General features: G+C 32.5%; 4 protein-coding genes and 2 long non-coding RNA genes across 6 annotated transcripts; 1 reads left to right on the top strand and 5 right to left on the bottom strand.

Annotated features, from left to right (window-relative positions):
• Nucleotides 1–3,188: 3,188 nt before the first annotated feature.
• On the bottom strand, nt 3,189–6,663 carry LOC7493907 (cinnamoyl-CoA reductase-like SNL6). Its single transcript, XM_006375929.3, has 5 exons — nt 6,243–6,663; nt 5,451–5,611; nt 5,110–5,298; nt 4,020–4,357; nt 3,189–3,666 (listed from the first exon to the last, which is right to left on the bottom strand). Exons 1-5 carry the CDS (start codon nt 6,376–6,378, stop codon nt 3,573–3,575), a joined length of 918 nt encoding a protein of 305 aa, XP_006375991.1. The 5' UTR covers nt 6,379–6,663; the 3' UTR covers nt 3,189–3,572.
• Nucleotides 6,664–11,790: 5,127 nt separating this feature from the next.
• On the bottom strand, nt 11,791–12,888 carry LOC112323767 (uncharacterized). The gene is made up of 3 exons (XR_002977232.2): nt 12,589–12,888; nt 12,391–12,484; nt 11,791–12,229 (listed from the first exon to the last, which is right to left on the bottom strand). It is a non-coding gene; the product is annotated as an uncharacterized LOC112323767 (long non-coding RNA).
• An 11,834-nt stretch (nt 12,889–24,722) lies between these two features.
• On the bottom strand, nt 24,723–33,580 carry LOC7493905 (uncharacterized). Its single transcript, XM_052446359.1, has 7 exons — nt 33,253–33,580; nt 33,021–33,122; nt 32,833–32,947; nt 31,677–31,792; nt 30,933–31,121; nt 30,171–30,313; nt 24,723–25,280 (listed from the first exon to the last, which is right to left on the bottom strand). Exons 1-7 carry the CDS (start codon nt 33,375–33,377, stop codon nt 25,099–25,101), a joined length of 972 nt encoding a protein of 323 aa, XP_052302319.1. The 5' UTR covers nt 33,378–33,580; the 3' UTR covers nt 24,723–25,098.
• On the top strand, nt 25,266–39,950 carry LOC127904177 (uncharacterized). Its single transcript, XR_008057068.1, has 2 exons — nt 25,266–25,414; nt 39,746–39,950. It is a non-coding gene; the product is annotated as an uncharacterized LOC127904177 (long non-coding RNA).
• On the bottom strand, nt 39,260–44,577 carry LOC112323752 (uncharacterized). Its single transcript, XM_024582978.2, has 7 exons — nt 43,790–44,577; nt 43,558–43,659; nt 43,370–43,484; nt 42,307–42,422; nt 41,578–41,766; nt 40,835–40,977; nt 39,260–39,612 (listed from the first exon to the last, which is right to left on the bottom strand). The coding sequence occupies exons 1-7, from the start codon at nt 43,912–43,914 to the stop codon at nt 39,431–39,433; spliced, it is 972 nt and encodes a 323-aa protein (XP_024438746.2). The 5' UTR covers nt 43,915–44,577; the 3' UTR covers nt 39,260–39,430.
• Nucleotides 44,578–55,602: 11,025 nt separating this feature from the next.
• On the bottom strand, nt 55,603–59,832 carry LOC7493904 (WEB family protein At3g02930, chloroplastic). Its single transcript, XM_024583479.2, has 3 exons — nt 59,431–59,832; nt 58,634–58,841; nt 55,603–58,228 (listed from the first exon to the last, which is right to left on the bottom strand). The coding sequence occupies exons 1-3, from the start codon at nt 59,445–59,447 to the stop codon at nt 55,910–55,912; spliced, it is 2,544 nt and encodes an 847-aa protein (XP_024439247.2). The 5' UTR covers nt 59,448–59,832; the 3' UTR covers nt 55,603–55,909.
• Between the last annotated feature and the right edge of the window lie 12,257 nt (nt 59,833–72,089).

The raw sequence follows: 72,089 nt of genomic DNA, 5'->3' as shown, positions 1-72,089 counted from the left end.
GGGTAGGAAAGTTAATATTATCGTGCGAATGTTACCAACGAGTAGGAAATATATTAAATTATGGGGTAGACATTAGTTATACCTTGAATTATATAAAGATACTTGACCAATCAAGAGAAAATTCATCACCCTAGATGAATTAAAAAAAATATTCTATATGTTCTCAAATAGTATTGACTCAGAAATCCTTGGCTAAAATGGAATAAGATTTGAAAAGAGTTTGAAATTTTATTCAAATTATCAATAACTATTATATAGAAAACAAACATGATTTAACATGGCAGACACACTTCATGCTTTAATGTTAAATGAACATTAATACCAAATGACTATTTAAAAATTTAGGAATTGTGCTTAATTTTGTCAAACCTCATGAAATCAACAAGGTAATTGAGAAAAAACACTTTACCCATTTGTTTTGTACTTAAAATAAGTCTTGCGGGTAACTTTCCACCACTCCTTTTTCTTCCTCTAATTTCTTTGATTTCTTTCTCTAACACTCATTTTCTCACACTTTAATCTTCCTTGGATTATTGTGTTTAAGTGTTTAAACTCTATTAATTTCACACATTATGTTCTTAACTTGATTTTTCCTACGAGATTTTGGAGAAAAAACAAGGAAGAAAAGATGAAGAAAACTATTTTTCATCTCTCATGGTTGACAATTTAAAGTGAAGGAGTGGCTAGAAATTTTTCAAAAATTATAGTTTTTCCTTTGACGCAAGTCTTTTAAGTAATTCCAAGTAATTCTCCAAGTTTTTGATGAAATTTAATATTGTTTTTGAATGAATTTATTTGTATTCCTCGACTAACCTTCGAGAATTATTCCAAATTTACATTAGTTATTTATTATTTTATTTATTCAATATTCATTTCAACTTGCTTAAAATACCTAGGGTTTAGAATTCAATTTTGTGAGAACTGGTGAAATATCAAATTTAGAAATGGTTAATTTATTTGGTGATAATTTCATTGATTGTCTTGAAGGCATATATAACAGTAAAACTAGTGTTATGTAACAAGATTTTAAAGGCTTAATAAAATAATAAAGTAGAAAAGATGAAGACTACAGTAAAATCAAATAATAAGACATTTTTCTGAATAATAGGAAATGGTGTCCTTGTCATGGAGTGTGTATATATATATATACAGAAAAAAGTTCTAAAAGAGGACCACGAATCATGTTTTAAGCTCATTCAAGGAGCACAAAAATATATCGAGACCTAAAAGAATACTATTGGTGATCTAGTATTAAAAAGAGATAGCAGAGTTTGTAGAAAGATGTGTTTTTTATCAGCAAATAAAGTTAAAACATCGATAACCTACTAGAGAGTTACAACCTCTTCTAGTATTGGAATGGAAATGGGAGAATATCACAATTAATTTTGTATTGAAACTTTCAAGGAGTAATAGAGGTTGTCGTGGTGTGCATGACGTCGAATGATGAGTCTTCCTTCTAAATTGAAAGTGGACTTTCAAGGAGTAATAAAGGTTGTCGTGGTGTGCATAACGTCGAATGACAGGTCTTCCTCTTAAATGGAAAGTGATTTTGGATGTGTTGGGATTAATCATAAAACTATTATTTGAAGGGTTAAGGGGTCACCACCTATTGGTCTACAAGAGTCTGAGTAAGGAGACTAGTTGTGCATGAAAAAGACGCGTCACCGCTAGTATATCCTACCTATGGTAAGCTACATTATTAATTGATTGTTTTTTCCTAGGTCATGTTTCAATTCATTGGCATGTCTATGATTTAAGAATAGATCCTCCTCGGTAAGGATGTCTCTGCCATATCAGACTAAAAACCTAACCATTTTAAAGCCCAAAATTTAACGATGTATTTATTTTTATTTTGTATCTTTAATACATGTGGATATACTTTATAGTGTAATTTAATATTCCCAAATATTAAAGTCTACAATTAGTTCCTAACATTTTATTTTTTCCAATTCATTCAATTTAATACCGGGAATATACATTACATTGTAAAATTTATACCCTATATAGTAATTAAACAAATTGAATTTTGTGGTGTTTTTGAAATTTCGGTCAAATGCTATGGATAATCACAAACTTGTTATGATATCCATTAATTGATTTTTGTATTTTTTAAAGTATGATAAAAAAACAATTTATTTCATCTTAAAATATGCATGAAAAAGTTTAGAATTTAGCCATATGCAATTTAAAATAAACTTGTATTTTTTGAAAGAAAGATTTTTGTTTTTTTTTATGGAAAGAAATAAGTTAATTTAATATTGAAAAAGCACCTCGTGTATAGGTCACAATCTCAAATATTAAATATAAAAGGGTAAAAATAAAGTGGAGAACTCAAAATTAATTGCAAGATGTTCTTTAAAAAATTTAAAAATTTATTTCAATTAGCCAACCATAATTGCAATAACTTTGATGTGAAATTGAGCCAACCACACTCACAGTGACTAAGAGTGTGTCTTAAAACACGAGATATGATTATTGAAATGAATCAATGGATGCATAGGTAATGGAATGTTGGTCTTCACATGAAAGTGGTTCTATAATAAATATAATAAAAGGAAGGGAGGCTTATCAATTGATGAAGTGAATGAAAGTGGTCTTATAATAAATATAATAAGTTGTATTTTAAAAATTATTTTTAACATCAGCACAACAAAACAATCTAAAAATATAAAAAAAATTATTTTAAAAAAAATTTCAAAATTTTTTAGAACATGGTTTTTACCGCATTCCCAAACACTCTCGAACGTTTATTTATGTTATTAAGACGAACATCTACAAGGCTTTCTTTGTCATTTCTCACATCAAAAGGGTTAGATTTATAATAATAATAAAAAAATCTCACGCATAGATTCTTCAAGTATAAGAGTATGAATTAGCAATACGATTCTCTTTTCTTTTCTTATAGGAGAGAGCCTCGACTCATCTTTTTTTTTTTTTTAATTGATCCACTTGAATTTACTTAACATAGACAGAGACAAATTAAAAACTCTTTCCATTAAATAAATACAAAGGGAACCGTTTTCCTTAAAAAATATTGAGTTAACTGATGCCACAATCCACCAGTGCTTAGTTAAATAATCAAAGGCTTTCTAATCCAGCAAGTGCCTGTAATAGGCCTATCTGAAGATGTATTCTTGAGTCATGTCCTTCATTTGATTATTCGTGTATTTTTACTTTTTTGCTATATATATCCAAGAAAGCATATTTATTAGGAGAAGATCAGATTACGTATATCCCTTTAGGAAGAGCAAGGAAAAACCTTGATTTGAACCTACTTTTATCAGACTGATCTCCTTGATAAGTTAAGAATCAAAGGAAACTTGGACATGCCTAGAGAGTTTTGAGTAGCTAAACCATTGTTGATGAACTCGACATAAAATCAAATGGTAAAGTACAAGTATTTCCTTGCCAGAACCAAGGACTCTACACAGAATATGCAGCCTCAAATCAGTGGAAGCTCATTTTAACCTAGAAAATGTAACAGTAAAGAACATTACATCTCTATCTAAGAAGAAAAAAAAAAAATGGGAGCGCAGATGAAGTTATTATTTGCTTGCCCATCTGGGCTGCAATCAATCAACTCGAAGTTTACTGTCAAAGTCCACCATTAGCTTGTTTAGTTTCTTATTGCTTATCCTTTGTTGGTGGATTCTTGTATCTTCCAAACTGCAAACCAAGTGAACAGAAAAGGTTACTTACTGCACTAAACACCCACAAAACACACACTCTGTCTTAGCCACAAACCCACCGCAGATTGGAGAACTGCTGATTTATATATTCAAGCATGGCTTGCAAGTATCTCAAAGAGGTTAATGCATAGAGTGAACACTTCCATTGTTATACACACAAGCTCAAGTTCATGCACTTTACACTACTTTCTGAAAATTTGACTCTTTTCCGCTCATACTCCTAGCTAGTTTTTTATCTGAACACCGCCAAACATGTGTTGTGAAGGCATTTGATCAGATTTTCAAGCCACAAAAGAAATGATAATAACAAGTCATCATGTCAAAACCAACCTCTGAGGAAGTGAAGATTCGGAGGGTGGCAACAGCGTGTTAGCGAGCTTAACAGCATCTTCGTTGCATTTGATGACATGGTTGAAGCAGAGATATCTTCCATAAGATGTAATGTCTTCAAATACATGGATGTGTGTGTCCACGATGAACCTGAGGTCCACAGTAACAAATACACCATCTTCATACATTTCAGCTGCTCCTTTTAAATAAGGATTTGCGATTGTTAGATCAGGACTCATCAAGAGCCCTCCATTTACGGTCACCATGTTGATGCTTCGGTCCATTGCTAGAGCCCATGCTGTCTTCTCAGCTAGCGTTTTTGATAGTGCTTGCCATAGCTGCTCAGAAATGTAAATCTCGTCAATCAAAACTTATCTATTACAAGTTTAAAGCAGGTCAACATATCTGGTTCCACATAGTTATTAATCATAATAACTAGAGTTGGATGAAAGAATATGGGAATATTTATGCTTTTCTGTTGTTAGCTTCGTCAAATAATCATCTCGATTCAAAAGCTTAAGCTTTTAGTATTATTCTTTAACACACTCTCTCAAGTAAAAGTCTTTTGGGTTTGAAACTTGCATAGATTCATACTATCTTATGCTGTTAATTAATTTTAATTAGGAGAGAAAATGACGGTGATAAGATTCGAACTTGCGACTGTTTGGTCTTTAAAGCTCTGATATCATGTCAAATAATCATCTTAACCCAAAAACTCAAGCTATTACGTGAGGTTTCTAAATATAATTTATATTATTGTCTAACTAACCTCACCCCATTACTTACCAAACTAAGCTAATGATATAGGGAGTAGAATAGCCAGAAAATGTTGACAAAATAATAAGCAGCCAACATCATCTTCTAAATTTATGATTAATGTGATTATTCTGTGCCATATACTTGCACTGGCATGAAATTCACAGGGGCAAACAATAAATCAGATAAAGCGAAAAAAAAATCAGCACCCTTTTGTGGTGCTTCCATCTCCGTAAAATAGAAATATTGACTAGTCTTTCGATAAACGTATGCATCCGCAACCTACAAATACCAATTAAGATGAAGCGTTTAGAATTTAAAAGATCTTGAATACCTTAAACTTTCTGCAGAAATTTAGGTCACTCCAATTTCTCTCATCAAGATCAGGTGCCTTTCTGTGACTGTCATTCCATATAACAGTTGTTGCAGAGGAAGTGAAGACAACTTTGTCTATAGTGTTTGTTTGTGCACATGCTTCCAATACATTGTGTGCTGCCCTCACCTCTACATCAGCCATGAATTCCTGCACCAATCAACCGGGCTTTATGTATCAATATCATTGCTCTGATATCTCCCTCCCTCTCTCTTTTATTTATTTGTTTTTTTTTTAATAATCCCGTATGTGCGCGCGCGCTCCTGCACTAATATAAGAAGAAGAATGTAGAGTTGGCATACATCATAGGTGGGTTGATCTGAGGGGGGCTCAAAGGAATAAAACAAGCCACAGCATCCCTTCAAGGCATCCATTATGCTGTGGTAATCAAAAGGGTCGGAATGGAAAACTTTCAATTTCTCGTTGTTGCAGGATAATCCTTCAAATGATTGCCATAATTTACCTGCAAATCCAATTGTCCAATAAGCAACGCGAGAGAGAAATTCCGTACATGAGAATAATAATAATAATATGTGAAAACTAGAAAACAAATTCTACATACACTCTGGTACGAATTACTATGAACGTTGAAAACAAGTAATCACATAACTATAGCACACTTAGCCTTGGGAAACATACATAAAGCAGGCGAGTGGTGTTATATTCGGTATGACCAGTACTGTAAGGAGAAGAATCTCCATTTCTTTGCAGGGTAACTGATAATATTGTTTTTTTCTCCAATATTAATGTCTCCCTTTTGGCTAATAAATATTCTATTCTAGTTGAAACTGAGCAAGTTGATTTTTGTAAAATTATTAGGAGGAATACATGATTCCATCAGGGTTTGAATTAATTGAAGTTGCTGGAAGCGGACCAAATAATCTAGCTCTATAATCATATAAAAAATAAAGACAAGATTGGCTCGATTGTAGAGTAATAAGGTAGAGGAGCCAGGAAATATCCATCTAAAGTTTCTATGGGGAACTAATTAGGAGGCATATGACGATCACGAATACCAAGCAAGGTATGATTCATAATAAGAAAAAATTACAAGAGAATAAGAGTTAAGGCAAAAAAACAAAACCCAAACAAACCTTGGTTTTGGACAGCAGCATGGACACTGTAACCTCTCTGTAAGAGCCTGTGCACAATGGAAGAACCTAAAGGCCCAGAAGCATCCATTACACAAACTGTCTTTGAAGTTTGATTGAAAGAAGCGGCTGTTGCCATATTTTTTAACTTCGCTAGAGAAAGAAGAAGAAGAAATGAGCAAGGCAAAATGAAAAGGAAATATGCAAGTATTTAACTGGGAGAGAGCATTAAAGGAACGTGGCTGGTGATAGTTGGGGAGGTGGTAGGTACTGTAAGTAGCAGAGAAAAGAAACGAGAGTTTGGAAAGAGCCAACAAAGGATTTCCATTGTGAAAAATGGCATTAAATCTTGGTGGGGTTCATTGTATAGTGAGTTTGGTAGCAAACTAGGCGCAGCTAGCATTTTGAGTTTGAATTTGCATGCTTGCTTGCTTATCTATTTAATGAAGATAGAGATGGAGACAGCATGTAATCTTTCATATGAACCAATACTGACACAACATCTTCATAGTATTTATAAGTTATAGCTGGCAAGGTGGTGGAGTCCTTTGTGCATTGTTATTTGCTGATGATTATGATGAGTCGAGTCATTTACATGATGTATAGCTGGAAATACTTCAGAATTTAATGCTCCTCTGCAAGTCAACTACTTTTCGTGATTTTCAATTTACTTTCTCCATGCACTGCATCTGGGATTTGACTCTGTCAGCTCATCAAGGTTCTTCTCTTCTATGCTTCTGTTTTATTCCACTACTCGTCATGCTTATTATTATAATCCAATGCCTGACATTATATAATTCATTAGAAAATGATTCTTAAATACGTCACGATTCAGCTTTTTTTTCTATATTGAACATATGAGCTTCGTTGATATTGCATATGGGATTGGATCATTAATTTCCCCTTTCACGAGCTACTAATCAAATCATACGTGTATATTATTGAAAACAAAGGGATTACAGTGACTGCCTTGGGCCATGAACGAAGAGTATGGCTTTCAGAGCTTTTGAATAAAATTAGAAAGAAGTGACAGCAAAAACTGAAGCAATCAATGTATGGCTTCAAGAATTGGTAGCTTGCTTTGCAAGATATGCCAAGGGCATGAACACAATAATGGATACCAGAGAACACGATATCAGATTGTACACAGACCATCTTAATTTCATCCTATATATCTTGAAAATATTAATTTATTGCAATAAAATCAATAAACCTGGAGTACATTTTAATAATGATATGAACGAGGGGTTTGGATTCTCTTGTTTCTACAGTTATGTTCAATGCATGAGTAAGCAGATAGAAAAGAAGAGCGAAGTGGGTTTTAACAAGAGTACTGGCATTTGGCATGTGCAGCTGGAGGACCAAGAGAGTTGTGAAGCTGGCCTCCCTGGCCAGTCAGAGGCCGTCCAAGAGATCACCTGCCAACTTGACAGCAAGTACTCAAGAAACAGATAGATCACTCCACCTGGGAGATCACGGCTTGCAATTATAAAGAGGGTTTCTTTTCTTAATCATGCATTCTGTCAAGCACAGATCTGTGATTGTGATTCTTTTTCCAAGTTTAACAGTTTATTGATCATGTCATGTGGCAGTTGATACAGTAACTAGCTTGCTAAATGCGCTTGTATTGAAATTGGTGCAGAGGAGTTAAGCCTTTATTTGCGCCAGCTCTGTCTTCCCATTCTTGTATTAATGATTTCTCCGTTTGATTAGAAATATCTCCAGGTATTCTATTACTTCAAAAATTATTTAAACTTACTCTTTATCTCAAATTATGGTAAAATTTTAGTTTCGAGAAAAGCTACAATTTATATCTTTTGTTAAATCTATTTTTTACACGAACTTTAGTTTATCTGAACAAACTAAATTGTTCACATAACTTTGAGAATTTATAGTTTAGCTTGAACAAACTAAATTGTTCAAGCTTTAAAATTGTAATCGAACTTTAGTTTATCTGAGGATACACATTAAACACCATGGTAGGTTAGCTCTCAACAGAGACTCATGTACGGAGCTACCTTATTTGACAGAGATGATTGAACGAGTGTCAGAAACTGATGTCCTGGAAAATCAACCAACAAATCATTTGAGATTAATAACTAAAGATGTAAGAGTAAAGGTTATACGATTTCTTTTTTACCCAAAAATGCAGCGAGAAATCATCATCTGATTGGACTTGATGTCTTCGCTGCTTCTTCTGGGACAAAAGTTATGGTGTAGGTTATAATACCGAATTAACTCCTGACAATATCCAAGCTCTTAAGAGAGAGGAGATGGCCTTTTTTTTTCTTTTGGATAAGGGATGAAGTTTTTATAATAAGTTTTGATAAATAATATAGACAGAAACATAGTATTTTAATGAGATATCCCTTGTCACCTGGCATCCTTTCCCAGCCGTAAGGATGAAGAAAGCAGATTGCATGCACCATTTACTTCTCATAATCCAGGTTTTATGGCATCCCATAACCAGAGGAATCAAACATACTTTATTCACAAGAATACACACACACACACACATATATATTTATATTTATGAGGCACAAATAATCGCATAAACTTAATAGCCATGAACAATATCAAATGAACTTTCTCTCATAAGCAAATAATTCATCCGAAAGATGACCCCTACAGATGGAATATTAAATATTTCAAGTCATCCATTTTGCCCTTACCTGTAAGACTCTTTTCTCCTTCCTTGACATTAACCAGTAAGGATGGGATTTGGTTGTCTTTCAACATGAACAGATGAATCGATTTACATATCTGTGTTAGAATAGTTGTTAACAGAATTGGATATCTGATAATTTCTGTAGACATTAAATGATTAAGCAGGCTTTCATTCTTTACCTCTGATGAAAGAGCCTTTGCGAATTCTAATGTGTTAATGGAAGGACTGTCTCTATATGCAGTGGAAATGCTCCAACAACAAGAAAGGATAAACGGATACATATATATATGAAGAAAAAATTTCATGGCTCGGAAAGTAAATGTAAACTGAAGCATAATGGAAGAAAGCAACAAATAAAAATTTTCTTTGGACTAATTTTTACTATCGCTATAGGCCATATTAGAACAGTGCCTGAACAATCACTAGGTGATTATGCAACTAAATTAACTGGGCCGTTTTTATGCTATCGCCCAACACACAATAGCTATATAATATATGTCCTGAAATCCATATTCATCGTTCTCTTAGAATCGCATCCTTAACAACTTGATCACAGCAGCATGTTAAGGGAGGGCTGGTGGGGAGCCAACAACCCCCCCCCCCCCCCCAATGAATAAAAAAGTCCCTCGAGTAAATTGGGTTTTGCAAAATAGTTTCGAAGTTTTATACAAAATAGCCTTAAACAGTTACCTGCAAAACCCTACTATGCAATTTCCAACTATTTACTTCATATATGTTAATAACTTTTTCATCTGAAGATATTCATCTGCCCCCCAAACCTAAAATCCTAGCTCCGCCACTGCTTGATCAAATGTTATCATTGCATTTCTGTGGTGCAAGAACATGCTCAAGGCCATACAACAAAGCCATATTTTTTTAGGCCAATAACAGTGAGAAGTAACTGAAAGCAAGTGATTTGGCTACCTGTCAGAAGTTGCAAAGACAATAGCAGATGGGAATTTGAAAGAACCAGGTTCACCAGAATTCCTTGTCTGAAAATATGGCACAACACCTTGAGAAGAAAGAATTACACCTGCATCTGCAGATACCAGTTTACCAGCACAGGTCTGAATGGTATCTTCAGGAGCAAATATAACAATCACAGAGTTGCCAGAAACTAGAAGCCTGAAATTCACAAAGTCCAGATGTATCTCGTTCATTAGACATTGCATTTAATTGCATTATCTGATGAAATCAGATAATAGAATTTTATCTTGCCAATTAAGGAATGCCTCCTCTAGCAGCTATGATAGGCCCGGACAAGGCGGCTAGTGCTTCTTTAATTCCACTGGTATCAGCAGACGCTTCACCACATAAAATAAGTGAAGAACGCTCAATATCTGCAGCTATAAGACCACTATTTCCTTGAGCTCCGAGACCAACAGCATCCACAACACCTTGACTGCGTGACCAAAATGTAATCCTTAGATACAGAATTCATAAACAAAGCATCAGTTTTCATCAATATGCACTTCTATCAAAGAACATCACGGAAGATTAGAGAAAAAAACAGTATCTTACCATATAATGGAAAAGTAAAAGCAAGTAGAGTTGTTATACCTTAGCCCCAATTTTTTTAGGTTATAGATTTCATCAGAAAGAAGGGCGGGGATCCTTCAGTTCCAGATTATTGCCTACCTTACCGATTTAAGATGCCACATAATTTATTTATTTTTCTAGCAACTGTCCGAACCCACACACCACCTCTTACCATTTAATGGATGACATGGGTAATCTAAGAATGACTAAGAGAAGTATTTATTATGATGACAACAATTTAAAAAGCAACCTTAGGATAAGCAACTTAGCTTATTTAATGCAAGACCCTAGAGGCAATGAACCAATGAATGCATGTAATTTGATATCACCTTATAGATGAAGCAACATTAACTGTCAAAAAGGACAACAGTCATGTGAAACAGCACGAGCAGGTGTCTTCCAAAGAATATTGGAGAGATGTAATATTGCAGAAGGACTATCACTTATTACACGGACTTTTGCATTACAGTTTGACAATGCACCAATCGCCCCATCATGAATGTAAATGTTTGAGATGGAAGATATGTGAGTTGTGACTTAATAAGAAAAAAATAGAAAAAAAAATAAAAGGTTATTTTTAGCAAAGAAACAAGCATAAAAAATATGTTCCAAAAATACACAGGAACATAGCTGTCTATTACAGTTCTGACATCTTATGTCACAGCATACCAAAGGATAGCTACAAGAACCAGTGAATAATATCTTCCATGACAATTAATTGATCCGGCTACTCAAGAGAAAGATTCCTCTATTAACCAAAGATTGGGAGGACAGAAATTGATGTAGGAGAGATTTGGATTATCTTGCAGTTCTAGTCTGTGGTTAACACTTGGTAAAACTGGGGATTGATGGACTCCTGGAACTTTTTCTTGTTCCAACTATGCAAGTATTTATAGTCATGCAACCATTTCATGTTTCAACTTCCAAATCGCTTAAGTCATACATACAGTTTTCTGACAAGGGCAAGACCACAGAAATTTGAAAATAAGTAGAAAAGGACCAGCAGCGACTTGATAGAAAGCAAGTGAACCAGGCATAGTACTTCTGGACTGAACCCGAACATCAAAAGATCAAAGGAAAATAGTGACATGTCCCAATAAATTGCAGAAATTGTTATTTCTTACTGTGTCTATAAATAAATTCACCTACAAGTTGTAAACTACAACACCACCCCAGAGTAGGAAGGACTTGGCCCTTATTCCCATATAAACATTGTTTTATCAAAATTCACCCTTGTGCCTCACGAAGAAAATTGGTATGCTTTCAAGATTGAATATGATAGAAGGTGTGGTCCATAGACCGCAAGAAAATAAAAACATTACAACACATACTAAAAACATGCCTGTTTGAGAAGTTTACTGAATTACGGCTTGGAAATTTCGGAAGCTCTCCCAAGAAGACTCCCCCTAACATGAATGGGAACTCCTGACAAAGATTCCAAAAGAAAGGAGAAACAAATGAAAAAAAGAAAGAAATAAGATAAACACAGTGATGGAATATAAAGAAAGATCATTGGAAATAGTAACAGTATGCGTTGAAGTTCACCGCCTGCTGCGATTGCACCTTTCTGTTGTAGCTCAGAAGGACTCAAGTTTCTAAAGGCTTTTTATCCTTCACAGTAACACCTTTTCTAGCTAGAGCCCAATTAAGACCATGTGAAAATCCAGGAGAGCCACTCCCAGCATTCAAGGTGGTCTGAGAAACACGTATGATAGATGAGTGACTCATCTCATCCACAATGGAGTATCATTGTTGTAACAGCATGCATGTTCTTCAATTCATCCTGTTCTTTCAAATCAATGTCATAGGTTATAAATAATTACAAATAAGGCTAGCCCAAGATACAGAAATTGAAAAATTTTAATGAATTTCCATGCTGCCAACTAAGAATTCAATATTAATTAAACTTGAAAGAAAGATACGGAGACAGACAAAAGTACATACAGATTCCACATCATTTTTTTTCACCTAACTTTCTTCCTCCTCGTCAGCTAATGGGGGGGCTGAAGTTGCATTATTCTGCATTAATACTCCACAACTACACAGCACAAGAGAACTGTTAGATAATATATATATATATATATATATATATATATATATATATATATAAGAAATTCGTTGATGACAAGACAGGGAACTCACGCGTCTGGAGAAGAAGAAGAAGAAGAAGAAGAAGAAGAAGAAGAAAGGAAACAAAGAATCATTATTGATATTGGATCTTGAACTTGAAGAGAAGGGGGATTCAAGCCTGAATCGTTTCAACATTTGTTCGCCGTTCTACTCGTAAATCGGTGGTGCTGCATATTATCATAATAATTATTATTTTTTAAAATATTATTTGAAAATATATTAAAATGATATTTTTTTATAAAACATTTATTTTTAATATAATATTAAAAAAATTAATTTAAAATAATAAAAAAATATTTTTAAAATAAAAAACAAATACACCGATAACCCTGCTGCACCTGCTTCTCTTCTGTTTATAAACTCACCGAAAAGCATTTTTTATTATGGGCCCATATAATTGGCCCTATGTGCTTACACTTCCTCCTTCTCTGGTCCTCCCAGATCTCCTCGATACATTTATATGTTTATAATTATTAATATTATTAATAAAAACTAAAGGGGAGCCCACCTAGTAAATAGTTTTTTTTTTAATTTATATTGTTTTTTGTTTTAATTTTATCTTTTTATTAAGTATTGAACTTTATATTTTTTTTCAATTTACTTTTTATGAGATTATTTTAAACTCATTATCCCGTTAATTTAACAGGTTCACTTGATTGACTCAAGTTGTTTTTTTTTTTTTTAATTGATTTTTTTTTAAAATTTCATACTTCAATATTGGGTTGATTGGGAAGTAGGCTTTATGATTTGTTTTGATCTTTTTCCTAAGAGATTATCCTTATCTCATGACCTGGGTCATGAGTTTGGCGGGCTAACTCTAATTGACTCGTGTTATTTTTTGTGTCTTTTTTTAATCGATTTGTTTTTTCAATTTCATCTTTCAATACTAGGTTGATTGAGAATTGAGTTTCATAATTTGCTTTTTATTAGGTTATACTGGTCTTATGATCCAGGTTGCAAGTTTGGCAGATTAACCCGAGTTGACTCGAGTTATTTTTTTGTTCCTTTTTTAATTGATTTTTTTCAGTTTTATTCTTCAACATTGAGTTTATTAAAAATTAAGTTTTGTAATTTGTTTTTATTTATTTTTTATAAAGTTATTCTCAATTTTTATATGCATTGATTGATTATGGGGCAGCCCATTCTTTTGTGGCAAATCGGATAGTAGAGAAACTAGGAAAAGGTCCTAGTAAGGTAGATAAAGGGTTTATTATTAGTACGCCTCTAGGGGAAACTATGAATATTGATTTTGTATATAAGGGAATTAGGGTTAGTATTCATGGGTTAGAAATGAGGGTAGATTTATTAATGCTAGAATTGTATGATTTTGAAGTAATTTTAGGCATGGATTGGTTGAGTAAGTATAAAGCCTACATAGATTGTTTTACAAAAACAGTGACTCTCCAGGGACTTGATAGGAAAAGAGCGATATTCAGAGAGAAAACAAAAATCATACCAAGTTGTATTATTTTAGCAATGAGGGCCAGGAAACTAATACAAAGAGGATACGAGGTGTATCTTGCTTACATGAAAGATGGGGAAAAGGGAGTGAGTTATTGGCAGACATTCTTATCGTAAAGGAGTTTTCCTGAGGAGTTGCCCAGGTTACCTCCCAAAATGAAAGTGAAAGTCTCAATTGATATAATACTCAGGTCGGCTCCTATAGCTCAGTCACCCTTAGGATGACGCCTACGAAACTAGTTGAGTTGAAGATACAGCTACAAGAATTGTTAGAAAAAGAATTTATACATCCTAGTAGTTCACCTTGGGGAGCTCCGATGTTATTTGTAAAGAAAAAAGATAGAATTCTCAGGCTTTGTATTAATTATTGGCGGCTTAATAAGGTGACGGTAAAGAATAAATATCTACTACCATGGATAGATAATCTCTTTGATCAACTCAAAGGAGCCAGGGAGTTTTTGAAAATAGACTTAAGGTCAGGATATTATCAGTTGAGAATTAAGGAATTGGATGTGTTAAAAACTGCATTTAGGACTTGTTATGGACATTATGAGTTCCTAGTAATGTCATTTGGACTGATGAATACGCCAGCAGTGTTTATGGACTTAATGAATCATGTATTTCGACCATATTTGGATAGGTTTGTAGTAATATTTATTGATGATATTTTGGTCTATTCTAGTTCAGACCAAGAGCATGAGCAACATTTGAGATTAATACTGCAAACTTTAAGGGAGTATCGGTTGTATGCTAAGTTAAGTAAATGTGAGTTCTGGTTGAAAGAGGTAACCTTCTTGGGACATGTGATTTCAGCTTATGGAATACTTTTTGATCCGCAGAAAGTCAAGGCAGTATTGAAATGGGAGAGACCAGCCAATGTAACTAAGATTCACAATTTTCTCAGATTAGTGAGGTACTACATGAGGTTTATAGAAGGGTTCTCCACCATTTCTATTCCGATAACAAGATTGACCCGGAAGGGAACTAAGTGAGAGTGGACTAGAGAATATGAAGAGAGATTCTAAGAGTTGAAATGGAAGCTAACTACTACTTTGGTATTAGTTCTTCCATCGAGGATAGGGGGATTTGTAGTTTATAGTGATGTGTCAAATAGAGGACTTGGATATGTGTTAATGCAACACATAAAGGTTATTGCTTATACGTCCAAGCAATTGAAGCCTCATGAGGTCAACTATCTAGTGCATGACCTAGAGTTGGATGCAATTGTGCTTGCCTTGAAAGTGTGAAGATATTATTTGTATGGGTCTCAAGTACAGATTTTTAAGATGTTGGGTAGAGTTAATTACAGATTTTGATTGTGTGATAAACTACCATCCGGAAAAGGCTAATGTCGTTGCATATGCTCTTACTCGTAAGAATAAAGTTGTAGCAGTGGATCCAAATGAATGTGATAGTAGGGAGCTAATAGAACTGGGAAAGATAAATGCTAAAATAGAGGTTGGGCATGGGGATTCTTTATTAGCTCAGTTAAAAATCAAGTCAATATTTCAAGATAGAGTACTAGATGCGCAAATGAGGGATGCTGAGGTTAAAAAGGTAAGGGATAAAGTAGAATCAGAAGTTAAAACTCCTTTCCAAATACTGAATGATGGAATAGTGGTGATAGAAAGGTGAATGTATCTTGCTGGAGATAAAGTGTTGAAGGAAGAAATGTTAAAGGAGGCTAATGAGTCTAGATTTACTATATACATCCAGGAAGCACTAAGATGTACAGGGATCTGAAAGAATTTTATTGGTGGCCAAAAATAAAAAAATAGATAGCTGAGTATGTGACTAGATATAGGACTATATATATATATATATATATATATATATATATATATATATATATATATATATATTTATATATTCCTTCCTTTTGGTAATGGAAATTTCGGCCAAGGGTGAATTTTTTGGGTGATTAGGTTGTTGAATTAATGACAAGCAAATTATGTTTAGTTATGCTTGATTAATTGATGATTGAAGAATGAGTAATTTAAAAAAGAAGAAGAGAGAGAAAAAAAGAAAGAAGGGGATAAATAGTGGTTTCCACCTTAAGTTTGCTATTAATCCTTTGTTATTTTATAAGTAAATATGATCTTATTATGTTGATTAGTGAAATTTCATGTATGGATGCTTAGTTGTTGTTATGTGTGATTATGGAACTCTTAGATTAATAGAGATGGTTGATGTAATTTGTGAAGTTATGCTAGAATATTGTTTGCTGGCATGAAAAATAAATGGGTTTAAGTTAATTAAGTGAAAAATTGAAGAATTATGATGTCACCTTTTTTACTTGAATTTTCAGCAAGGGTAAAGAATTTGGAGGGTGGGTTGAATTGATGTAATTGAAGATTTTTCATTACTTAAATGAATGAATTAAGTTTGGATGATGGATTAAAATTTAGAGTGAAAGGGAATTTATCCTCCTCTTAGAAAGGTGAATTTGGCCATGGAATATATATATATTGATTTAAATGAAATTAATTATGAGTAGAAATGACTTAATAAGATTATGTGGTGGATCAATAAATTATACCTTGAAGGAATTGTGGAAATGAAATCAAACTTCCTCTTAGGTGGGGAAGTTTCGGCCAAATGACCTATGAAAGAAATAAAACTTTAAGCTTGAAGAAATTAATGAATTGTATTTAAATAGTGAAGAAGAAATGATGTGTTGAATTAGATGTAAAGGATTTAAATTTCCTTTAATTGTTGGGAAATTTTTATAGTAATATAAGATTCTCTTATAATTGTGGTGAAGTATTGAAATCATGAGATCTTTTAAATGAAACAGGAAAGGTTAGAGGCCTCAAACAACAATGAGTAGCTACTAGTCGAGCATCACCAGTAGATAGGTGTTTGAAACCTTGAATCTTTATAGAGAAATTAATTGAAAGCATGTATTAATTTTAATTAGAAATTTTGCAATTTTATATTTTGTTGTCAACAGATGAACCAGTGCTCGGTAATTAGACGGATGAACTAGTATCCGATAATTGGGCGGATGAACTAATACCCGATATTTGAACGAATGGGTTAGCGTTTCTAACGAGGGAGTAGAACCCTAATGAAATGGCTAAGATTGAAATTAATTGGATGGATATGGAGATGTAAGATATAAATTATTCATTATAAAATATATAGGAGAAATATTGTCATATGGGTGTAGTGAAATGATGCATTGCATTTATTGATAATTATATTGATAAAAAAATAATCTTATTTTTAGGACCCTTGCAATAGTAGAGTAAATCCTGCTTGAATATATGACACTTTTTGTATATTTATGTTGATCAATATGTTTTATGAGATTAATCAATGATGTAAAAGAGGTTGAATCAATCCTTTTATCTGTAGAATAAATTTTTTATATATAATTAATGTGAATGTCATACTTAAGAATGTATTTGTGTTAAATTAAGTATTTGCATTCTATCATGTTTGCTCATATGATTAGAAATGTTAGAATGATAAATAAATAAAAACATTTATCCTAAATTTTCATATTTTACTGAGAAATTCCCCTGAATAAAATAATGAGGGTGTTTCAATTACTATTTAATTTGAAACCTATAGTTTTATAATACGATGTTCGGCCAAGACGATGATAAAAGGGATCAAATTTGTTTGATTAAATGGTTAAATACATCATGTAGACTTATGTTAGTTAATGCTAAATGAATAAGAAATACAATGATTCCAAAGAAATTTGAGCTAAACTCATACATTCCTTTAAGGAAGGAAGTTTGGCCAAATATACTAGGATGAGAAGGTGAATTATAGATGAATCAAATTTAAATTGAACGAAAGATAAAATCATAATTATGAAATCCCTTTGGATATAAGATAAGAATTGATTGAAAGTTGAAAATGAGACTTTTGAGATAAGGATTTTGCATTTAAAATATTTCTGATTGTAATGATATGAGAAAGGATGCGAAAGTAAAGTCAAGTAGGTGCTTGATACCTTAATAATAATAGTTTTTATTATTTTTAAAGCATATGGTGATCGATGTTACTTTGGTTACAAGATGTTATTGAAATCTTAGCAATTGGCTTCCAAATAGAAATGCCAGAATAATTAGCATTTGAGTAAGGTTTTCAAATTGAAAGATTTAGGGTAACTAGAATTATCGGCTTCCAAATAGAAACACCATAATAATTAACATCTGAGTAAGGTTGCTGGATTGACTGGTATCCATTTGGGATAACCAAAATTATTTACTTTCAAATGGAAATGCTGGAATAATTAGCATCCAAGTAAGGTTGTCAGATTGATTGGTATCATTTAGGATAACTAGAATTATTGGCTTCCAAATATAAATATTAGAATAATTGGCATCCAAAAAAGGTTACTGGATTGATTGGTATCCAATTGGGATTACCAAAATTATTGGCTTCCAAATGAAAATGAAAGAATAATTAGCATCCAAGTAAGCTTCTTGGATTAGTAGTATTGATTTTCATATTGATAAATTATAAGAAGTTTGTTGAACTTTAAGGATAAACGAATGAGTGTTTCCAAATTAATTAGTATTCCTAATGAATAGCTAGATATGGAATTGGATAGTCGAGTTACTAAGTCATTCGAGAAGGATGACCAAGAAGATTGAAGAAGAAAAGGAATATGAAAAATACTTTAGTCCGTTGTTTGGATGATTTAAATAAAAGGAATAAAGTATAATTGGAAATGGGCTCCATAAAAAGTATTTGAAACAATATAAATCCACATTGAAGATTAATATTTTGTCATGTTAATTCTTGTTACAGGTTTTTCACAAAGACATCAAGAATGAACTTTTGTTATTACTTCCTTATATTAATTAATAAGAAAGACACATATATTATTTTGTAACTAAAGGTAATGAATTGTAATATTTTAACTATTTCTTTGGGTATGTAAATTGAATTACATGAACTTTAATGTCTTACTAGAGAAGAACTTGTATTTTAAATAGAATTTGTGCTCACCTTATACTAATTATTTTTTATTCAAGTTTTAAATTATTTTAATAATATAATATACATCATATCCCAACTTTGGATTTCTTTTAAAATCATCTCTTTCCATTAAAAAATGAAAAATAAAATAATAACAATAACAATAATAATAATAAAGTAAAAAAGTAAAACAAATAAAATAAATAAATAAATAAAAGAGGACTAGGAACTTGATTGGCAAAGACAGGTTGAAGAGGGATTTAAGTGCAAAATTAGAAGCTTAATTGCACCCTTGAAGGATCCAAATGTGAAGAACAATGCAAATTCAAGGTTAACTTGAGCGAATATTGGACAAATTTACATAAAAATAAAATCTAAAGACTTAATTAGGTTTTTAATAGGCTAATTTGATTTAATCACAAGCCTAATTAAGGTTTAATTAAGTTTAAAAATTAATTTGGAAGAAAATTAAAAGAATTAATTAAGTGCAAAGACTTAATTAGACTTTTAATGGATTAAATTAATTTTATTAAGGAATTAATTGGTGAAAAATTAAATTTGAAAGCCTAATTTGAACTTAATTGAGAATATTGAAATTTTAGAGGACCATATTTAATTTTTACAAACCAAATCAGATTAAACCATGGGCAAAATTATAAGAATGTAAAAGTTTATAGGTCAATTAAGAGCGAAATTAAAAAAATTTAAGACAAAGGATCTCTCTGTAAAAGGTACGCATATTCAGGGACCAAATTCGGTTTAAAATAAGGATGAAATTGAAGAAATTAGAAGTTTGAAGGTTGATCGAGGACAAGATTAAAAATATCCAAGACCTGGGACTAAGTTAAAAAATGAGCTAAAATCATAGGGTTCCTTTTCGAAACTTCACAAGGGTAAAATTGAATTGATTAGTAAAATTAGACTCAATTGAGGGTTTAATTAAACAAATTTAAAAAATTAAAAGGAAAATTAAAAAGGAAATTAAAACTCTAATTAATCTAGGGTTATCAAAACAACACCTTTCATTTAAATGAAATAGTTCGTTTTAACCAAAACAATTTGTTTTGGTTCCTATTTTGTTTAGTCCTGAACAAAAAAAATAATAATAAAAGGATCAGACTTATCAAAACGACACCATTTTAATTAAATAAAACGGTTCGTTTTGACCAAAACAATTTGTTTTGGTTCCAATTTTGTTTAGTCTTGAAAAAAAAAAAAAAGACTAGACGACTCGTCATCTAGCTGTTATTGATATTCTTCTTCCAAAGAGCCCCGAGAAAACCTAGTTTTGTTGCTATCTTCCAAGTCTAAAATCTCCCTCATCCCTCCCCCATTTCAAACAAGAAACACACCTCCCTCAAGCCTTGACAATGTACTCCTACCCAAATAAAACAAAGGCTCTTTTGCAACCATGAAGGCGCTGCTATAAGAGGCCAAAACCCTCACCCTACCCAGATATGCTTGCTAGAAACCATAAAAAAAAATAGTTGGTATACTTCCCTTATCAGCTCTCAAACACTATAGGATGATCCTCAACCTCGATGGATGGCTAGGATTCAGTTTTTGATATTAAATGGTGAGGTTTGTTCAACTCATGGCCTCTAGATGATCTCTATTGCTATTTAAAAATCAATGCCAAAGGCCATGAAAGAGGGGGAAACCAGGAAACTACACACTTTTACATTGTTAAACCTGAAAACCCTTAACCAAAACATTAGCCAACCAAGAAAAACAACAAAAAAACCTTAAGTAAGCCACCCTTGCAAGTTCAAAGTTGGTTCAGAAATCCCTAGCCAAGAAGCAATTTTGTTGGACAAGATATTCCTTAAACTTTGACAGAGGGGGTGTAGCTCAATGAGCACACCCCTTCCCCCTCTATTTAATTTTTCCTTTAAATTGTTGCTCAAATGTTTGTTTAAGCCTCATTTGAAGTTATTTGCTAGTTTAAAATCCATGATTTTCTTAAAAGTTTAAGCATGCTATAGAGATAGTTTATATATGCTCAAGTTTTGTTAGATTGCATTGTTTAATTTGTTTAAATGTGATAATAGTATGGTACATGATAATGTTTAACGTTGTTTTGCATGCTTTGATGTTTAGTTAGTTACTTTTGAAGTCATCGCAAGGTATGTTAAGTATTGATGTTAATATGGATTAAGTTGTTTCAAGGTAGTTTGTTGGGTTAATACAAGTTTTAAGCATGTTGTTTGAGTTTCAGGATAATGAAAATAATCAATGGAACAATGTTTATACTTAGGGAGATGCAATTTTTCATTGCTGTCATTATTGACTTTACTTGTTGTTTTGTTATTGATTGTTTGTTTCTTGTTGTTTTGGATGGGTCAAACAAATTATAGTGAGCATGATAGGGCTAGATTTGTAAGGCCTAGGTTGCTTTTTTGGGTTTTGTATATTTTTTAGGTTTTAGGTTGATTCTGGGTTTCTGGGTTTTATGTTCATCCGTTGAAGATTCCTTTAGGTCTATGATTTTCATGTCTTTCTGGTTAATTATTGTTTCCTGAACATGAGTATAAGCTTGTTGATAATATAGGGTCTAAATGGGTTAAAAACACTGAAATCTTAGCATTTTATCTTCAGTGCTTCGTTTTGTATTTTTCATAAAATCAAATAATCATGACATTTAGTTATTTGTTGTGTTAATCCAACCCCCAAATTCTTGTTTGAACGTTGTTCTTAAACGCCTCTATGCCTCCAATTTGACGTGATCTAGTCTGGTTTTGAATATACGATTTTTAGGTTCTTCATCTTTTTCGTCATGTTCATCATCGATTTCTAGTAAAACCCCTAGATTAATTTCATTTTTTTTTTTTTGGTTATGTTTTTGGGTTTAGGTAATAGGCAAGGATGCCCATCCTGAGTGGTTGGGATAAGCCCATTCTAAGTTGTGTTTCTTGGTGTAAGTCTCATGTTAGGAAGCCTAGCCCATGTGGTTGGGCCGAGTCTATTCCTGAAATAAAAGCATGTCTGGCTAGTTAAAAATTTATCAAATAGAAAAATATATTTTGTATTCTTAAGGAATGTTTGCCAAATACAATATTATGACAATTTCTTGGCCTCTAAATATTTAGTTAAGGGTGTGTTTGACAAACACGCTCTACTGATTTTCTAGCAATGTTTATTTTCTTATTTTTTATGTTTTTTTCAAACAAGCCCCAAATAATTTCCAAAAATTATAAGGATGAACTGGATATGGGCAGTTCCAATAGGATTTCTTTCTTGAACAAAAATCCATTTTTTGATTTATTTCATCTATTTCATGATCGAAACCGGGAGGGGGGGATACACGTTACACCACGATTTTGAATCAGAAGAGAGATTTCAAGAAATGGCAGATCTATTCACTCTATCAATAACCGAGCCGGATCTGGTGTATCATAAGAGATTTGCCTTTTTTATTGATTCCTACGGATTGGATCAAAAACAATTCTTGAATGAGGTATTCAACTCCAGGGATGAATCGAAAAAGAAATCTTTATTGGTTCTACCTCCTATTTTTTTACAAAGAGAATGAATCTTTTTATCGAATGATCAGAAACAAATGGGTTCGGATCTCCTGTGGGAATGATTTGGAAGATCCAAAACAAAAAGGAGTGGTATTTGCTAGCAACAACAACAAAAATTAAGGGATCATTTTAAAATTATTTTTGGGTCCCTTGTATGTTTTTCCAATAATTTCACTTAGTATCAAGTTGTAAACTTGCACTGTAAGATATTATCTCGGTATTAAAAACACTCACTTTTCTCTAAAATTTAAAAAAACTTCAAAAACTATTCATTTAAAAAATATAAAAATATGTTTTTTTTATGCATACGAACAAATTCTAAAAGTTTTTCATATATATTTTATAAAAAAAACAAACAAAATGTATTTTTATCATGTTTTAAAAAATACAAAAATAGGTATCATAGTTGGTTTAACATTTATTTATCGAATTGGTCATAGCCTAATCTTTGAAATTTATTAATTAGATTATTGATTATATCCATGTAACATAAAAATAATTAAATATTATTTTCACTCGTTAAATTTTTGTTCAAAAAAATCATTTATTCCTCGTCAAATCTTCTTGATTTATCTAGTTTCTTTTTTTTTTATTTAAAAAGAATAATAAGATAAATCGGGAAACAACATTCATAAGAACTAAGTCATCAATGGTATAAACATAAGGATCAAATATATAATTTTTGAAACTATAGAGACTAATTAATTTATTTTACGAAACCTAAAGTTTATCATTCGATATCAAGCATACCACGATAATATATAGATTATGTTAGCATGAAATGGTGAATATTATTGCGACATTGATGATACGAGATTCCAGATTAATTGGATTGATGAATGAGATGTAATTAGTAGATTACATTGATTTTTATATCTGAGATTGTTATATATTAAGGAAAAGATTTCGTTAGGAATGTAAACAAGAACAAATCCTCTAATTTTTTTCAATCGCGATTGAATATGTTGTCAAAAATTAATATAAAAATTGGGATTGTTACACGAGACGGAGTGAAAACTTGTGCACATGGAACAAGATACGAATCGTACTCAAGATCATCCAGATACTCCATCAATAAAGACAAATTATTATACCGGCAATCAATGAAGATGGATTGAGGCTCATAAAAAGTGTTGACGATAAAAAACAATACTAGTAGTTGTCTAGGTGATCAGATTTGAGCTTAACTGGCTGTATTTTGATTGGAAAATGATGAACCAGGGCTGTTAGTTTGAATTTAGATGGATTAGGGATTGTTTGTTCATATTTTGTGATGGATGGTAAAGGGTTGTTTTGCATTAGGGTTTGTGATTGAAAGGTTTCTAGGAGCTGTTGGTGTCTGTTCTTAGATTGATTTGCTGGTATGTTATTAGAAGAGATGATTGAAAAGGAAGAACAAAGATTCTTCATGGCGGAAAAAGATGGAAGGTTTTATTAATTCAATTAAGGGCTTAATTGAATAATTCTCAATTTTTATAACTGATTTTAACTTCTTGGAACCACCAAAACAATTCTACCATCGAAAAATTAGCACTCTCCAAATTTCTCTTTCATTAATCCTTCTCTTATTAGCATCAAGTAATCAACATTAATGGCGTCTCTGCTAGGGGATCAGCATGAACTCAGTTTTTTTTTTTCTATATATATATTTCCCCCTCTATTTTCTTATTTTAATTTGTTTATTGATCAAGAACTGCTTGTGCTTTCTGGTGTTCAATCATTCTGACAGACAACGAATGTTCTTGATTCCTCATTAGTTTAGGTTAGTTGTCTTTCTTTGATTACTGTATTATGCCACTTATTAACGTCATATCCCAAGGGATTTTTTTCTTTTTTAAGGAAGAAAAAAATAAAACCATGAATTCTTGATGATGAAGACAACACAGCGCATGAGACTAGCTCTGAAACCTGTCGGCAAATTCTAGTTTTTGATGTGGATTGTGATGAAACGTAGCCATGGGAACATAGCAATGAGAGATTGTCAAGAACAGAGGGAGCAGCGTGATGAGTTTCCTACGGAGCATATTGTCAACGTAGTCACTGCACAGTAATCCTATACGGATTTAGTTTACCAACACTTCCATGGATTCACACATCGTTGACCTGGTCCATGGATGAAAGGGTTGGTAAACTGAAATCTACCGCACAATTTCCATAACTTGCAAAGGACAATGATGCAGTAAAGTCATTTTTCAAAGCACATCGATGCAGTAATACTATAACAAAGTCTTTAGTTTTTATTGAAAATCAATTTCATTTGATAAAAATTAAAAACTAGGAAAGAATTACAGACATGTTTGGAAACACGGGTGAAATCACGGAGCCCCAACCCGGCATTTCTAAACAGGTGCTGCAGCTAAAAATAAACACCCCGGAAAGAATGTGCAGCTAAAATTAACAGTGACGAGTCAAGTTGACTTATTTTCTTCACCATTGATCTCGCATTACTTTGCCATCTATCTCCTCCCCTGTACATACATCAAAACTTAATAATTTTCCACTTCCGCGTAAGAAGGCAGTCATAAGGTGACATCATAGCCTATGACCTATAGCTTCCACAGCAATGCATAATTTGTATTCAGCATGAGCATGTTTAGGCACTTAGTGACATGGAGATAATTGAAGAAAGCTTGAATTTGCGGACTTTAGCGGAGTTCTCTGCCTGAAACAGAACCTCTGTACTTGATCTTACGGTTTCTTCCTTCCACTCAGAAGCTGAAGCCCCTTCACTTCGATAATCACGGCCAGAGTACAAAACCTGGAGCTTTGAATTGGCTGCAGGTGTTCATTGAGTTTTGAACATATAAGTGAAAAGGCAAAACCAAGCAAAAGGGCATAGATTGTCAGAATGTGTGCTTGTTCGACATAAAAATTACAAATGCATTATAGAGCTTTGGTTACTATAATAGGTATGAGCTTAACTAAACACAGGAAGTACAAAAAAGAACAGCTAAACAAAAACATTGTTTTGGTGGGGTGTGAGTGTTAAGCAAGCCTGGATAACATGAGTTATAGTGTCGTGTGTTTAATATAATGATAGTTTTTGCGATTGTAGTTTAGAAAAAAAAACATATTAGTTAAAACTATTCTGAAATAGATTTTTGCATGCAAAATAAATAAAAAACAAGTTTTATAAATAAAAAACATGGAACCAAAATAAAAGGCAGAAACTACCACAATACTTAATGGTCTCTTGGTATGAGATTGTTTAAGAACTCACTACTCATCATACAACAGCAGTACTGTAGCACAAAACTATTTAAAATCCTGTAAGTGTTGTGCTTATGACTGTTCACACTCGTCTTAGCTTGTCTGGATCAATTTATGTCATTAGTAAGTTCCTACAGGAATTTTTAAGAGTACTCAGATGGCATTTTACAGTTTGTTTTATTTAATTCTAAACCAAAATTTCTAAATAATTATAGCGTGAAAAAAAATTATGGTTCTCAAGCTCGAAGGTTATAACCCTATCACTATTGTGGAATTGAAGAAAATCTTTGATTTTTTATAAAAAATCTTAATATTCTAAATGTCAAACTAGACATCTCTGTTTAAATTATATAGACTTAAAATCCTTATAAGAAATTATTCATAATTAAGGGTTATTGACTTAAAATCCTTATAAGAAATTATTCCTAATTAAAATTTACTTGACTATTAGAATCCATTTAGCATTAGTATTTCTAAATAGTAAAATACTAATTAAATTGAAAATCCTAATCTAAATATAAAAAAAAATCCAAATACAACAAAGTAAATAAAAACAATCTCACACAATAACTTCCAAACCTTATTTGAAAGCTTTTCTGTTCTTTGATCATTATGAAATTTTAACTTGATAAAAAACAAGACCTTCAATATCATCTATCAAAATTTCAGTTTGATCCAACGGTTTATGTTTGATCTACCAAAGTACATCTTGAAGTCTTCTTAATCTCCTCAGAACCTAAAATTCTTAATCATTAATGAATTAATACAATAAAAATTACTATGTCAAGAATATTAAAGAGATTTCCCCATGATAGTCCCCTCACTTCAGGAAAACTCGCCCTCTGAACTATTCCACTCCAAAAGAACAAATACTTCAAATATAGCATTATAGCCAACATGTTCATGAAATAACATGTCTTGAAATAACATGTCTTTGATCTATAAACTTCAAAATTTAATTTATGATACGTGCATGGTAAGAAAAAAATCCATATTTAATTATATTTTTCGATCCTATGAAATCCACTTGGTTCCTTCACATATTCTTTTTCTTCAAACTCGACCTCATCATCATCTATGACTTTTAATACTACAACCTTTGTATATAAAGAAACTTCAAGAATCTTTCATAATATCTTTAGAAGAATTGCCAGAAATTACCATGTGTTCCATGTCCTTGTTTGCAATATCTTCTAAATCACTACAAGATACTAATTTCTAAGCTTTCTAGATTTCTTCTTCACCATTGGTTGATGAAACATTGACAGGTAGATTAGTAGTTGCAATAGTGTTGTTTTTATCAAAGAGGTGATGTTGAAAATGTCTGCTTTGAAGAGACGACACTTCCTCCATATTTTTCTTCCTTTCTATTCGAGAAGGCTGAACAAAAAGCAAATAATAACAATCTATTTGCTTATCTACCCCATTTAAAATGTCTTCATAATTTTTTTGTATAGACTTCAAAATTAATGATTGTCTCAAATCTTTCCATGATGTAGTTAAAGGTTTACCCGTACAAGCTCTATATCCTAGAACTTCAAACCACCATTCTCTAGCACCACAAGAAAGTTTGTAAGTGACAAGCCATACATTTTTATAACAAGGAATCTTATTGAAATATAAATGTTCATCTCCTTTTCACAATCCCTGTTTGTGTTACCTATTAGCCAAGCTAGACCTATTATGGTTTGCTCCGAATGATCCATTATATGTTCCAGAACTAGTGCAAAACAATCTAGTATATACTTCAGAGCCCTCATAGCACCTTGGAGGGCCTCCACTCCTGCACCACAAAGTGGGTTGCTACCGTCTTCGTCCATCAAAGAGGCCAACATGCTCTGATACCAATTGACATGGCATATAGCATGGATAAAAGCTAGGATTCTCAAGTCCTAAGGTTACAACCCTAACACTATTGAGGAATTAGAGAAAATCTTTGATTTTTTATAAAACGTTTGAATAATATGAATGTTCTCAAAATAAACTAGGCATTTCTATTTATATTTGTTAGATCTAAAATCCATATAGAAAAAGATTCTTAATTAAAACTAAAATCATTTATAGAAAATTATTCCTAATTAAAACTTGCATAATTAATAGAATCCATCTAGCATTATAATTTCTAAATAGTAAAGTACTAATCAAATTGAAAGTCCTAATCTAAATAAATAAATAAAGAAAGAATTCAAAAAAAAAAAGATAAATAAAAACAATCTCAGACAATAACTTCTGAGCCTTATTTGCAAGCCTTTTTGATCTCCAATCATCATGAAATTTTAACCTAATAGAAAACATGGCCTTTAAAATCTTCTGTCAAAATTTCAACGTGTTTCAATAGTTGGATTAAAAGTTATGCTTAATTTATGTGTCTTGGACTCTACTTAAACTCCTCAAGAACTAAAAAACTTGAGCATTAATGAAATGATGCAATAAACATTATAATGCAAAGAATATTGAAGAAATTTCTGCATATCATCATTGCCTTTTGGATCATATATCTTAGATGGTGCTACGCTTTATACCAACAAGAGAAGTTAGTATTTTCCATTATACCTTTGTTGATTTTATGCTTCCTGTGAAAATAAATGCAGATCTGATGCAAACATTGAGGCACTAAAAATCAACACATTGGCTCTAGCTCTAACTCTAATCTAGATAACCTTAAGGTTCTTTTCTTTTCTATCCTGCATCCCATTTTTTCTCGGTTACTACATGCTCCACATTTCATGTTAACACACATTTTGAAGGATAGAGAAAGGGCAACACACTTTGGCCTACATCTTCAACCTTCTAATCCGCCTTCCCATCTACTACTATATCATCATACTACTATATCAAATTCATCTATACTGCACCCAACGTAAGTCTCACCATCACCACAACCCTAACCTTCTACCTTCTACATTTGGGGATAGCTACACTGACATGCAATCATCATTTGCTCCAGTTTCATTCTTTTCACTTCAAAAAGCTTCAAAATTTTAAGTTACTAGGAAATCAGGTCACATGAAATTCGAACAATTACATCTAATTGGTTTAATAATGCAAATATTAAGCAACTCTATAACAAGGTTTCGTTATAAAGTTAAAACATTTAGGAAATCCTCTTATTTACAGGTATGCTCAAAGCTAGGCAATATGCTACATGCACTTGGAAGACATGAAAAGGATCCAGTTTGGATGTGGACAAGAGTGAAGTGCTTTGGAATCAAAAAGTCCATTTTAGTACATGACAAGACCTTTTCAAAGTAGTGCTTGTCCTCAACTTCGATTGTAACTAAGGGCAGATGCAGAAGGATGAGAAGTCCAGTCATCGAAGCTATCCATGACCCAAAAGAGAGGTAAGAAATCACTCTTCCAGGCAGGAGCAGAACAAATCCCTTGTGAAAGGAGGAGATGCTAAGATACAGGTTCCAATTAGCTTAGCTTAATTGTTAATAAGAGGTCAAAAGACTTAGAAGTAGAAGGGCTAGGTCTCACTCTATTCAAAAGTGAAGTCACTCAATTGAAAGGATGAGAAGAGAAGAGGGAGATCCACTAGTTTTGTTCATAATAATCTTTTTCCCTGAAAGCCTTCCAAGGGAGGAAGGGTTTGCCTTGTCAATTTAGCACAGGCTAGGAAAAAGGCTCCTAATGACTTGAATTCACTACAGAAAGATGAAGAGTTGGCTAAAATAAGCACTAAAGACTTTTCTAGAGATCTCTTCCAAATCAATGGTATCTCTATCAAAATTGTGAGCAAGGAAATAAGGATGCAGAGACAGCTAGGAGGTTTGCCTAAAAGAAGCCACCCTTGAAAAAGTGATTGTATTAGCTCCTTTAGCTATTGTTCTTGAGAAATGATCGGGTCTGGTCCATTTCTCAAAAGAAGTTTTGATCATAGTTATAAAACTAACGCAAGGCCGCGATCACAGGTCAGGAGGGTCAATCCGAGTAGACCCCCTAAAAATCTTTTTTTAAAAAAGAGATCAAAACAATGATGTTTTCAACCAAAAAAGTTTTTTTCAAAAAATAATCATCAAGTTGAGGGTCGGGTTTTACCCGAGACAATCGAGTCATGGTTCGACTCGGGTTTTTGACCAGGCCAAGTCGGGTCACTCGTTCTATTTTTTCTTCAGTCCAAATCAATCCAAGCCCTGGGTCGGCCAGGTCTCAAATATGGACATTTAGGAAATCCTCCTATTTACAAGTATGCTCAAATTTGGACATTATCCTATTTCCTTGATGATACCATAAAAGAAGCTATTCATTAGATGTTACGGTTGAGGAGAATCCAGGATTTGCCAATCAATTGAAGAGCCCCGAAAATTAAAGAAAAGTTTACATCTAAAAACCTATATTTCTAGCACACTAATCGTAATGCAATTATCTCAGGTTCCTTTTTGAAAAAAAAATCATTGACAACCGATATTGTTTCCATAAAAAGCAAAGTAGAGCAAATGTTGGAGTGATTACCTAGTCCAAACATGCTCGTCTTTTGCATGATCAAACAACTAACTTTTGATCTTTTGATGTTCCTCAAAGCCATGGTATCTTCTTGTTTTCCTTTAAACTCCAGAAATTCTCCTAGGACATATTTATTACCCTTAAGCTCCAACCTGCATAGAATTGGAAATAGTTGTTTTGTGTCAAGTGTAAATCACAGCTTAGCATAACTCACAGCAAAATCAAACTGATGAGAATTGAAGTTAGTTTATGGCTTCAACTTGGATGAATGGGAAGGGACCAGTCGAGGTAACTGTAGAATAACAGCGTAAAAAACAGATCACCATAAGAACTCAAATTCACCTCCTTTCTTAGGGACACAATACACACAATCAGCTTCATCGCAACAATGTTCCTGGCTCAAGCATCCGTTTAACCTGTGTTCAATGAGCCTATGAAATCATAGGGTGTGGAATCTAGCAATTTGTGAACCAGTAGAACATTTAGAATGATTACTGTTGAAGACCACCTCTCTTTGTACTTTTCTAGTTCCCTAGTCCCTACTTGACAATCTTGGCCCAGAAAGCATCAAAGAACTGATAACACAAATAATTAAATATTGAAAGCCGGATATTCTTCTTTCCTCTTTTTTTCACAAGGACCTGGTATGTTTAATGAAGTTAATCCAAGCTGCTGGAAATCACTTTTTGACCAAATACACAACAATGCAGAAAGAATGCACTCATAACCAGCGAGCAGGAATATAAAAATCTTAGGCACGGAGCAGCAAACCTGTCCCACATAGGAGCTGTGCGTAGAGTGAAGTTGAGTTTCTGATGTATAGATTCCTGCATCTCCTTCTTTCCACCACGAAAGGCACCCTTTATCCAACCAGAAAATAGGCCTTTCGGTTCAGGTTTCAGCAGTACCCATTGGTCATAGGTAATAACCTCAGGTGCAAAATAGCCTGAATGGATTGTACTGCGAAGAGATGATTCAGATACAAGAAAACACAAGTATATCCAAATACTAATGAATGAAAAAGTATGACAGAAACAACCTGTTTTAAAATCAACAAGTCCATAATAAGTGGTCCCATTTTTTTTCATCGGTCCAGGTAGAGACCAAGGAGCACAACAGAAATACAATGTACTTCAGAGAACAAAAGTATTTCACACTGGAAGACAAGATTGTAATCTTATGTTGCTACTAACAACAAAAATGGTACTTTAACTCGCGCAATCTCAATTTATAAACTCTTCCAGTCCACTTAAACCTAAACAAGAGTCCAATCTAGAAATTTATTACTGTAGTTTCTTTATTCAAGAGGACTTTTCAAAAAAGCATAATATTAGAAACATAACCAAATGCACAAACAATTTCATCTGGCTTGCTCCTTATCAGGTCAGAAATGTGAGTGTGTGTGTGTGTGTGTGTGCGCGCACATCAATTTGGGTATATACTTCAATCATTTAGTTTTTCATTTTGAGTCAACTAAACTACACAGCTTATAATACATATGTTTTGAACACATACTGCAAATTAGGATTGGGAAGTACAACTTTGCAAGACAAATATCCTTCAGGTAGAGCAACTCCCCTTTGTTCAAGATATGATTCAAGAATTGAAGCTTGCTTTTTAGTCTCCTCCACCTGAGAAAAAAGAGGTTAATAAAACAGATTCAGATCAAACAGTGGCCAAAATCAACCTCATGTTTTTGCACTGGAGTCAAAAATCCATACTCTGTTATAATACAAGTATCTAGAAACAAATATACAAGATATTATTTTGGAGAAATAGCAGTATCCAAAAATTAGCTTGCCAAGCAACTATAGCAAAGGAACATGAAACTGTAAGCATAGAAATAAATACAATGCCAATGATTAAAGATGTTGCAGATGCTAAAGCAGCTGGTTGCATTAGATATTTTTATTATGACAACAAAACTAGCAAAAATATAATGATGCTGATGTACAACTGTTATGCAATCAATCATGAAGTTTATCTGTTGATTTTAATGTATTTTTTCTTTTCATTTGAAGACATAGTTATTTGTGTTGTCTGTATAACATTGAATAAAACAACGCTTGTGTCTCATGGGCTGAGTAATAAATACATTAGGGTTGAGTCTAGAGCATAGTTGCTTTCGTAATAGTTCATTGCAAAAGCTTTGGACAGTAACTCATTTTCTATAATGTATTTATTCTTCATCTATTCTTAAATACAATTTCTTGTTCCATTTTTTGTCAGAAAACAAAAACAGATTGGACTAGGCAGCAATAGTTGGTTTTTTATTCAATCCCTCAAAGTCACCAGTTCTTCCAAGAGAATTTATTTCTGCCTATTGGAATCCATAATTCAGGGAGAAAAGGAAGGTAAGCTCTAGTAACTGCATTTTTTATCCCATTTTGGTTAAATGGTTAGATTTTCAAAAGAAGGATCAATCGCCTTCTTAACCCCTCCTGCCGCAAATATCAACAAAGGTTCAATGTTGGGCCTCTTGGGGCAATGGCCTTGCTAGTTTTCCCCACCAATTCTCCCATCCCAAGTACAATTGGTATTCAGTCCTAGGTCTCTTCCTCGGTGCCAAAACAGTTTTACAAACTCAAACCAACAAAATGCACCATGAAAGCTATTGTAATCATATATCAGAGTAATTAACTATCCAAGAAAGAAATAAAGAAAAGCTTACAGGATCAGGATGACGCTCTGATTTGTGTCTACCTTCACCTTCACACACCCAGCTGCCATCACCACTGATTGATACAAATCCCGAGAAATTCTTGACAGAAATCACCACTGCCTCACTGTAAAGTCAAATCAAAACAATAATTCTTGTTGTTCCTTCATAACATATTTTATCTTAAAATTTTCATTTACCCTTTGGTGACAAGAACTATATCTATATTTTGCCTTGAACCAGTGTCAGCATCCGGAATTCGGAGCCCTGCATAAACCTTTCCTCCATATAGCTTTTCAAGCCTTCAATTCAAAGAAAAAACACAACAAAAATAAAAACCGGATTAGCTCTTGATGATCATTAATGTTAAGAAAAAGAAGAAAAAAAAACAAGTTTGAAAATTACTATATGCAGATAGGTACAGGTACGTACTTGTTAGCAACATTGAAAAGTGCATTGGTGTCAGAGGATTGGACCGCTAAAACGTCGTCAGCGTCGGAGAAGAAGCATTTGCACAACTTGTAAACGATCAGACCACAGACGATCTCTAGCCACATGATGATTCTATGACTTATCAACCAAGGAGTGTTCGAGTCTCGTAAAAAACAATTTTCTTATCTTGTAGGGAGAGAAAGAGAAACCTCAAGAGATTTCTTCTCTTCTTTTTCTTTTTTACGTTCTTTAAGAAAATTGGTTTGGTTTTTTCTTTTGTTTATTTCCGTTGGTGGGTTTGTGATGCCAAACACACTGAATCGTACCAGGTTAAAAGAAAACAGATCACATCTGAAATTTGATGTGATGTTTGCTATTGTTTTCGTTTTTCTTATTTTTTATTTTCGTTTTTTAAATTTAAAAACATGATATGAAAACTTGTTTATTTTTTATACTATCATTCAGGGGTGTTAAAAAAAAAAACAGCCAATCAAGAAAATCAAAAAAATAAAAAATACTGAACTAGTAGAAAAAACAGAAGAAAATGATTTAAAAACCATAGTTTTAGACCCGGCCCGGTCTAAGGCCCGGGTTCCGGGTTTTGACTGGGTTACCAAGTCGCCCGGATCAATTCTTTTTTTTTAAATCAAAACCACGTTGTTTTAGTAAAAAAAACAAAAGTCAACGGGTTGCAACCGGGTTTTTGACCGAGTCTTGCCGGGTTACACCGAGTTTTTCCTTCTCCTGTTTTTTCTTCAACCCAGCCCGGTTTCAGCCTCTGGTCGACCCGTCGGGCCGGGTTGGATTTTAAAACTATGTTAAAAACAAAAAAATCACCTGATCCAGTTGGATTTCAATTTCACAAAACTAAAATCAATTCAAGCAATTCAACCACATTTAACCCAATTAAAAATATAAAGGATATAAATAGAAACTTAATTAAACCCTAAGACACCTTTTCCTTGTTATTTTTGTTTCAATCGCCACCCCTTTGAACCTCTCTCTCTTTCTCTTTTATGTAATTCCTTATCACTAACTTGTTTTGCTGCTCTTAACTTTTGATATTGAAGATTCGATCACAAGATTTGTTGTTCAACTAGTTACATGACTCGCGCGATGCTGCGGGTTAATTTGTTTTGCATAAAAAATATCAAAAAAAATTAAGATTTAAAAGTGTTAGGTCTTTCTGTAAAGCTATACCCAAGAATCTTGGGTTTGACTACAACGTTTGACCTAGGAGTAATATTTATAATATTAATAATAACATTAAACTTGCATGACCCAAGTTTAAGTGGGTTTGGCTGCAATACCAGACCCAATAGCATTGGATGTCGGTCTGGCTGCAAGGTCGTGTCATAAAAGTGTGATAATTAAATAAATTAATTAAAAAGAAAAAAAACAAAGAAAAAAAACCAATAGAAAAAAAAAAACTAATGAGAAAAAATAAAAAAAATATGAATCAATTGGGTTAACTCGCCAAATCAGGTTAACCCGTCAAACCTAGGATTCGTCTCATGAAAGTGTGATAACTAAATAGAAAAAAGATTTAATATTAATAAACTAATTTTTTTAAAAAAAAGATTAATTAAAAAGGAAAAAGCAAAGAGAAAAATACCTACAGGAAGGAAAAAACTAATGAAGAAAAAGAAAAAAAAATCTGAATCAACTGGGTTAAACCATCAAACCTGGGATCCATGTCATGAAAGCCTGATAATTAAACAGAAAAAATTTAATATTAAGAAACTATAGACAAAAAAAATAAACTAAAGACATAAGTTTTTTCACTGTGGATTGCACCGTTCTATTCAAAGTAAAAGGCTTAAAAAGAAAAGAAAAAAAAACAAAGGCATACAACACGGGTTAATTTTTTTTTCTTGCATATAAAATATCAAAAAAATGCTAAGATCTAAGAGTGTTAGGTCTTTCTGCAAAGATATACCCAAAAGCCTTGGGTCTAGCTGCAACGCTTGACCCAAGAATACTATTTATAATATTAATAATAATATTAAACTTACATGACTTAAGTTTAAGTGAGCCTGACTGCAACACTGGACCCTAGAGCATTGGATGTGGGTTTGGCTATAAGGTCGTGTCATAAAAGTGTGATAATTAAATAGATTAATTAAAAAGGAAAAAACAAAGGAAAAAAAAACCAATATGAAGAAAAAAACTAATAAAGAAAAAGAAAAAAAATCTGAATTAAATGGGTCAACCTTTCAAACCAGGTTAACCCGTCAAACCTAAGATTCGCGTCATGAAAGTTTGATAACTAAATAGAAAAAAATAATTGACGGGTTTACCCAAAATTAACTGGGTTAACCCGTCAAACCAAGTTAACCCGTCAAGTCCGGGATACATGTCATGAAAATCTGATAATTAAATATAAAGAAATTTAACATTAACAAACTAAACTAAATGAAAAAAATTAATTAAAAAGAAAAAAAAATCCTGGTTAACTCATCAAACCAGACTAACCCATCAAACCCGGGATCAAACAAAAAAATTCATTAAAAAACAAAACAAAAAAAATTAAAAAAAAAAAACAATTTAGAGTTTCATTTAATTTTTAGTATATATTATAATATAATAATTATAATAATATAATATATTAAAGATGGGAAAGTGAAAGGCGTGGGAAAGCTACAATAGTTTTCCCACACCTTTTAGAGTATTACTTAATAGGCTGGTCTTGGTTCGACCACTCTCCCTTAGCTTCAGCATTGGATTAGGTAGAGAAGAAAAAAGGTTTGATTTGGAACAAAGTTTCAGAGAAGGGATATAAATTACAATTACAACATTTACTAAAAGGGATCAATATCTCTCTCACTGTTTACTTAGACATAGATTATTGTAGATTGGAGTAGTGTAATGGTGGAATTGTCCTTGCCAAAGAAACTTGTTAAGTATATAGTTAGAGGCAGGGTTGTCTTATCCATGGGATACATTTGGTATTAAAACAATGATTGAGAATAAAATGATCTATTCAGGCTTTTTAGGCTGCAATATAGATGCTGATTTGCCCTTTTGAACACAAAATTTTAACTTTAGAGTTGGGAGCTTCTTTTATCTTGTCAAAAAAATAAAAACAATAAAGATATAATCATGCCCCTAAGGAGGAATATGCATGTGTTCAGGAGCTTCACCGTCTTTTTCTTTTATTGAAATAGTTCAAATATAAAATTACCATTGGGTTTCACAGTAACAAGGCTGCATGTTAGGGTGTTTATGTCATTTTCATATAAATTATTATTTATATTCGGAAATGACTGTCAGGCACTTAGATCTGGTATTGCTATCAGACCCAAGGGAAAGAGGAGAGGGCCTTTTAATTTGATTTTTAATTAATATCATCTATCTAATTTTTTAAATTATTTAGTTTAATTATTTAAAAATAAATTTTTTGTTTGGTATCTCCAAAAGTTTATTTTATTGTAATTTATACATAATTTATTTTCCTACTAAATTTAAAATCGAAGAGTTATATTTGTATTATGCATTTATAAGAACGAAAAATAATATGTATTTAGCAACCATAGTAAATCTTCAAGATAGATAAAAAAAAAATGTATAAAATAAAAAAAAGATAATCTAAATAAAATATTTGCATTTATATCTATCTTGTACTATTTACATGAGAAAATTAACTTTTTACTCTTATATTTAATTATCATTCAAAATTAATTTATTAAGTAATATAATTTTTTAATTTATTATATTAAACACAAACATATCTTTCCAGTTCTTAGTTAAAAAAATTCATGATATTAAAAAAGTGAATCCATAATGACAATGTCCTCTTGTAAGTAGCTTGAGTCCGGCATTGGTGCTATACCCAGGCACGCAGGTCTGGCATGAGTGTTATACCCAGACGTCTGGATATGGTGTGGTAGCCAAACCCAGGTGACGTGGGTCTGGTGTTGTGGTCAGACCCAAGCACCTTAAGCTGGCTTGGTCGTCATATCCAAGCACTGTGGGTCTAGCATAATAACCAGACTCAGGCACATGGATCTGACTTGGTTACCAAGCCCAGATAACTTGGGTTTGACATGTTTATCAGACTTAAAAAATATGGATTTGACATAATTGTCAAACCCAAGACACCTGGTCTTGATAATTACCCAAGCTCATGGTAACGTGGGTCTAACACTTCCAACAACCATTGCAATAACCATTTATATTATTTATGCGCGAGTCATTTGTTTAGTGGTTTCTATTCGACTTAGGAATTTTGTCTTTGGTTCTTGGGTTTAAAAGTCTTATCCTTGTCAAGTCAAAACAAAGACATAGCTCTGAGCAAGCCATTTCATAGTCACCACTTGTCTGTCAGAAAAGTGGAGAGTTTTTTTTGTTTTGTTTTAGATTTTCTTGTTGAATTTGTGGGTGTTTCCGAGATTTTTCTTACTTTGTATTTTTTTTTTGTTTCTTTAAATGTTGTATGAAACTAAAACTCCCAAGTTATCTACGGTTTTAGTTTGATTCAGTTTAACTTTTTCAAGAATTATTATTCCCAATTCAGTTGGCTTTGATGGTCAAAACCGGACCGAACCGGATCGTGAACACCAATACTATCATTATATATTTTGAGAGTTAAATAGGGTTTCAAAAGTAAAAAATAAGCATGAATCTTGGAGTTCAAGTTGAGACCTAGTTCGAGAGGCCCGAGACTATATCCAAGATTTGGTTTAAAGCCCCTAGGTTTTCGAGTTAGGACATGGTTCGATTATGGTGTTTATGGCCTATAGGTCCAATATGATGTCATTTGATATTATCATTGTTTCATGCTTTCTATTTTTATTATGATCGTCGCTATCCAATATCATGGTGACCTTTGAAAAAGGAAAAGGAAAAGATTAGATATCTAGCATTTCATTATTTTGATGAAGAAAGGTATAATTTAAGAAGTCGTCATCTGATATTATAGTCACTAAAAAACTCTAAATGATTTGCAAAGATTCTATGTTACAAGATTGGTTACACTAAAGGAAACTAAAGTGTCATACCTGAAGTAAACTACATTACTAATTTTATCTTAAATTGCTAAGGGTTTGTTGTGTTATGCTATTGATGGTCTACCTATAATATTCTTATACTTTAGCATTAATGAATATTCAACTAATTAAAATATTTTCAACACTAGCATTGGTAAATATTACTTGCGAAAGGTCTATTATTCCTAGCTTTAGCACAAGTGAATATTAAGGTTCAACTTTATTATTAATCCTAGTGTTAGTATTTCTAACTCTAGCATTAATGAATAACAGTATTTTAAGTTTATGATTTAACTAAGAAAAACTCATTTTAACTATAAAAAAAAACATCTTATAAATACCCTCAAAACACCTAGAAATTGATTTATCAACTTAAAAAATCTAAAAAAGTCCCCAAACATGAAACAAACCGGGTTACATTTTTCTTCCTCGACTTCGATCTACTATTTTAGGTGATATTGAGGTTCTAAAAAACCACTATCAAGCTACTTTCATCAAATAAAACTCATGGACATCAAAATTAACCAATATGATAGTTGAGATTTGTGAAAACAACTTTTTTTCTCTATGTTGGAATGCAATGAAATTTTCTCTCTTTGACAATCTAGGAACTAAAAAAATAATAAAAATAAAATTTTGTACCAAAACTGAATTTATAAAAACATAAAAGACCGAAAAGATCTAATTTTAAAAATTGAAGGACTATATTGTACTTTTCACACCAAATTTAAAGACACCATCTAGTTCCATTTCATTTTTTAAGTTGGTTCTCCTTCTTTCAATTTTATCCCTAGCCAACAAATACGAAGTAATTGACTATTAATTTTGTAATTAAAGGACTCGATCGATTGAAAAATAAGTTAAAAAATCAAAATAAAAAAAATACCGCTCTAATTCATACTACATTAAAAATGTGTAAATAGTAATTAGCACTGTTCCAAACCACCTTTTTATTTTAATTTATTTTGTAATTGTTATTTAGAAATCTCAATGCCTCTAAATCTTTTATCACATGCACATATTAAATGCAAAATATTATTATTATTTTTTGTCATAATTTAGTTGTTTTAGTTTACAATATGAACTATAATTTCACACCTACACGTAAGGAGGCAGTCATAAGGTGACATCATAGCCTATGACCTATAGCTTCCACAGCAATGCATAACTTGTATTCAGCATGAGCATGTTCAGGCACTTAGTGACATGGAGATAATTGAAGAAAGCTTGAATTTGCGGACTTTAGCGGAGTTCTCTGCCTGAAACAGAACCTCTGTACTTGATCTTACGGTTTCTTCCTTCAACTCAGAAGCTGAAGCCCCTTCACTTCGATAATCACGGCCAGAGTACAAAACCTGGAGCTTTGAATTGGCTGCAGGTGTTCATTGAGTTTGAACAGAGAAGTGAAAAGGCAAAAACAAGCAAAAGGGCATCGGTTGTCAGAATGTGTGCTTGCTCGATATAAAAATTACAAATACTATATAGAGCTTTGGTTACTATAATAGGGATGAGCTTAACTATACAGAGGAAGTACAAAAAAGGACAGTTAAACAAAAACATTGTTTTGGTGGGGTGTGAGTGTTAAGCAAGTCTGGATGATGAGCTATTGAGGTTGTAATTTAGAAGAAAAAAAAACATATTTAGTTAAAACTGCTCTGAAACAGATTTTTGCATGTAAAATATATGAAAAGCGGGTTTCATAAATAAAAAGCATGTTATTTTAGCTTTTACAAAAACAAAATTTAAAACCCAATTATACATGAGACCAAAATAAAACCACAATACTTAACGGTCTCTTGGTATGAGATTGTTTAAGAACTCTCTACTCATCATACAACAGCAGTACTGTAGCACAAAACTATTTACAATCCTGTAAGTGTTGGTCTTAGCTTGTCTGGATCAATTTATGTCATTAGTATGTTCCTACTGGAATTTTTAAGAGTACTCAGATGGCATTTTACAGTTTGTTTTATTTAATTCTAAATCAAAATTTCTAAATAATTATAGTGTGCAAAAAAATTAAGGTTCTCAAACCCGAACGTTTAACCCTATCACTATTGCGGAATTAGAGAAAATCTTTCATTTTTTATAAAAAATCTTAATAATCTGAATGTTCTTTGTTTATATTAGATTATTCCTAATTAAAATTTACTTGACTAATAGAATCCATTTAGCATTAGTATTTCTAAATAGTAAAATACTAATTAAATTGAAAATCGTAATCTAAATATAAAAAAAAATCCAAATACAACAAAGTAAATAAAAACAATCTCACACAGTAACTTCCAAACCTTATTTGAAAGCTTTTTTGTTCTTTAATCATCATGAAATTTTAACTCGATAAAACAATGCCTTCAAAATCAGCTGTCAAAATTTCAGTTTGATCCAAAGGTTTATGTTTGATTTACCAAACTGCATCTTGGACTTTTCTTAAACTCCTCAAAACCTAAAAATCTTAATCATTAATGAATTAATACAATAAGCATTACTATGTCAAGAATATTATCTCAGGTTCCCTTTTGATAAAAAACATTCATTAACAATCAATATTGTTTCCATAAAAAGAAAAGCAGAGCAAATGTTGGAGTGATTACCTAGTCCAAACATGCTCGTCTTTTGAATGATCAAACGACTAACTTTCGATCTTTTGATGTTCCTCAAAGCCATGATATCTTCTTGTTGTCCTTTAAACTCCAGAAATTCTCCTAGGACATATTTATTACCCTTAAGCTCCAACCTGCATAGAATTGGAAATAGTTGTTTTGTGTCAAGTGTAAATCACAGCTTAGCATAACTCACAGCAAAATCAAACTGATGAGAATTGAAGTTAGTTTATGGCTTCAACTTGGATGAATAGGAAGGGACCTGCAGTGTAAAACACAGACCACCATAAGAACTCAAATTCACCTCCTTTCTTAGGGACACAGTACACACAATCAGCTTCATCACTACAATGTTCCTGGCTCAAGCATCCGTTTAACCGGTGTTCAATGAGCCTTTGGAATCATAGGGTGTGGAATCTAGCAATTTGTGAACCAGTAGAACATTTAGAATGATTACTGTTGAAGACCACCTCTCTTTGTACTTTTCTAGTTCCCTAGTCCCTACTTGACAATCTTGGCCCAGAAAGCATCAAAGAAATGATAACACAAATAATTAAATATTGAAAGCCGGACAGTCTTCTTTCCTCTTTTTTTTCACAAGGACCTGATATGTTTAATGATGTTAATCCAAGCTGCTGGAAATCACTTTTTGACCAAATACACAACAATGCAGAAAGAATGCACTCATAACCAGAGAGCAGGAATATAAAAATCTTAGGCACAGAGCAGCAAACCTGTCCCACACAGGAGCTGTGCTGAGAGTGAAGTTGAGTTTCTGATGCATAGATTCCTGCATCTCCTTCTTTCCACCACTAAAGGAACCCTTTTTCCAACCAGAAAATAGGCCTTTTGGTTCAGGTTTCAGCAGTACCCATTGGTCATAGGTAATAACCTCGGGTGGAAAATAGCCTGAACGGATTGTACTGCGAAGAGATGTTTCAGATACAAGAAAACACAAGTATATCCATATACTCATGAATGAAAAAGTATGATGTTTTAAAATCAACAAGTCCATAATAAGTGGTCCCATTTTTTTTCATCGGTCCAGGTAGAGACCAAGGAGCACAACAGAAATACAATGCACTTTAGAGAACAAAAGTATTTCACGCTGGAAGACAAGATTGAAATCTTATGTTGCTACTAACAACAAAAATGGTACTTTAACTCGCGCAATCTCAATTTATAAACTCTTCCAGTCCACTTAAACCTAAACAAGAGTCCAATCTAGAAATTTATTACTGTAGTTTCTTTATTCGAGAGGACTTTTCAAAAAAGCATAATATTAGAAACATAACCAAATGCACAAACAATTTCATCTGGCTTGCTCCTTATCAGGTCAGAAGTGAGTGTGTGTGTGTGTGTGTGTGCGCACTTCAATTTGGGTATATACTTCAATCATTTAGTTTTTCATTTTGAGTCAACTAAACTACACAGCTTATAATACATATGTTTTGAACACATACTGCAACTTAGGATTGGGAAGTACAACTTTGCAAGACAAATATCCTTCAGGTAGAGCAACTCCCCTTTGTTCAAGATATGATTCAAGAATTGAAGCTTGCTTTTTAGTCTCCTCCACCTGAGAAAAAAGAGGTTAATAAAACAGATTCAGATCAAACAGTGGCCAAAATCAACCTCATGTTTTTGCACTGGAGTCAAAAATCCATACTCTGTTATAATACAAGTATCTAGAAACAAATATACAAGATATTATTTTGGAGCAATAGCAGTATCCAAAAATTAGCTTGCCAAGCAACTATAGCAAAGGAACATGAAACTGTAAGCATAGAAATAAATACAATGCCAATGATTAAAGATGTTGTAGATGCTAGACCAGCTGGTTGCATTAGATATTTTTATTATGACAACAAAACTAACAAAAATATAATGATGCTGATGTACAACTGTTATGCAATCAATCAAGAAGTTTATCTGCTGATTTTATTGTATTTTTTCTTTTCATTTTAAGACATAGTTAATTGTGTTGTCTGTATAACATTGAATAAAACAACGCTTGTGTCTCATGGGCCGAGTAATAAATACATTAGGGTTGAGTCTAGAGCATAGTTGCTTTCGTAATAGTTCATTGCAAAAGCTTTGGACAGTAACTCATTTTCTATAATGTATTTATTCTTCATCTATTCTTAAATACAATTTCTTGTTCCATTTTTTGTCAGAAAACAAAAAAATATTGGACTAGGCAGCAATAGTTGGTTTTTTATTCAATCCCTCAAAGTCACCAGTGCTTCCAAGGGAATTTATTTCTGTCTATTGGAATCCATAATTCAGGGAGAAAATCGAAAGTAAGCTCCAGTAACTGGATTTTTTATCCCATTTTGGTTAAATGGTTAGATTTTCAAAAGAAGGATCAATCGCCTTCTTAACCCCTCCTGCCGCAAATATCAACAAAAGTTCAATGTTGGGCCTCTTGGGCAATGGCCTCGTTTCTTTTCCCCACCATGAAAGCTATTATAATCATATATCAGAGTAATTAAGTATCCAAGAAAGAAAGAAAGAAAAACTTACAGGATCAGGATGACGCTCTGATTTGTGTCTACCTTCGCCTTCACAAACCCAGCTGCCATCACCACTTATTGATACAGAACCCGAGAAATTCTTGACAGAAATTACCACTGCCTCACTGTAAAGTCAAATCAAAACAATAATTCTTGTTGTTCCTTCATAACATATTTTATCTTAAAATTTTCATTTACCCTTTGGTGACAAGAACTATATCTATATTTTGCCTTGAACCAGTGTCAGCATCCGGAATTCGGAGCCCTACATAAACCTTTCCTCCATATAGCTTTTCAAGCCTTCAATTCAAAGAAAAAACACAATAAAAATAAAAACCCAATTAGCTCTTGATGATGATTAATGTTAAGAACAAGAAGAAGAAAAAACAAGTTTGAAAATTACTATATGCAGAGAGGTACATGTACGTACTTGTTAGCTACGTTGAAAAGTGCATTGGTGTCAGAGGATTCGACCTCTAAAACGTCGTCATCGTCGGAGAAGAAGCATGTGAACAGCATGTAAGCGATCAGACAACAGATGATCTCTAGCCACATGATGATTCTATGAATTGTCAACCAAGGAGTGATCGAGTCTTGTAAAAAAGAATTTTCTTATCTTGTAGGGAGAGAAAGAGAAACCAATTAAATAGGCTTTTTTTTTTACTGCTGCCGTTATACCAAAGCCCTGTAATTCCTTCATTTCACAATGAATCAAAGATCAAAGAGATGCTTAGATCTGCAAATGCATGTGGAGCCATTATAACCACTAAAAAAGGTGCAATTCCTGCTCTTCCAACACCAGATAAAGTCCACAAACACAAATTTTTATTACTTTCCACTCATTAAAAAAGGACTCCATTCAGATGAAAAGATCTAGATCGAGCTTGAAAAACTGAAACCGGTTCTTGATGTGTGGGTTGTTGTCGGTGGTTGTTGATTGGAGAAAAGTGAAGGTTGTGGACGGCACTGCTATATGGAAGACGATCTAGATCGGGCTTGAAAAACTGAAACCGGTTCTTGATGTGTGGGTTGTTGTCTGTGGTTGATGATAGGAGTAAAGTGAAGGTTGTGGATGACGCTACCATATGGAAGACCAGAGAGTGATGGTAGGAGGAGGTGAGAAGCTCTGGTGTAAAAATTCAAAAAGAGGATTTAATGTTAGGTTAACATGAGAGAAAATGAGAGAGAGGAGAAGAGAGGAGAGGGAGGCGGCTGGAAAGTGATAAAATGAATTAGGGTTAGGGATGTTTGCTTTTATACCTTGTTTTTTAAGTTTTTCAGATTCAATTGAACCGGTCCGGTTCAATCGGCTTAAGCTTTTTGAAACCGAAACCGAACCGGACCGAGTGGTTTTGAGTATTTTTTAATCGTTTTATTCGGTTTTTTCTATCGGTTCGGTATTTTCGGTTAATTTTTTCTCGGTTTTTTTGGTTTAATCGGTTGGTCGGTTTTTTTGAACACCCCTAGTCATAGGTGATGTCATTTGATATTATCATTGTTTCATGTTTTCTATTTTTATTATGATTGATGTTATCTGATATCATGGTGATTTTTATAAAAAAAAAGAAACAAAGTTAGATATTTTGTATTTTATTTTATTATGAAGAAACGTCTAATTTAAAAAGTTGTCATGAAATATTATTGTCACTAATTGTGTCTAACTTAACTTATTTTACAAAATATAAATCCAACTCATTCTATTTTTTTTTAAGACCTAAGCAGGTTGAATATATTGAGTTGAGCTAAAACTTTTATGGATATTACATATATCTGTGGGTTAGGTATATTAATTCATTTATTCTTTGAAGATCCTACAAAAAAATTGGGTTACAACCGTTAGAACTAGATAAGACTTCTAAAATGTATATATTAAAAACAACATAAAAACTATCACAAGTTCTATATAAAAACAAAAATCACGGTCAAGCATTTTTTTATCGAACAGTTAGGGTGCAATATGATACCAAGATAAACTAGTAGAAAGAGACTAAAGTGTTTTTGGGTTTATGATCAGACTAAGAAAAACTCATTTTAACAAAATAATAATAATAAAACACCTTATAAACACCATCAAAACACTTAGAAATCAATTTATCAACTTAAGAAACCCAAAAAAGTCCCCAAACATGAAAACAAACTGGGTTAGATTTTGTCTTTTTTGACTTCGATCTACTATTTTAGATAATGTTAAGGCTCTAAACAACCATCATCAAACTATTTTCATTAAATGAAACTTGTAGACACTAAGATTAACCAATATGGTAGTTGAGATTTGTAAAAACAACGACTTTCTCTTTTTATGTTGGAATGCGATGAAACTTTCTCTCTCCTTATCAATCTAGGGACTGAAAAAATAATAAAAATAAAGTTTGGTACAAAAACTGAATTTATAAAAACATAAGGGACCAAAAAGATCTAATTTTGGAAATTGGAGGACTAAATTGTACTTTTTGCACTACCTTTAAAGACACCATCTATTTTCTTGGTTCATTTTCTAAGTTGGTTCTTCTTTTTTTAATTTTATCTCTACACAACAAACATGAAGCAATTCGCTATTATTTTTGTTATTAAAGAACTTCATTGATAAAAAAATTAAAAAAGTACCACTCTAGTACATAGTACATTTAGAATATGTAAATAGCATTTAGCATGATTCCAAACCATTTTTCTATTTTAGTTTATTTTGTTATTATTATTTCAAAATCTCGATGCTCTAAATCTTTTACCACATATGCACATATTAAATGAAAAAAAATATATTATGTTTTTTTAATCATATTTTAGTTGTTTTAGTGTATAATATGAACTATAGATGTGTTATTACCTATCGACTTTATTATTTGTATCAAAAGTACAACTGTGCGAATCTAGAAACCATTCAGTATTAGAAAGTACAAATCCAACCAGGTGACGAAACATACAGCCCTCCACAATGTCCATTAATTATTATTTTTTTAACCTTGCTTTGGGTTTATTTATTTTTATGTTTTAAAAATATTTTTAAAAGAATTTAAATTTTTTTATTTTTTTATTCAAATTAATATTTGTTGATATTTTCAAATTATTTTAATGTGTTGATATCAAAAATAATTTTTAAAAAATAAAAAAATTATTTTGATTCATTCTGAGCGAAAAGTACTTTAAAAAACAATTGTTACCACTCTCAAATACCCCCGAAAACGAATACAAATAAAGAGTTGTAGAATTTTATATTTTATCAAAATTTTCTTGAACGCGAATCTTAATTCTTTAAAAGAAATTTTTGAAATTTTTTTTTATTTTTTTCTTTACTTTAAATTAATTAGTTTTTATATTTTCAGATCATTTTAATATACTGATATTAAAAATAAATTTTTTAAAATAAAAAAATATTATTTTAATATATTTTCAAATAAAATAACACTTTAAAAAATAATCAATCCTTCCATTTCAAACATCCCTAATTGTTTCAAATAACCTAAGATATCTTGCAGGAAAGGTAAATGCACCTTCCTCTCCAAACAACATAGTGAGAATTTAAGATTCTTGGGGTTTTTTTTCTTTTTCTGATTCCTCTCTTCGTATATCAAAAAGCTCCACAATATACATCTAGAAAATAAAAAACACCATGGCTCAGTCACTGGACCCATAACAAAAATATCATAAGTTTGGGACAGAGAAATTTACTTTCATGTAGTCTCAAGTTCAAGCTCTGTGGTTGCTAATATGATGATTATTGGAGGCTTACATGGTCGTTAACTTCAGAGCCCGTGGGATTAGTCGAGGTGCGCGCCAGCTGGCCCGGACACCCACGTTAATAAAAAAAATATCAATATTGTATCGTACTATAGTATATTCTCTATATTTCTTGGTTTATTTTATTTAAAAAAAACTACAAAATTACAAAAAATTAGGACCAAACTCATTCCCTTATTGGTGTGGGGGGGGGGGGGGGGGGGGATCTTTTTGAAAGGATTTCAGCTAGGTATGGAAAAAGAAAGTTAATTTTTTTCTAGAATTGATCTAATTAACTATAATCTATATTATTTCAATATCTTTTCATTTTAAATTATATTTTGTTACTTCTTAAATAATCAAGCTTTTCTCGATTTTATTGAAAAAAATCGCAATTAATATATATGGTGATATGAATCCTCATACCGTGATCCATTTATTTTTATGTATACTCTATTTCTTTGTAAACAAGTCTTGTAATGTAAACTATAAAACAAATAGATAGCACAAACAGTTTCACATTTTTTTTTATTGTTTGTAAGAAAATAATTTTGTAACCAATTTTATGCTATTTTCAACCAAAGACCCAAACAATTTCGACAAGAAGTTTATTTGTTTTTTTTCCACTGCTCTAAATTTCTAGAAATAGCAAAGTAAATCATAATACGAGTGATACTTTGATTCAAATATAAATCATAAAAGTAAATAAAATAAGATTAAATGAATTAAGAAATTTAACTTATTATCAAATAAAATAAATTGATTGATCTATATATAAATATCAAGTGTAACATCTAGCAACGTATCATAATTTTTTAAATATTAAAAAAAATCCTTTATGATTTGAATTAATCTTTAAGTGACTAGTTTTTTTAGTATAACTAGTATTCCTTCATAAAATATATTTAGATTTAGATATTTGAACTTGGAATGTGTCTACTTTTATCGAATTATATTCATTATCAACATAATAATAATTAATTCTTTGATAAGATTTGAAACTCTTTTTCAAATTTCATTTCACCTTACGTAAGAATTTCTCAATCAATACTATTTGAGAACACGCAGAACATTTTGCCTAATTAATCTAGGATTATGAATCATCTCTTGATCAGCTCAGTACCTTCATATAACTTATGTTATATCTAACATTTGTCCATTTGTTACCTTTGATTAAGATAATGTGTAGTCGAGATCAAAATATAGAATTTCCTTTATAAGATATCTTGATAATATCAAATCTAAGGATCTCTTATATAATTGTTATGTGCGTTTTTCATAGACATGTGTAATCTCTTCATATGGAATCCTTATGCTAATTAGTTCATTGTGTTTTTTATTTAACAAGCACCCATATATTAGTTCTAAATATCCCTTGTCATAACCCAATTTTTAACCCCCCCTCAAAGTTTTTAGAAAAAAATGTCTTCAAAACCATTTTAAGAAATCATTTTTAAAGAAAACATTATCATAAAAAAAAATATTTTCATAAAAAATCTTCAAAGAAAAAAGGTTCAAAAAATAAAATACAGTTTGGGTTGCAACCAAGGTTGTTAAAATCGTGAGTTAACTCGTAAAATCTTATCTAACGTGCTAAATCGAACTAAAAACTCGAAACCACTAAAATCGAACTTAACTTGTGAAAAATCGGTAAAATCAGTTGGTTCGATTTTATGAGTTTACTAAATTTGTAATATAAACCAAGTTAGGTTCAAATTTGTCCTTAAAATGTCTGCTGACTAGTTTTGCGAGATTGAACATATCTTTCAAACCATATATGGGATATAGCTGAAATTTTATAGGGAAATATTAGATACATGAAAATATATTGTGGTAAAGTTTCAGGTCAAATGAAATTAGGAAACATAATATTTTAGATAGTCAAATTTAGTAAACTAATATTGTCAAATATGTTAAACAATATCTTCGTATATTGTTTGGGACATATCTAAAGCTACTTGTAGAATTTTGATTCAATTAAAGTTGGGATAGAAACTAGACATATGAAACTTTCAACTATATATTGCAGGCTCAATAATTCATCCAAATGAGAAAGAACGACATGTTTGAAATCAAGACTCAAATCTGTCAAAAATATACAAAAATTCGAGATTCAGGCTACATGGAGGAATTTTAATATGAAGACTTTTTATTATTTTATTTATTTATTTAATTTTAAATAATTATTTTAAATTTAAATTTTTTTCTAGCGCATTAGACATTGTTTAGGGGTTTATTTCATTATTAAATTTATGTTAGTTAATTACTAATTTAAACTCATTAGCTTGAAACCAAAAGGGGTCTATCAAGATTTATTGTGATGGAAACAACCAGGTTGTCACTAGGTTTATGTGCTTCCTACCTTTCAGTGACTTCCTTGTATTGAGAAATTTTATTCTGAGACTTTTTATTTCTCTATATCATTAATTTATTAATTCATACTATCTATCTCTCTTATTTTATTTAGATCACTCATTGATTATAATATTATTGACTTATTTTATCAGATTTTAATGTAATTGAATTTCTTGACTAGAATTATCAATATATAATTAGTTAATAAAATTACTTATGATTTGATAATTTTACGAAATAAATTTACAATTTGAATTTATATTATATTTTTGTATCATATTAAAAAAACGTTTTTTACAACTTTAATTGCAACTATTAAACTAGTCAAACAATCATGCAGTCATGCAAATTATATGCGCCGACAAGTCACATGACGTTGACGATGAAGCATGGAGGAAAATAATCAAAGAAAGAGAGGGTATTATGGAAAATGTGCCTGAGCAGACATTAGGCATTGTACGAAATGACCCCAGGCCAGATGGCCATGCATGCTTTTGCTAAAAAGCATGCATAACATTTAATATTTCAATATCAGAGTCTTGAAATTGAAGTATCTTCACTCACTTCTTGAAAAATCTTTTTTTGATTTTTAGCTTTCTGGAACCAATACTCATGAGTGAATCACTGTGGCATGTGAGTTGACTTTCCTGTGGACTCGTACACATATCGCAGGCTTGGAATGATTTTCTCGCCCTATATTTTTCACGTGCTTTTTCATTTTAGTTGAACCTATGGGATTAGCGTGTCTCGGGTTTTATGCTTTTTTTCTTCTCAATTGTAAGTCAGTTTCTGGTCACATTGTAACAAAAGCTAAATGATATAGAAAGTTATTCTAGATCAATAAATTTTTTTGACTTTTTTTTTTTTTTTTCCAGTGAATGGGTAGCGCCCGCGTCATTAAGGAGACGCGTGCGACACTTCTCGATATCCAAATCTTTTCTTTCATATGGTGTGGCGCGTATAGACAGATAATGGTTGGATTGCTGCCGATGATTGATTATTTGCGTTTTTTCTTTCTTTTCTATTTCCTGACAACTAAAGTGTACAATTGTCCTCCTTTTGTTGTTTATCAAATTAGACAAGTTTTTCATACCTAAGTAACTTGGATCTAGACCCAAGCGCCTGGGCTTGGTAACCATGACAAACCCATACACCTGGACCTGACAACCATGTCGACCTGTGCCTGAGTCAAAAAATTTAAATTTTTTCAAAAGCACGATTGGACTGCAAAAATAAACGCTACCTCATTCAAGCATGATTTTTCATTCTTATGCAATAGAACTTAACTGTAAACTCTTTTTTGTTTGTGCAATTTATTTTATAAATTTGTTATATTTAAAGAGGAAAGAACGAAAAAAAATTTGTTGAGTTCTAAATGATTTATTTCAAGTCTTCAAAAATAAACTTCTCTTTTTTGTATGAATTGTGGATAAAAATATTAATTTTATGTTTCCATCTAAGTATTTGATAGTTTTTTAAAGGGTTCATGCTTTTTTAAATTCAAGATGTTGTTGCATGATGTAATTGTCAAATTTTATTACAAGAAAAGTTTATTATACATTATAACCATTAGTGTAAGATCCCACATCGAAAGCGAGCGTCCAGAGCCAGGGCCTTATAAGTGCATGCTCACCTTGACTAGTAAGACGCGTTTAAAACCTTGAGGGGGGACCTGGGTGGAAGCCCGGTGATTGGTGGACTGGGAGGCCAAAAGGGGACAATATCTGACAAGGTGAGTGTGCTGCGCTATTCTGAAAGACGCGTTTTGAGGTTATGCGTGGCTGCCAAGAACAAACCCGTGAGGGGGACCTGGGTGGAAGCCCTGGACATGGGTGGACTGGGAGGCCCAAAGTGGACAATATCTTGCTAGTGAGGTGGGGTGTTACAATTAGTATATATAGAAATTTCAAATATATGATCATAAGAACAATTATAAGTGAATTCCTATATTTTCAAAAAAAAACACAGGGGTCTGGTATGGTTGTTATACCCAGACGCTTGAGTCTGACTTTTTTCTTAACAATACATCAAAAGTCCATAAGGAATTATTAGTTAGGTATCCTTAGACCATTCAACACATTTGCATGAGTATTTTGGTCATCAACAAAACCGTTACCTTTGTCTGACTTACAAAAAATATGCAAATCCTAGATGCTAGAACCAAGATACTCGGGTCTGACAACTATTCCAGGCCTAAGAGCCTTAGGTCTGGCAACCATGTTAGACTCGCGCCTGGGTCTGACATGACCTAAATTTTAAGGATCAATTAATTGATTTTATTGAACAAGAGAAAAAAGGAATAAGTTATAATTAACGCTCTTAAGCTCACTTTTTGCTATTTAAGCATATTTATCAGTCCCGGCTTGGCGAGTCAACCCGGGACTCGGATGACCCAACAGAACCCGGTAGAGACCCATTTTTTTTTCAAATGTGTTTTTCCTCCTAGCCAAAGACCCTTTTTTTTTTCCATCATTTTCAGTTGGTTACTAACCCACATCAAAGTCACGATATAAATATTATAAGAATGTTTTATTTTTTCAATGTGAGATTTGAAGCCTATATATATATATATATATATTATGTCCACAAGAAAAACAAATTGTGTTCTTTCAACGTGGAATACAAAATCTTTTTGGTTTAAATACTTGAATATAATAAGATAAGATAATATCTTTTCAATGTGGGATAAAAAACCTTTTGAAATAATCTTTTAGCTTATATCCACATGGATTATTTCTTAATTTTTTCATATGAAATATTAAAACCTCATTTTTTTTTAATTTTCCCGGGTGACCCACGTTAGGCCAAGCCCAAAAAAATACCAGATTCGTGCCTGAGTCTGGCAACCATGCTAGGCCCAAGCGCTTTGAGTTTAGTAACCACGCCAGCCCAAGCGCCCTGGGTCTAGCAACCATGTCAGGCCTAAGCTACGTGGGTTTGGCAACTAGGTAGGTGCCTGGGTCTGGCGTGGCTGCCAGACTTATGCAACTTGAGCCTGATAAGGCTGCCAGGCCCAAGTTGCTTGGGTAGGCATGACTGCCAGACCCAAGGTGCCTAGGCCTAGCATGGTTTTCAGACCCAAGTATTATGGGTCTGGCATGCCTGCCAAACCCAAGGCGCCTGGGTCTATCATAACTGCAAGACATGTTAGAGAATAATATAAATCACATCTTGGGACCTCACCTAATATCTTAAGTTATTGTGTTGAGATGATTCTTTGACATAATATCAGAGCCTTGATGACCAAGCGGTCACGATTTCGAATCTCACAATCCTTATTTATTTGATAAATTAAGCATAAGGTAATGTGAGTCTGTGCAAGTTTTAAGCCCAAAGAGCTTTCACTCAAGGAGGTGTGTTAGAAAATAATATAAATCATATATTGAAACTTCATCTAACAGTTTAAGTTATTAGGTTGAGATGATTATTTAATAAGACCCACATGTCTTAGATCTAACAAAAAAATTAAGTGAAGGTTTAAAAATTAACCACTTAATAATTTTTAATAACATTATTAAAACATTCTTCCTACTTTTCATATATTTTTTTAAAGGGAACAATATACTAGTCATTCTCTAGTTGAAGTGGTTTTGGTGCTTCAAGGTAGTGGGAATGTGTTCGTTGCTCGGATCCTCTAGCGTTTGAGTTTCCTTTGCTGCCCCGAGGCTTCGTTTTCTTGCGATGTGGCTCTTTCTTCTCCTTGGGTGTTTTTGTCCTAGGTCGCATTGGGAGGATTGCCAATTTCGTTTCTGGTATGCCATTCGGTTGGTGTCTGGCGACCTAGTTAGCTTTAGCTTCCCAGCTCTCCTTTGCTGCTCGATTAGGTTTTTTCTCCTCTCTAGCTTTGTTGTCGTTGCTATGTAAGTTTTGTTATTTTTTCGTGCCTCCTTATTTGAGTAACTTCTAACATTAGTTAGTACTTTGACTTCTCTAAGAGCCATGTTTTTTTTGCCTTTCCCTTATAATCGAATGGCCTTTGGTTTGCGGGAGGCTATATAAGCTTTTTCCTTCCTTCTTCTTCCTTCAAGGAAAAAAAAAGAAGAAGCCTAAGTCTCTTTTTTGCTGCATTGCTTTGGCTACTATAGGGTGCTTTGGATCTGTCTTCTTGCTCCACTTAATATTGATGGTTTTTAATTTAAATATTATAAATTTAACTACTGCTATTACATCATGAAATAAATAATACTTATATCAAATATTTTTTATTGTTCCATTAAACTATCTATAATTTCATCACGTACGAAATTCATCTGACAAGGACTACAATTTTCTTGGTTTCTTAAGCGCGCAACAACATCAGAAACAAAATTGGGATTGCGATCAAATTCTGCAAATGCTACGTCATCAAGCGATCTCCTTCTAATTTTTTGAATAAAACACAATGAAAAATAAAAATAAAAATTGAATTTTTTTTAATTGGGTCAGATCCGTTTTAATACATTTAGTTTTGGATCAGACCCGATTCGGCTGGAACAGTTGAGAGTGACTCCACTGTTCACGTGAGCAGTGGAGTCACTCTCCACTGTTCACGTAAACAATGGAGTTTTATTCTCCACTGTCCACAAACCTGCGATTTATTCCAAATTTTGTGTGGATTCCATGTCAACAATGAAATGCGTTTTATCATAACCAAACATTCAGTTTGTATGATTTATTTTAAAAGAAAAAGCTACCGCATAAGCAAACAAACGAGTAATAAAAGGTTTATAATCTTTAATCTTGCGGTTGCTTGCCATGTTCTTTTTCTCTTGTCAGCCGTCAGTTTTGCCTCTGCTTTGTCTGTTGCTATTAGGCTCTGCTATCTCATCTTTTATGATGCTCTCCTTTTTCCCCCTTTTAATTTTCGTTGCAGAGGGCTGTTACCATTTGTTTTTTGTTTGTCGAGGTTTGAGGCGCAGGGCTGCTCCTTCCCTCTCTAGGTTGGTTAAAGTTTTTTGTTTTTGCTCAGCTCTTTTCCCTTTTTTATTCCCCTTTCCATTGGATTGTCGGCTCCATAGCTAGATGTTCTTGCAGCTCTACTTCCACTTTTTTTTTTCCAAGTATTTAGTTCCATTTTCTTCAATATATACATGACTGTTCACAGCTAGGTACTCTAAAATGGACTCCAGCTAGAACATTCTAATGGGTTGTCCTTTCAATTTTTTAGACGAGGAAATCTTTACCAACAATTCACAATTGAAAGCTCTAATTAGGTGATGCATTCTGCCTTAATTAGCAAGGTTATCTCTTCTAGTTAGAGGGCTGTGTGGGTCAAAAAGAATCTATTTTCCCTGTAATTTACTTGACCAATTCAGTTGTTGAAGATCATCATCACATGTGATGCTGAAGGGAATCCTTCAATGCGTGCGAAGAACGTTGTGTATAAAGATGTGCTTGCCTCTCTATCAATGTCTTGAAATCACATGTGATGCTGAAGGGAATCCTTGAGTTTAGTGTCATGTGATATACTTCATTGTTCATAGACTTGGATTATGTTAAGTTGCTTCATTTTCGTACAAAGAGAGTGAAGTGCCATCACATCCAAGTCTATTGTCGAAAAAGTGAAACACCATCACATTTTAATGTTTAGGTAAATTATTGCAGGCCGCAAAAACCAAGCCAATTAGTAAAGAACAATTTGATAAAACAGGAGATCTTGCTCTGCATTTCTCAAACCACCTCGCTAAAAAGTAAGCTCCCATGCGGCGGAGCACTCTCTCTTTCCTTGCCTACAATTAGACATGTCCGGGTCATTTTATTTTGAGGTTACTGTCAAGGAGACATTGAAAGACTTCCACAGATTTTTGAATCAGTAATTCAGACCATTTTCCACGAATCATCTCTTTGCTCAGGACACAGCCATTGGCAAGTCCCCTTTGCAAGCTCAAGCTAGCACACCCGATCTCTCTGTAAATTCTGGGCAATTTGGCATTTCCAAGTACATGTAAATATGGAGGCAACTAGTTCCTGCTTTACCTCATGCTAAATACCTACCATTGAGTTATTATCAATCCCTGTTCAGCTCATGCATTGCTAAAAGCCACTTCGGTTTACTCAAAGAAACTACTTCATCTGGCTGTTCTGAAGAGTTGTCACCTCTGAAAATAGTGAATTTTTTTTTGTGACAGAAGAAGGGGATATTCATAAAGAACAATTTCGGTCCGAATCAATTTAATCCTACATCTTCACCAACAATTAACAATAAACTTTTTTAATGTAAAATCACGAAAGCACATTAAAATACAATTATACACCACTCCTTTGCATGAATTTAGACAAGGGCAAGGGGAAAGAAAAAATCTCCATGACATGCAAGATACACCCCTACGTGTAATCAAATCAAATGAGGGAAAAACAAATGATAATACAAACCTCTTCCTTATAAACCTATCTGAAAATCAGAAGCAAAAACAACAAAGTAAACAATCAGTTGAAGGATATTATCAAATATACCTGCCTGCTAAATAGGGCACTTGTCAGGCCATAACTGGTTACCGCCCCCCTACTTCTGGTTGCTAGTTCCCTTCTTCTTGAGTAGGTTACTAAACTTGCGGAGCAAAGGCTTCTTCTTCTTCTGTTGCTGCTGCTTTGAAGGCGAGCTTCCACCATCATCAACATTCTCTGTTGAAGATAAACCATTTATTTGATCAAAGCTCTCACCACCATCCACCTTGGAGTCCGCTTCGTCCTCGAAGGAGGATTCGTGCTCTGTTTCTCTTTCTGGTGAAAACTCTTTCTTTTCAATCTTGCAGCTCTCCCACATCTTAAATTCAACCTCCACAGAATCATCCTCCTTCTCTTTGCTCTCATCTTCCTTTGGATTTCCATTCACATTCTCAAGTTTGTGTGCATCCATCTGAGCAGCCTTGTTTGTCGCGCCATTAATCTGTTCCTGTGCATTTTCCGTGTTCAGCTCATTGGATAGCTGTAGTGGAAGCTCCATTGTGGGCTTCTCTTCTCTCACATGTCCATTTTCTTCAGAGAACTCAACCACCTTTGGAAGCAAATCATAGTCCTTTTCACTATCTGTGAGCTCACCATTTTCCTCCACTTGCTTTTTAGCCATAGCTTCCTCAAGCAACTTAGATAACTCCTCGACCTTCTTATGCAAGGAAGCTTCCTTAGTCCGGAGCTCTTCATTTTCCTGAAAAATGTTCTGAAACTCATTTTCTTTGTCCAATAAACTCTCTTTTAGTTTCATGCTCTCAACCCTTGCTTCCCCAAGAGCTTCCTGCAAAGAAATCACCTCAGCTTCTACTTCCTTCAGGCTATCCTTCAAATGAGCTTCTTCATCCCTCATTCCACAAGCTTCTTCCTCAGTGTGTGTCAGCAAATTCACTAACCTATCTATTTCTTTTTCCAGCGAGGAATTTTCTTCTTCTGATTTCCTTAAATAATTCCCCAGATTTTTTTCTTTTTGATCCCATTCAGCCTTGGAGTTCTGAAATTGATTCTTGGATTCTTCAACAGTGTTTCTAAGAAGATCAATCTCATGTTTTGCATCATCAAGCACAGTTTCATATTTTTCATTAGTTGCCTTTAGGACCAATCTCAAGTCTTCTATTTGGGTTTCATAGTTTTCATGCTCCACTTGATTGGATACCAGCCTTTCTTTGGCTTCCCTTGCTTCCGCAGAAACTTCATGTAAGGCTGAAGCTAAACTCTCCATTGCCTTCTTGCTCTTTTCCTCCTCATCTCTGGAATTCTCCAACTCAGTTATAAGTTTGTTTTTCTCTTCTAACAGACTTTGAACACTAGAAGCTGCAAGCTTCTCATTGTTCAAAGCCTGGGCTTTCTCCTCCTTCACAGTTTCCAACTCAGACATCAGAGACTCGACCTTTTTTACCATGACCGATGCTTCTTCCTTTACCATGCCAAGAGAATGTTCTGATTCTTCAAGATCCCCTTTCTGTCTTCTAATTGTCATTTCCAGCAACCCAACCTTCTCTTTAAGAGCAGCAATTTCAGTTTCCGCATCATGCAATAAATCATTGTTTGCTTCAAGTTGTTTCATGACTGAACCTAATGACTCCGATGCAGATCTCTCCAACTTATTTGCTTCCTCAGCTTGCATCTCTAGTTCCTCAACCCTGTTTTTCCACTCCTCTACTAAGTTACATGCATAAGATTCGGCCATCTTGGCAGCTTCAAGCTCAACATTGAGCTGTTCTATGAAAGCCTCTCTTTCAATCAACTTATCCTCAAAATCTTCAGATTTCTCAAGCTGTTGTTTCAATGAATCTATCTCCTCATTAAGCTGCAACACTATCTTGTTGCTTTCAATGGCCTCTGTTTCAAGCTTTGAATCAAGTAATACATTCAACCGGGTCAACTCAGATGAAAGCATCTCCACCTTCTCTGCATGAATCTCAGCAATCTTAGTTGCGTCATCAGCGTGGCTCAGTGCCTGGTTCTTTGCATCAGTAATCATAGCCAGTTCTTGTTTCAACCTTTGAAGCTCCTGAGTGGTAGAGAGAAGGGCGGTAACATCCAAAGCATGTTGGCTTCTTACAGCTTCAAGCTCTTTCTGCCATTCCTCTTCCTTCTTCTGGGCATCCTCAATCCCAGCCTGTTCCAACTCAACAGCTCGGAACTTCTCAATCTCAGAATTCTCCTCGGCTCGCTTTTGCGCCACCAAAGCTTCTTGAAGCTTCTCATTTGCATCCTCAGCAGCTTTCTGTGCCTGTTTCAGTTCATCAATTGCTTGTGCCCTCTCTTTTTCAATAAATTCTATCTGTTCCCTTGCTTTCTTTAAATCTTCCTGAACAGCATTCAATTGAGCCTGCAACTCTGAACCCTTCACCACTCGTGTCTTTGGTTTCTGATAACCAAATTCATTCAATCAATAAATGCAGGAAAGCAAAAATTTCACTTTCCATTCAAAATAAAACATAGCTAGGACAAATGCAGCTCCATTTCAACAAACTTCCTTTTACATCAAAAAGCATTAACTGAAATGGCACAAGAAACATGCTCTAACATCCAATTTCTCAATACTAGCATTCATAGTTTCCCCATAAGGAAACATATCCAATTCAAGAAATTTCAAGAATCAGTTTTTCCCATGCTTTCATTTTTGTTACAAGGAAACGATATCCATTGAAAACAATGTACCCCAAAAGTTCCTTCTTCCAGAAACCAAACACATATTTGAAAGCAGAATCAAACATGCCATAAAACGTCAAAGATGAACCAAGAAAAAATTGTTGCATTTATTCACACTTACTTCAGGGGGTGTAGCAGTAGTGACCTTTGGTGCCCGTCGATCAATTGTGGGCTTTGAGTTAATGGATCGCGGTGATCGGTCAACTGAAAGACGTGAACTTTGCAAGGGCGATGGTGAATCAGACTCTGATTTAGCCACTCCTCGGCTCAGTTTACTAACTCTAGGAGTTGCTGGTGATGGTTTGCTAGGAGTTTCAGACAAACCAGATCTGTTCAAGATTTAAAGTACCGCCATTACACTATCACATAAAAACCCACTATATATTAAACACAAAATTCAAGACATACATAAAAAAAAAATTCAACCCCAATCAAAATTAAGATGGATCTACGCCAAATTTGGGAAACATAAATCAACAATTATATTAGTCCACACTTAGATCAAACTTATCCACCAGCATAGATATAAAGATACATAAATCAAATGTTAACTTTTGAGGCAGAAATGCTAAATGAACAGATCCAAATAAGAAAGAAACTAAATCACAAGAAAATAATAATGAAGCAAAGATCAGGATTAAGACAAATAAATGAAGCGAAACCCACTTCAAATGTTAACTCAAAATCCAAAATTGGTAAAGAGGGAAACTCCAGTTGCAGTGAAAAAGTAGAGTGACACAAAAAGAAGAAAAGAAAAGGATATGCACTTTGAATTCAAAACCCCCTAGCAGATCAAACCCAACAATCACATAATCAAGAACGAAAATTCCATATTTGGAATCAAAATTTAAATTCGCAACACCCATTGAAGTAAGAACAGCAACTGAAAGGAAAAAAATAATCAGATCTTATTCTTACCTGGTTTTCGAAGACATGTTGGAGGCCGAGTTGATGATAGGGTAGCAGAAGAGCAGATAGAAAGAATGTGTTTTTTTTTTCTTTGAATGAGATGTGGGTTGTGTTGTAAATGCTAAAATGCTGACATTGTGTAAGAGAATGTGATGTAATGTGGGTGTTTATATTTTATTTTTGTTTTTTGTTTCTTCTTTTCTTTCAAATCAGAGAGACATATAGGGATGTAGAGAAGTGACAGAGCAGAAGAAGTAAACACAACACAACTCAAGTAGTTGAAGTTAGAACCAAAACGAAGGTAGTTATAAAAAAAAGATGGGAAAAAAAAGAAAGAGAATTTAAGAAGGAGAGACGAGAACCAAGTTATTTGGGTTGGTGTTCCTGTCTCCAGTGGTTAGGCCACTCGTACGAAAGTAGTTCCACTCTCTCTCTTCCCTCTTTGTAAGTTACTCCTTTAATGATGATTTTTTATATATATATTATTAATATGGATATTCGGCTAGTTTGCGTACACCTCGATTAATTTTATGGTCTTGAAATTAATAGGTTTATGAAACTCAAACTGGTAACTTTTAAAAAGCAAATCTAGAACCTGACCAGTTAAACTACATCTCTTCAGTGTCATGAAGTTAATGATAATTTTTTTATTTGATATTATAGATGTTTTTTAATTAATTTATATATTGATCAAAACTATTTTTCTAAAATGGTTTTAAAGATGATGATATCAATTTAGTATATTCAGGATAATTTAATAGATTTTATTAGATATTAACTTTAAGATTTAAAATAACCAAAGAAATTGAATAAATCTAAGGTTTGTGTGGTTACGGAAAATATACAGTGTCCTTGGATAGCGATTGGTTATGATTCTAGAACAGTAAAGATTGGGATAATGGAGACAAGATAAAAAAAAAAAATACAAGAAAGAATTGTATTTGATAATAGTTTACAAAACAAAATAATTGTCTATATATCTTGTTTGGTTATGGTAGACAAAACAAAATAAAATATAATATTTTTTTTTACTCTTAATATATATTATTCTTAAATTTACATATTTAAAAAATAATAATTAGATATTATTATTTTTACATTAGTTTATATTGAGTGTGGAAATTAATAATATTATAATAACCCTAATTATAAAACTATGATTGACTTGACAAGTTGATCCTGGACTTAGACTAGTTCGAGTTTAAGAAAAAATAGATGAATGATTGACTCGACCTGACCCTATCAAAAACCTAAGTCAAGCCGGGATAAAACAAGAGTCAAGAACTCGTTGACTATTTTGAAAACAAAATTGGTCAAAATAAGGTTGCTTTGATTTCATTTTTTTTAAAATTAGGTCAGCTAGGTCGACTATCTCGACCCATGACCTAAACCTTTCCTCGAGTAAACTCTCAAGTCGGGTTTTAAAACTATGATAATAATCACTTTTATCCATATGTTCACTCGGGTCAACTTGTGTTGACCCTTTCGACCTGTGACCTGGACCTTGCCCCGGTCGACTCCCGAGTCGGGTTTTAAAATTATAATAATAACACCTTTTATCTTTACACTAACCCAGGTCAACCCGGATTGACCTTTCTAATCCGTGACACAAGTCTTGCCCTCGGCTGACACCTGAATCAAGTTTTAAAACTATGATAATAACCAATTTTATTTTATATTGACCTAGGAAAACTCGGGTTAACCCTTTTGACACGTGATTCGGGCTTTACCCCTGGTCAATACCGTATTCGGGTTTTAAAATTATGATAATAATCATTTTTGTCTCTACATTGACCCGGAATCAACGATCAACCTCACTTGTAACCTGAGTCTTACCTTGAGTCGACTCTCAAATCGAGTTTTAAAATTATAATAATAATCATTTTTATTCTTACGTTGACTTTGGTTAACCCGATTGATGACCCAGGCCTCAACGAGTGACTCGAGCTTTGCCTTAGATCAATTCCCAAGTTGGATTTTAAAACTATGATAATAATCATTTTTAATGTTACATGTTTTAATTGAACAATTTAGAATTGAGAATTGTTTATAAGAATATTTTAGAAATAATAAATATTATCTCGAGAAAATATCCCCTGTATAGTTTTTATTTTAAAAGTACAGAAATTTATTTTAAAAATAAATTTATTTTTATAATTTTTTCTTTATCTTTTCAAATAAATATATTTTTATATTTATTGTATCCGACAGTAACCAAACTTTGTCGTCTGTCAAAGGTATTTATGCCACAGGTTACTTTTCCAGAGGTTTGTGTAACGAAGTTGAAACCTACTTTTAGGAAATGTTGATTATCTGCTTTGCATTTGAATTTTTATTTCCGAGTATAGAAAATGAAATATAGTTAAAATGGATTCTTTTTTTCTCATATATATCATAAACAGAAGGAAATTGTTTGATGCGCCGGATACAAAAGTGATGTACACCAACAGTATTCCTTTCAAGTAATTCATGCAATGTTAGTAATTGAAAATTTAATTTTATAATTTATTTTTTTAAATTATTATAGTTTTATGATCTCGATTTTCAATTTGATAGGATAACTTGAGTTTATTAAAAATTTATCTTTATAATTTATTTTAATTTATTTTTTATAAGATTATTACAGTTTCATTATCTTGATTAATGATTTGATAGAATAACTCGTGTTGGAGTGAAAGCTTTCTCTTTGTAGTATGCTTAGTAATGAAATAAGGGCATGCTTGTGTTAGTTAAATATGGAAATAACCTATTTTTCTTGTGGCTCTTTTCTTTTTGATACCTGTGTGTTAGTGCTACTCACTATATCACTCAACAAGTAAACATGTTCTTAATCTTTCTCATGAAAAGATAGGTGTGTCTCATCTTCTTCTTCTTTTTTTTCTTTTTTTTAATCTTTATATACACGAAGGTTTATACATATGGGCAAAAGGTTAGTGCTTGGGAGAGTGTCCCGGGGATTTCCTTTGTTTCGAGAGTATCGTGTTTTTCTAGTTTTGTATGTTTGATATTGTGGTAGCTGGTTATAGTTTGAAAAAAATTATTTTATAAAATATACTTTTAGTTGAGGTTGGTTTGGAAAAATATATGTTTTCTTAAAACTGTGGATGAAATTGAGGTTGAATAAAAAGTAGTTTAATATGTTTGGTTAAAAAAATGTTTTTCAAATTAAGGTTATAAAATAATATATATATATATATATATATATATATATATATATATATATATTGATGGTTTTTAATTTAAATGTTGTATATTTAACTACTGTTATTACATCATGAAATAAATAATATTGATATCAAATATTTTTTATTGTTCCATTAAACTATGTGCAATTTCATCACATACGAAATTTATCCAATAAGAACTATATTTTTCATGGTTTCTTAAGCGCGTAACAACATCAGGTAAAATATCATCAAGAACAAAATTGAGATTGCGATCAAATTCTGCTAATACTACGTCATCAAGCGATCTTCTTCTAATTTTTTTGAATAAAACACAATTAAAAATAAAAACAAAAATTGAATTTTTTTTAACTGGGTCGGACCCAGCAAGAACAAAATTGGGATTGCGATCAAATTCTGCAAATGTTACGTCATCAAGCAATCTCCTTCTAATTTTTAGAATAAAACACAATTAAAAAACATAAAAATTAAATTTTTTTGAACCGGGTCCGACCCGGTTCAATACATTTAGCTTTGGATCGGACTCAGTCCGACTGGAACAGTGAAGAGTGATTCCACTGTTCACATGAACAGTGGAGTTTCACTCTCCACTGCACAAAAACGCAGCAGGAGCAGGATGAGAAGCATGAAAAAATTGCTTCACTGGAACCTGCGGTTAAATTTCAATTTTAATGGGTCCCATGAGCCAAACCACAACTGTTACTTATAACCAAACACTATATTATTGAGTTTGACAAAAAAACATAACAGCTACCGCAGAGCCAAACGCTTTTAGGTTTGTAAGGCGTTCTCGTTTCTTTTGATGCCTATCATGATGTACTTTTTAAAATTTAAAATTTTTTGTAAGTGTTTTTAAAAAATAAAAATAAACACCAAAACTTAAGGATAATTTTTAGTTATAAGCTGGTGTGTGGGAAGATTTGAATCGCTAAGAATGACAATGGAATGTTAAGTTTTTTTTAATCCAGAAATGGAGAGTCTAGGCACGTTTTCATAATTCCATTTTACTGTCATGCACTTATCCATGTGTAGACTATAACGCATGCTTAGACATAGCTTTGAATCTCTTGCAAGAGTTTGGTCCTTCAATTTACTTTTGTGTTCATGATTAAAGTCATGTGGGTCATTTTCCTAACAGTTATTTCTTTCCCTTTTTGATTTCATGGTCATGTAAGGAAAAAAAAAACAATTAAAAAAAATTCTTTCTTTTTAAATCGCATGGCCAAGATTACTAAAAAAAAATAAAAATTCTTGAATGTTTTTAACATTGCACAAAAAAATATATATTTGGTTTTAGTATTTTTTTCATACCAAATATATTCTAACTTTTTTTTAGCATTCCTACAAAAAAAAATACAAAAATATTTGAAAACATTTTTTGAATTTATAACATGTTTATAAAGTTAATTGGAACTAAATTAAAAGGCTGGTTGGGAAGATAACCAAATTTTTTAAAAAGCAAAACCATCAACATTGTCTTTCTAAATAAAAAAAATTGTTTGTTATCTATGTTTGAGGTAAATTGATTTATAACAACTCTGAACATTAAAAAATAATAACATAGTTCCTAAATTTTCAAGAAAAATAAAAAAATTCAATTCAAATATTTTTTTATTCATTGACGTCAGAATCGAGAATACCATCTTGGATTGATATCCACCAATACCAAAATTAGATAATCATCTCAATATTCAATTATGCTAGAGTCAAGAATATTCATATTCATCAATGTTAGAATTGGAAATACTCTTTATATTCACTAACGCTAAAGTTAGGAATATTAGAACTGGAATTAGAAATTATTTTAAACACAATATTCACTAATGTCAAAGTTAGAAATATCATACATTTTCTTCATGTAATACTTACCAATGCTAGAGTTATAAGAATTTTTAATTAAATATTTACTGACACTAAAATCAAGAATATTTTAGACAGACCATCGATAATATAACTAAATAGACTCTTAGCAATTTAAGACAAAACCAGCAATGTAGCCTACCTTAGGTAAAATGTTTTAGGGGTGATAGTATTTTTCATTTAACACAATCAGTCTCGTACCATAGAATATTTGTTGACCAGTTAGGGTTTCTAGTGACCATAATACTAGGTGACGACCTTTTAAACAAGACATTTCCTCTTAAAGAACAAGATGTCAAATATTTGTTCTTGTTCTTTTTTCTAAAGACATCGCGACATCAAGTATAAAAATGGCATTGGACTAATTAACCCAAAAGAAAGTAATGAGCATCGATTTATTCAGATGGCAATTGATTACTCTATGAAATGGATTTAAGCATGCTTTTATGCACATGTAACCTAAAAGGTTGTCAAGTTGTTTGTTGAAAGGTATTCGATTTGTCAATACAATTCACTAGAAAATAAATGACAATGCCCAAAACTTGATTAGTGAAAAAATATTAGTTGTAATGTCTCATTATCAATTTTACTAGAAAAGGATGGCCAATACATATAATAGAAAGGTCTACTTTAGAGTGTTTAAACATTAAGAAATTGCAACTAATATGATTATAAAGAGAGTTATATGAGAAGTGGAAGTTTAAACATTCAAACTCTCTATGATCTTTATAGAATCAGAATTAGAAGAGTCAAAATGGGCTAAAATATAGTATAAATAACTAAACATGATTAGTGAAAAAATATTAGTTGTAATGTCTCATTATCAATTTTACTAGAAAAGGATGGCCAATACATATAATAGAAAGGTCTACTTTAGAGTGTTTGAAGAGGGAGATTTGGTATTAAAGAATATTATATCACTATTGAGAGAAGATTAGAGCAAATGGGCATCAAATTATAAGGGTTCATTTATGGTAAAGAAAGCTTTCTTAGGAGTAACACAAATGCTAACTAGAATGGATGGAACATATTTTCCTAGGTTTATAAATTTTGATTCTATCAAAAAATACTATGTATAAATGTACAAGTTTTCTTCAGATCAATAAAATGAAGTTTGGCTAAATATTATCTTTGCATGTTTTTCCCATCTTTTCTCATATACCTGTAAATAAACCTTCATAACCTTGTATGATCTTGTTAATACTGGCTCTGGTTAAAAAATTATGATGGATTTGATTTTTGTGAAAAACTTTTTGTTAAAAAAATCTGAAAAAAATGAACTTTTGTTCATTGGAATGGGATGAGAAATGAGTTAAAGAATTAAATAAAAATGATAATTCATTGAATTCCCTTTCTATAGTAATTGTTTAAGCCAAAGACAAACAAACATTTGAAAACCCTATGATTTTCACCCACACCACATCTCTCAAGTTATGTCATGAATAATATAATGTGTAATGGATTCAGAAGCTTTGGAAAGGCATTTTTTGTTTACCACTTTCATGTCAAAAGAAAACATCCCTTGCTTTTCCTTTGAGCCTAAATATTTTTTTTCACAAAAACCTAGACTAGGATCATACCCCATACTAGGACGGGTGAAAGTATAAAAGCTAATGAAATGCCAAAAAAAATAAAAAGAAAAGAGCTTAAAAGATACATATTGGGGGGCAAACCCAGATTTAAAATAAAAAATGACAAAGTAAAAAATAAAAAGTATGCCCACCAAAGAATTCAAGATGGACAAGACAAAAAATATATAACAAAGAAAGATGAAGAAATATAGAAAATCAGGAACAATCGACAAGTGATCTTATTCCATAAAACCCCCAAACACCTTTTGAGTCAATGAATTCCCTTCTTTTTTAGCCAAAGACCATGGCCTGGATTACATACTTTTATAAAGTTCTTTCTAATAAAAAAGCAAGCAACCAGAACCTATAAGTAGTGCTCTCAATGCAAAGAACTTTCCTTAGGAGTTATGGCCTCATGAACATTACATTATTATTCATGGCATGCTTAGATAAGGATGAGTATTTTTAACAAACCTCGAACATTTCCTCAAGCCTCTCTTAAACTCAAATCACCTAATAATAATAAAAAAAACACATTGCCATGTTCTTCCATCAATTACAACCTTGTATAAAAAGTCAAATCATTATTCCCTTAAAACTATCCTGGAATTGCAAGAATTTAAAATAACATTATTTTAAGCTTACATCGGAATCATTTATATTTTTAAAATGCAAGATAGTCAAAATTTTAGGAAAATCATCATGAGAAAAAGAATCCCTAGTGGAATCCAAGACAAAGATGATGAGAAAAAAATGTCATGGGAAGTGCTTATTTAAGCCATGGAAAAGAATACTTAGGGGGCATAGTCAATCTAGGAGCAATGTCAGGATTGAAAAACAATTGACCACTCTTTAAAGAAGCATTTAGTAGAGTAAAAGTTCTTATAAAGGTGGTAGTTGTTATAAAAATCTAGGCTACTTCACTAGTAAGTAACCAAACATAGTATTTACATGATTAAACTCTAGTAGGTCAGCAAGTCAAGCAACCAGAAGAGGTCGGATGAGAAATAGCAAGCCTTATCATCAATAAGGAAGATAAAAACAAAAGGCTATATTTTGGAAAAGGTAAAGACTCATACATGTCATCTAACCCTAAAATACTAGCATTTATGCAGTGTTTTGTACAAATATTAAAGGTAAAATTCCTGGTGGAATTCAACAAGGCTCTAACAGATCCAAGTCAATAAAGATCTTACAAGGTGTTTTTCAACTTAATTTTTCATTAAAAGATCCAATCATATGATCAGGGAGCACCACATGTATAATTCTTTTAGAATTTATCATTGAGTCACTTGATTTCAAACTAGTACCAAGAAGTTGATCTTACATTATTAGATTTCAAACCAATGTTGATTCTGCATCAGTGGAGTACAAACCATCACTAGAAGTTATCCTTAAGTCATTGGATTTCAAACTAGTATCAAAAAGTTCATCCTACAACAGAATTTAACTTGTACCAGGGAATGCATTCTTGCATCGGACTTCTAACTGTACCAAGAATTTTACTCTTCAAGAAGTTAAGCCTTATATCACTAGGATTCAAACCAGTACCAAGAAAATCATCATACGGTATAATTTAACTTGTACTCGAAAAAAACCCATCTTATTATTAGAAGATTTTAGTTAAACCATTATGATGGCCAGGTAAGTTATTACTAAACAACGAGGTAGGTCACCTCTCTAAATGACCGAATTTAAAAAAAACAATCATGAGGATTGGTCGCTTCTCAATTTGACCAAAATTTCATAAACATTCCTTAACAAAGTCTATTTCTAACTTTTGCATCTTTACAAATTTTTTCACAAATACTATCTTTTATTTACAAGCTTACTATACAAAGTTTATGAAAAACCTTTTTCATAAGACCTTATTCCATAAGCATTGTAAAGAGATGGTGATTGTCATAACCCAATTTTACCCTCACTTAAAATTTCCCAAATTTTCCATGAAAAAGAGTATCTTTTTAAAATAAATTATTTTTCAAAGAAACATATAAAAAAAAAGACTGCAAACTGTAAACATGCAAGAATTTAAGTTATAGATGGTCAGAAAATATTATGAGCATGCAATTTGGGCTGTAATTAAAGAGAAACCGGAAAACAAAACGTTAAAACTGGTCATAATTAAAGTAATTGATCAAGCAAGGATTAAAATGGGAAAAGTGGCAAATTTTGGAAGTCCAATTAATTCAATTGAGGGTCTAATTGAGGAGAGAAAAAAAAGAATTTAGGATAAAATTGGCAAGATTTGCATGAATTAAAATGAAAATGACCAAAATGAAAGTGCTAGAAATTTTGAAAGTTTTATTACTTCAACTAAGGGCTTAAATAAAGAAAAAGTATTTTTTTCCCATGTTCCACCCAGCACCCAAGATTAAAAAAAAAAACTGCGCTCCTCCTCACCCCTAATCTCGTACCTCACTTCCATCATCTTTTTCAGTATGTCTTCAACTCTTAAATGATCTGCCCACCCTAGCCAAAAACCTTGTAAAGCAAGCAAAAAAAAAAAAACCTTATGTATTATGCTAAAATATGGATATAGGACCTTCTCTCTTCTTGTATAAAAAGAATAAGTTTATGATTTTGAGTTCTAGGTGGAGTCTGTCTACGCTTTGAAACACTATGTCGTGAGTGTTTTTTTTAAGAGCCTAACCTTTCTTTCTATTGCATTGCATCTACTACGTATTTGGGAATCCTACTATTCTTTTTTTCTCCTTTGTATGTTTATGTAGTTGGTCTTTTAGTGTTGATAAGGATCTTGCTCATTGTAAACCCAATTTTTAACAAGTTTAGAATGAAATTCTTATAAGAAGTTAGTCATTGTTTTTTAAACAATTGAGAGAGGAAAGGCAAAAGAGAACCAATATATGTATTTTGTCCTCAAAGTATGGAAAAAGTTGATAGTTTGCATCTCCTTGCTCTATATGTTTAATGTGTTCTTCATAAAATAAACCAGCCTTTATGATCTTGTGCTTAATTAGAAAATGACAGTACCTGTGAGCTTAAACCTAGTAACCTTTATTAAATGAGAGTCATGTGTAGGTTTTTCTTTTCTATATGTGTTTGAAGTAGGTTCCTTTTCAGTTGGTAAGCACGTGAGGTATATAGAGAAAATATGCAAATAATTGTGGGTTAGTTATTAATGACATTCTAAAGGGTGTTTATGTTTCCTTTTTGAGTTTAGGTCAAGTGTTAATCCCTTTTTTAGGTTAGGTCAAGTGTTAATCCCTTTTTTAGGTTAGGATGTGCTTAGAACTGGGCGGGCGGAGGAAAGGGTGCAAAGTTTCTATTTTTGCACGGCTTGCCTTTCTTGGTTTCTATTCTAGACAAGAGGTTGTTTTCAAAGGAAAAAAAGTTATAATGAATTTAGGAATACTTAATAATCATAGCTTGTGTATAGAGTTAAGGTGTTGCTTTTTTAGGGCCCATGAAAGTTTAGTGGGCAAGTAGTCTAGGGGTTTTTTTTATTTTTTTTTCTTTACTCAATGATACTTGCATGTTAGTAAACATAGATCTATTGTTGCTTTGTAATATCAAAAATTTGATTAAGATTCTTATTTTGACTATGTATTTTTGTCAAGCTTCTCATATGTCTAAATGTTTTTTTTTATGCATCTAGCTAGTTTTCATGCGGTCAAATGTTTTTACTCATTGTTCACATTTTGTTATATTCATGGACATAAGCATTTTACATCCATGTGTCTTTATTAAAAAATAAAAAAAAATATTTATTATATTGCATATATTATACTTTTATGGTGTACATTGTAACCTTAATTATAGGTATAACATAGGTGAGGTTTTTGCTCTGTGTATGTGCGCGCGCGTGCGTGTATAGAATTTTGAAAAAAATGATTTTTCAACTTCTAAAGGGAAGAATCCATTGAGTGATCATACTACCCTTGGATTGAACCTATATCACAAAATATATTTTTATTATTTTATTATAAGAAAATTATAAAATTTTGGCATCCAATTGATAGGAGTCATTAAGTGATCACACTAATAGTGGGTCGATCATTTGATAAAAAAAAAATATGAATGCTTATACACACACACAAAAATATTCTTATCGTATTTCTTTAGAGAAAAAAATCTCATCCATGTATAAATTTTTCTGCACACGAGATCAATGAGAAAAGAATTACAAAGCACCCACACATGGATCACACAAATCACATCATGCTAACTAAAAAAAGAAAAGCATATCAAACATGAAAATCACTCAAATAAGCATTTAAACAATACAAATGAGAAAAAAATTATTTTTTCTCACTTGGAGAAATGTGGAAAAACATAAGAAATAGAGATGGGTGGTGTGTGGTGTGCACTTGCTAAAACATAATAGTAAAAAAAAAATCAATGGACGCACGTGTCTTGCAAGCATCGAAGGAGTGGCGAAGCTACTAGCGATTAAATTCACTCTCCGATGGCCTGAAGGGCACATGGATTGTTGTATCAGGTGCTTTTTGCCTTCACCGACTCCTCTAAGCTAGTGGTGTAGATCATTGTTGCTCGTGGCTGGAGATCAAGCCCTTGAAAGTACCAACTGAAATTCCTCTTCTCTCTATTGTCTTGATCGGTTAAGGGTTGTTTCAAGCGTGAGTCATCGATGGGGGAGGAGGAGACTAATGGGCAACTGGTCTATGATGGGTCTGCTAGTGGTGGGTGCGTCGGGGCTACTGCTTTGCTTTTTGTTTTGGTTGAAACATTTTTTCTTTGGTTTTTGGTTTTTTTTCTCTAAGGTCTTTTTCTAGTTTTTTGCTAGGGATTTTTTTGTGATCTCTTTTCCTAGATATTTTTCTATATAAGTGTATCCCCTATGTTTCTCTCTACAATTTTCTTTTTAAGTTCTCTCTGGCTTTTTCTCTTAAAATTAACTCTAAATTTTCTCTCTATGTGTTTCTCAATGTATGTTTACATGAATTGTCCCCCCCTACCTTTTGATCCCTCATGTATTTATAACAAACTATCTGGTAGTTTGTTTACCCATTCCTATCATTTTTTTATCTCCTTGTCCCTTTGTATTTTAATTTCATAATTTCTTGATCCCTTTATCTCTTTTATCCCATAGTTGTGACTGAAAATGACTGAAACTCTCACATTTATTTCAGTCCTTTTCTTACTTGATTACCCTTTCTTTTCTTCATTTTTTGTTCTTTTAATTTTTTTTATATTTTTGTATTTTTCTTAAATTTTTTGACCTTTTATGAATATAGGGTCAAAAATCGATTATGCTAGTGGTAATGCTAGCAAGGGTTGTTGAAGTAGTTAAGTTATGATATTGATGAATATTATGAGTTGATAATACCATGAAAAATATGTTTCCCTCGTTCTTGAGTTTTAAAATATTTTCCTTCAAATTAGCTTTTATTTAGGAGTTGACAGGAAAATATTTTTGTTTGACTTATTTTATAATATTTGTTTCACACAAAAATATAGAAGAAAACATTTTTCTAAAAAAGTATTTTCCACAAGAGACCTTTAGTTTTTTTTTTTTTTGTAAAGTTTGTTTTTCTTAGTTAAGTGAATTGATCACATTAAAAATTTTATTTTTTTAGATTTTTAGATCCTTTATCTATTTTTATTTTTTTTTAGGATTTTCAAATATTAAAGAAAGTTAACAACCAAGTAAAACTATCATTGATGACGGGACTAATGTTATGAAGGGACTAATAGTGCAAGGATTTGATTAAAAAAAAAATTAAAAAGGAGGGACTTTGTTTAAAGTAAAATCGATAGTGTAAGGAATCCTCAACTCATCTCCCATAATATTAAATTATTCACCTACTATGAGTTGTGACTAGGAACATAATAATGAAAAAATATGCATGATTTCCACTATGCTTGAAATAAAATTTCTATATAATTCATTAAAAAAATCTATATATCAGTTTCGAACCTAAACGCAATACAGATCGATCTTACATTACTAACCATATCGTTAAAATTGCCCAAAGTAATTATAAACCTTATGTAAGGTCCTATATAACCTCATTTTTCCTTTAGAATTTTTTTTTTATAACAAAAACTAAAGGTTGAAAACATTAAT

Source organism: Populus trichocarpa, chromosome 13, assembly GCF_000002775.5.
Source record: "Populus trichocarpa isolate Nisqually-1 chromosome 13, P.trichocarpa_v4.1, whole genome shotgun sequence".
Taxonomy (NCBI): Eukaryota; Viridiplantae; Streptophyta; class Magnoliopsida; order Malpighiales; family Salicaceae; genus Populus; species Populus trichocarpa.
The sequence above is the reverse complement of the archived record's forward strand: the minus strand, read 5'-3'. Positions and strand labels throughout refer to the sequence as shown.

Coding starts and splice junctions, on each gene's coding strand:
- LOC7493907 (XM_006375929.3), bottom strand. CDS start 6,378: ATGGCAACAGCCGCTTCTTTCAATCAAACTTCAAAGACAGTTTGTGTA. Junction 5,612..6,242: donor TGCTGCTGTCCAAAACCAAG/GTTTGTTTGGGT, acceptor TTGGATTTGCAG/GTAAATTATGGCAATCATTT. Junction 5,299..5,450: donor CAGATCAACCCACCTATGAT/GTATGCCAACTC, acceptor TGATTGGTGCAG/GAATTCATGGCTGATGTAGA.
- LOC7493905 (XM_052446359.1), bottom strand. CDS start 33,377: ATGTGGCTAGAGATCGTCTGTGGTCTGATCGTTTACAAGTTGTGCAAA. Junction 33,123..33,252: donor CTTTTCAATGTTGCTAACAA/GTACGTACCTGT, acceptor TTTGAATTGAAG/GCTTGAAAAGCTATATGGAG. Junction 25,281..30,170: donor GACGAGCATGTTTGGACTAG/GTAATCACTCCA, acceptor GAACACCTGCAG/CCAATTCAAAGCTCCAGGTT.
- LOC112323752 (XM_024582978.2), bottom strand. CDS start 43,914: ATGTGGCTAGAGATCATCTGTTGTCTGATCGCTTACATGCTGTTCACA. Junction 43,660..43,789: donor CTTTTCAACGTAGCTAACAA/GTACGTACATGT, acceptor TTTGAATTGAAG/GCTTGAAAAGCTATATGGAG. Junction 42,423..43,369: donor CAGAGCGTCATCCTGATCCT/GTAAGTTTTTCT, acceptor CTTTTTTCTCAG/GTGGAGGAGACTAAAAAGCA.
- LOC7493904 (XM_024583479.2), bottom strand. Junction 58,229..58,633: donor CTACTGCTACACCCCCTGAA/GTAAGTGTGAAT, acceptor TTTGGTTATCAG/AAACCAAAGACACGAGTGGT.